Source organism: Solanum verrucosum, unplaced genomic scaffold, assembly GCF_900185275.1.
Source record: "Solanum verrucosum unplaced genomic scaffold, falcon-dt-bn FXZP01000040.1, whole genome shotgun sequence".
NCBI classification, from domain to species: domain Eukaryota; kingdom Viridiplantae; phylum Streptophyta; class Magnoliopsida; order Solanales; family Solanaceae; genus Solanum; species Solanum verrucosum.
Window position 1 is genome coordinate 76,143 of NW_026020323.1, and position 60,948 is coordinate 137,090.

A 60,948-nucleotide genomic window follows, 5' to 3' on the forward strand; every position below is an offset into this window, starting at 1 on the left:
AAACTGATCTTAGCGTGAACGGGTAGTTTCTGAGTATCATGGGAGGAAGGTATGTTGTGAAATGGGAGTTTGGGACTCTTAATTTGACTCACTGGTTTCGTGAAAGCCACCAGGGGGGATTATTCCCGCCAGGGCGGGGACGCTGTGGTGGGATGGGGGCCAACATAGTGGGCCAGTCGCGACTTAAGTCGGTTCCCAAAAATGGCATTATTCTGCAAACTTCGTTCTTAAGAGTTAGAAGAAGGGCGACTTCTTGACAGTTTTTTACCATTCTTGAAGCTAAATGTAAGATTTTTACTCCCCGAATCCATTTTTCAATCCGTAGAATGTAAATTCATGGGTAATTATTGTTGGGGGAGGGTTTTGAAACTGATTTGGATGGTGGGAAAAATCTCTAGCTGCATATTAGGATTATGGATTTGACCTAGGGTTGATGATTTTGATTGTAATCCGGGTAATTAGGCCTTGTTTATTGATCCACACGTTATATTGATTGTTTGTAGATCAAGAACAAGCGGAAAGAATCCGGAAAGGGAAGAATCAAGTATCTTATGAGGGTTCAAGCTTTGTTCGAGGTAGGCGATGGTTGTGATTTCATGTTGGTGTGATGTATGTTAGTAATTACTTCATTTTAATGCATGTATGTATACGAATGTTGCATTATTGATCACACTAATCGTAAATGAGTATGAATGGATGATTGTATGCCATGAATCAATACTTGATTGTATGATTATGAGAATGTACATTGTAATTGTGGCTTGTTGAATGGATCGGGTGTTACGTTCCAACACATCGGGTGCCACGTTCTGGCGCATATATGGGATCGGATGTCACGTCCATTACACTAACTTGGATCGGGTACCACGTACCGGTACACTAACAGTTTGGGTGTGGGTTCCATGAGAGGACCATTGACTTGTCATATAAATGCATTATTGAAAATGTGGAATTGTTCGTTGATCCTGATATGATGACTGTTATAGTATATGTTTGGTATATGCCTGTTTTATTATGTTGTGGTTACTTGTATATGTTTCACTTATTGGAATAGCCGTGTGATCCTACCAGTACATTGTGGTTGTGTACTGATACTACACTTGCTCTTTCTTTGTTGAGTACAGGGCATCTTCTGGCGGCTACTAACAAGCCTCGTTTATAAGACCACTGATCGATTCGAATTCCAGGGTGAGCCAGTTCTTCCAGACTACCATGAGTTCTCCTTTTGCTCAGTCCATCTTATTCAGACTTAGATTAGTTCCTTAGAAATTCGTATGTTTAATTGGGTTATACCCATTTTCTTTAGACTTATGGTTCCTTGTTAGAGTTTTGGTACATTGACTTTCAAGTTCTAGACAATATTTCTGCAATGTTTGTTAGTCGTTGTTAGATCTTTTGGAGTTTATGAGAACTCTACCTTACTTCTGAATTTAAACCTGCTTCCGTATCTTTAAATGTTTAGTTCTTGGGTTAGCTGATTAGTATTAATGGTTCTCCCACCGAAGGGTTAGTGTGGGTGCCAATAACGACGGTCTGGGTCGTGACAGTGACCTTTATGAAAGGTTGGGTCTTTTCTAAAAGGTTGTGAGCGTTTGAAAGGTTGTGCCTTTTCCAAATGGTTGTGACCTTTCTAAAAGATTGTATTTTTTTCAAAGAGTTGTGACCTTTACCCTTTGTTGGCTATAAATAGAGAGATTTTCTCTCATAATTCTGCGTCGAATTTTTCCCTTCTTCTCCATACATTTCTTACAAAATAAAATCGATCGTGTATATTTGTGTGATCTCATTGCTATCTTTTTGAGTTCGTTGAAATTATCGAAGTTTGAGGTACCACTACTTCTTTAATGGTTAATCTGTTTTATCTTGGGCGAAATTAATCTACAACCTCGGATACTTGAGGGGATTAAATTTCTTAAGAACACACAGTGAGTTTTGTGAACTCGGATAACTCTTTCCTTTTCTTTTCATATTTTATTATTTCTGGTTTACTAATCTGAATACATGAGATAACAAGCTTAAGAAATTTATTAGTTCTTTTCTTTTTTCTTTTCATCTTTTAGGTATTCGTGTGTTTGAATCTCACTAATAGCGACTCTTTTTTTCACTTTTTAAGAAGAGCAGACTCACTTTAGCACCTGGACACCTTTCTTAAAATTTCTGACCCTGCCAGTGTTCTTAACCCCCTACTTTCTCTTCTTAATATATAGTAAGATGTGATATGTTATGATCGTCGCATTCACCACTTTTTTATATAGCTATATAAATAGTTGAACTTTTCTTCTCTATAAGATATATAGTTGAGCAATCTTTAGTTCAATAAAAGTTTTTCTTTGTCAATTAACTTGTTGGATTTATAGTAATTAAATATTGTTATTTCTATTTTTCTTATAGAGAAGATTTGTTTAATCATGAAAAATATTTTACATCACTAAAATATTTTTTTAAGATAGTGTCTAACATGACTCAAGCAATACTTTCATCCATATTTTCTAACACTTTCAAGTAATCTCAGTCAATTTGAAAAGAATGTAAAAGAAAAAGGGAGTAGAAAAGTATATTTATTAATGAATGAACTAAGTATAAATATGGAGTAGAAACGAAATTGATTGGCTAATTAGTTGAATAACAGAATTGTAACTATCAATAACTAACTATTGACATGACTAAACTAACTAACTTGACATTTAGCCCAAATTTGTGTATCATGAAGCCTATACTTAATTATAATAAAGGGTTCAAATTTAATATAAAATGAATAATAGGAGAAAAAAGAGAGAGAAAAGAGTTCAATCTAGAAAGAAGTCTATAGAAAGGCAAGATTAGCAACGAGACATGAAGAATAAAAAGCAGAATTAGATAAGATTTTTTAAAATTTCTTTGTGGAGTATTTTAACTTTCAATTTAGATAGTATTGGAAAATTACTTTTAAGTTTTATTTAAATTTTTTGATGAAATTAAATAAATTCAATTCAAAGACACATTCATTTGAAATTCAGTTGGTTATAGATTTATTTATTTATTTAAAAATATATATATTTAGGTCACTAATTAAAAATTAATTTAATAAATAACAACTGAAAAATAACACATTTATTAACTATTATGATTGTTTAATTAATAGATATAAAAAATAATTAAGTATCATTATATTAAGGAGTGAAGCTGAATGTATATTACTATTGTTGCTACTAACATAGCACGGAATATATAATCATATTTATTTTTTCAGGACACATTCCATCACCTATCAAGTTGTTGCAAGGGTGTGCAAACCCTAATATATAATCATATTTAATTTTTTCGTTAACAGACTTATATTTATTAAATTAGAAAAATCCTAAAACTAATTTTTTATTTTTAAAATGTCACAAGACTTTAAAAATTTACCTCACCTACTTTTTTTTAAACCCAAACTTGACCCACATAAAAAATAAAAATACATCTTCTACTCAATCATAAAATGAATTTGGATCAATCAAACTAAAAAGGGATTGATTTTTTTTAGTTGGGTCAGATTTAAAGGGGTAAAAAAATCAAGTGAAATAATTTTTAAGAGTTACATAACATTTTTAACATTTTTAAAATTCAAAAACAAGTTTTTCTTTTAATATACTCTGTTAACGGAAAGGATTTATACATTATTGGTTAGACAATGAGAACATATATGTACGGTGTACCACTTTTAATTAGAAATATATCAATTTTAAATCACAAAACTAAGTAATTCCCTTTTTCCAGGAAAAAAAATAGAACACATATTGCTATTTATGGATAAGCAAACATCATATATTAGTAAAGATTTAGACTTTTTTTTTACCAACAAGGATTGTGGTGGAGTGATAAGTACTTCTTCATCCTTAACCAGAGGTCTCGGGTTCTAATTCCCCTGGTACATAGTCACCTTTGTTAGGGAGCATTTTACCTCCCAATGTGGGACTTTTCGGCGTGAATTCAGATTTAGTCAAACTCTAATGTAGATACCGTACACTAGATGGAAAAAAATAAAGAGACTTTTTTAAATAATGAGAATAGAAAGGTAGGTAAAAGTGGAATATTATGAGAGAGAGAGGGGCTTGAGATGCATGAATAATCCTAAGTTATAGTTAAGTACACGCCAATTCCATAAAAAAATGTAAGAAGCAACAGGTGTAACCTAAAGTACTTTGTTAACTTAACCCAAATTGGTATTAGATACTTCCCCTCCTTTTTGTTTAGTTTCTTTTGATTTATACTATTATATTATATACATACTAGTGAGTGTGTACCTATGGGTTTTGAAAATTTATATGAATATTACTTTCTCCATCCACTTTTACTTATTTAGTTTAGAAAATTAAAAGATATTTTATCATTTTATACCTATTTTACCATTATTTTCAAATACTATTATCCATCTCCCGATTTTTTGATGACTTGAATCAAGGGTCTAATACAACCAACATATTTACCTTCACAGGGTAGAGATAAAGTTTGCATACACTCTACTCTTTCAAGATTTCACTTGTAGAATTACACTGAAAATGTTATTGTTGTTGTAATGTATTTGACTAATGAAAAAGTCAACTCTAGGGAAATGATTACAATTAATGATATTTAGCTAACTCAACAAAGAAAGAAATCGTACCTCACAAAAGTTGTCAAATGCTTCATTGAGTTTTGCTAAAACAATAATGAGGGTGTGCTTGGTATTTTCGTAGAAAAAGAAAATATTTATTTGAAAATAAGTGATTTTCTTACTTATTTTTCAGATGTTTAGTGTGTAAGGAGAAAATATTTTCTCTAGAATATTTCGATGTAATCCAGGAAAATAATATAAACCAAAACTCATATCTCGACCCAACGTAGGATCCGAACCTGACCTAACATTGACTCGAGAACCCAACCTAATATTGACCCCCAACCTAACATTGATTGAGGTCTGACCCTTGACCTTGAGACCTAACCTTGATCCTGGCCCCGAGACCAACCTTAATACCTAACCTCGAGACTCGAACGAGCTCAACACTAACCCCAATCCCCCCACCTTAAGCTCAAGATTTGACCTCGAGCTCGAACCTAACCCCGAGGACTTACCCCAAGCTTGAGACCCAACAACGACCCATATCCCCACACTCGACCCCAACCTCGAGACCCAACCATGACCCCTACCCCAAGACCCGACCCCAACCTCAAGACTCTACATGACCTCGACACTTTACCCTAACCTCAAAACCCAACCTTAGTTTGGACCTTGAATCCAAGTCCTTATATCGACCATCGAACTGGCCCCAAGATCCGACCCCAACCGAAAATTCAACCTTGATCCTCAAGATCTAACCCAGAGACTCGACACCTCACTTGAATCTAACTTTGAGACTCGTCCTCAACCTTGGTTCCGAGACTCGTCCCCTAAACGTCAAGACCTGATTCTGACCCCAAGACCCGACCTCAAGTCCAAACTCCGATCCTCGAAATTCAACTTCGACCTTGATAACTAACCTCGACACCGACCCATAACTTGGTCAAGTTTTGGGTCAAGGTCGCGATAGTTTGGTTCTATTTTTATTTTGGCTCCAGTACTGTGTCATGTGAGAGTCTCGTCTGAGGTTGACATTGGGTCACAATTTAGGGTTGGGTCTTGAATTAGGTGATCTCGGATCGAATCTCGAGCTGGTATGGAGCGGGGTAGGTCATGATACGAGGTGATAGGTTTTGGGGTTATGGATCGAGGGCATTTAGGTGAATTAGATTACTTTTTCCTAATATGAAGGAAAATAAGTTTATCTAAAAAAAAATCAAAATTATTTAAATCAATCAAATATATAAAAGAAATTGGAATATATTTTCCGAAAAATATTTGCCTATGTCAAACGCACCCTGAATGGGAAAAAAATCATAATACTAAAAATGATAGACAAGAAAGAATTTAAATGTGTCACCACTCACTAGTTATAATCAATTTTTGCCAATAATAAGACCTTAACCAAAAGAAAAAAAAAAAAGGCATCTTATACTAGATTTGATGAATGGCATCCCAAAAAAGCTTGACACTTGTCATCCACAACAAAGGATAAGAATAAAAAATAGGACAAATTACTAAAATACACAACACTTCTTTACCTATTATCAATATTTCCCTACTATTTTAATAAAATACAAAAATCCCTTATTTCCCCAAAATTCAACTAAACCGATACTTTATTTGTTCGAAGCAAAATCAAATCTTTCCCATTCCCTAAATTTCGCCCCCAATCTCTCCCATTACAATTTCAGTTATCAATTTCAAAAAATTTTGAATTTGAAAAGAATCCTATCACTGTTAAACCGGATTCAGAGTTCTAACTAGGGTTTTTCATCTTCTTCATTGTAATTTCCGCCATTTTTTTTTCTTTTATTTTGTATCAATCGTTTTATCTTCCATTATGAATCTAACATATAAATAATCTCTAATGTTTTCTTCAAAAGATCTGAACAATAACGATTTCAGTTCTAAAAGGTTGGCTATTCCGATAACCATGACAAGTTCAAGTTCTAGCAAGAAAAATCGAAGAAGAAAGTACATGCAACTACTTCAAAAGATTCGAAAATCCTCCAAAAAAGGGGTAGAAAGGTTGACCCACCCATTGTTTGACCAACATTACCAAATGTAAGCATACATTTTTCCTAATTTTTATCATATATCTTACCCCTATTTTTCCTAAAAATCTGATGATAAATAATTTTTTTATTAAGTATCATCTGTGAATTTTTGTCACTGTATATTATTGTATATAAGAAAATTGCTTAATTCAACAATTTTGCATGTAGTTTGATTTTTGTACTGTGAATCATAGTTAATGATAAGTCTCCATTGAATTATACAATATGATTGATTTTGTGTACATATTATGTCTTCTTGTTTTTTAGTATCATATACTTTTTTATGATTGATAAAAATCATTTATGTAATTGCAGAATGTCAGTTATGTAATTAAACATATTCCAATGAACTGCTTAAAGTTTGGTCCTACCTACAACTCCAATTTTATTGAAGATTTAGTACTGTCAATAAAGAACCAAGGTATTGAGTTATTCAAGGATACCATATTTGCCCCATACCTTAATATCCCTAAATGCAACTATCAAGGTCAGATTACCAAGTGTTTATATCTGTTAGAGATTGAGCAGGGCAATCTAGCTAATGAAATTCACATTCGCATGCCAAAGGGAATATCTTGATATTTAGTATCACAGATTTTGCAATTATTACTGATTTGAGATGTAAAGGAAATGTCAAAGATTTTAATTATCCAACTTAAAAAACCAGTAGGCTTGTGAAAAGATATTTTCCTAGTCCAAATTATAATGTGAATAAAGGTCGCCTGGTAGATCGTTTTATGCAAGGTGGTTGGGACAACAATGATGATGCCCTTCAGATGGCTATCTTGTTTTTCATTCACACATTTTTGTATTCCCAACTTGGGGATGCACCAATTCCTATTGAAGATTTCTTCATGGTAGAAGATGGTAGCTATGAAGAGTACCCGTGGGGACAAGTGGCTTTTACAAAGTTAATGAAATCTTTTAGACAAGAGTATACACCATTGGCAAGTTGTTGCTCCAAAGCCCAAATTTGAGATGTTCATGGATATCTTATTTACTGAGGTATTAACTACAAAACAACATTTTTACTTCACTTTTTTAAGTATGCGATACACTATTAATTTGATTTTAATGTTGTTTTACTATTTGCTTGTATAGATTGACTGTTCTAACATACAACCAACTTCTGAGGAAATCAGATCACTTGATTTACCGGATAACAACCATGTACCTTCAAATCGATCAGATTCACCAATTGTTAATAACGAGGAGATGCAACCGGAGGAGGTTCCTGGTTTTGAAGACTTCTCATCAAAACCTCCGGATCAATTGTTGAGGAGATCAACTCGAGTACCTAGCTCAGGATCTACCTCACCCCGCAAAAGAATAAAGGTTGTACATCCACATAAATATAGTTTGTCCCACCTCACACAACCACATGAGCAACCAAAACAGTCATTTCAATCTCCAAGTTCAGAACCAAAACAAGCTGATAATGTATCTGGTGTTCCTCATAATACATTCTCTGGAAGAACAACTTTTGACAGTGCAGGAATTGAGGATCTGAAGATGTACATGAAGGGTTATGTAAGTAAACATTAGATTTAAACAATTGTTTATTCATTATTAAATCCATTTTATATGCTTAATTTAAGTACAGGTTGACAACAAATTTGGAGCTCTTGAAAATAAAATTGGAGCACTTGAGGAGTTAATAAAAAACAATCAGTCTGAATTGCTGAAAGCGTTTGGCGCGAAAGATAACAAAACTGAAAAGGTCGTATTTTGATTTTCTGTTTTCCTTCTCAATTTTATGGTATACTGATTATTTGGATGATGAAGGATATTGGAGGCGTTTCATCGTCACACATGATGGATGATTCTGTAGAGAAAGGTGGTGTTGATTCACAACCCAAGTCTGATAAATTCGATCAACAAACCATTTCACCCATACAAATGGATTTTGCAACTGATTATGATGTTGTTAAACCTGTTGTGGATGTTGAAAAAGAAAAGGTTTCTGATCACACTGTTCAAAAGGTGTGTAATTATATCATGGTTAATAGTTGATACTTTAATTTATGAAATATATGTTGCTAATTTGTGTATCACTGACTGTACTTTACACTTTACACATTAATAATGTATATGATAATGTACTTCCCAACTTTATGGTATATTGATTTTGCAACTGTTGATGATGTCGATGAACCTGCTGTGTAGGTTGGAAAAGAAAAGGTTTATGAAGACACTGCTCAAAAGGTGTGTATGTATCTGATACTTAATTTATTTAAACATGTATTATTATGTTTTTAATCCTTTAAATAGTTTAAGAATATATCATGGTTAACGGTTGATACTTTAATTTATGAAATATATGTTGCTAATTTGTGTATCACTTACTGTACTTTACACTTTACACATTAATAATGTATATGATAATGTACTTTCCAACTTTATGGTATATTGATTTTGCAACTGTTGATGATGTCGATGAACCTGTTGTGGAGGTTGGAAAAGAAAAGGTTTCTGAAGACACTGTTCAAAAGGTGTGTATGTATCTGATACTTAATTTATTTAAACATGCATTATTATGCGTTTTAATCCTTTAAATATTTTAAGAATATAGCATGTTTAATGGTTGATACTTTAATTTACGAAATATACGTTGCTAATTTGTGTATAACTGAATGTTATGTACACATTATTAATGTATATGATACTATATCTATATTTTTTGTATCATGCACATTAATATTCTAACATTGTCAGAAACTTTATTTTGTATTATACTTTAATTGTTTTAACTTGCACATATAAATGTACAAACACAGAAGTATGATACATCCATTAAGGAACAAGTAATGCAAGATTCAAGTGTGCTTCAACCCACAACACTCTATAATGATCCTTCGATAAATGTGATTATTCATGATAAGAAAGTAGTAAGTGAAAAGTGTTTTTATTATTATACATTAATTATTTTTGAAAAAAAAACATAATAGTATCTGATATTTTCTTTATTAGGATGATGGTGCAGATACAATTCAACAAGAATTCGGAAAACATGCTTCAAATTCAGCAGTTGTTAATACATCGGTATAGTTGTAATTTGTTACTGGAAAATGCAAACAGTTCCCTGATGTGGCATTATTTTTTTTTATGAAAATTGTAATATTTTTGTTATTTACTTGACATCATATAGGATTCTACCACATCGGCCTCCATTTCGTCTGGAACCGAATTAGCTGTAGATGCACTTGTATATGGACTTCCAAACCAGCCAATTAATGTCAAACCTCTGAGTGTACTCCATCTAACCGAAGGTGATGATTTTCTATCTGACAGCCAGATACCCACCCAACTTCCAGGAGATGATTATGCACCGAATATAAATACAAAAACTCCAGCTCCTCGTAACAGAATGTTATTCTTTATTTTGTATTTTTCCATTACAGCCTTTAGAGTTGCCTTATCCTTGTACATTTGTTTCACTTCAACAACAGAAATATTTGTATCTGATATATAATTTTTCACCTCCATTTCTGGTATGTAGTATGAATCACCAATTTTTGATTCAACAATGGTTAGAGCCTTTGCGTCGCTTTTTCCACCCTCAACACACACGATTGCACTTGTTGTTGCATCGAAATTTTGTATCTCTTCATCACTTTTATCAGAGGTATCAATGCATAGAGGATACATACCGAATCCCACCTCATGTTTCTTAATTTCTATGTACAATTTCACCCCCATAACATTCCGAATACACAATGGAGACGAATTTCCTTCAACAACGTAGCTGACCTCAATGTTTTTTTTGAATTCATCTATACCCAATTCATCTATAATTGCTGAAATAAGATTCACAAACGAAATATTTTCACAAACCACTATACCATCACTTATGTTCGTTCGTATCTAACATCGCTTTCCCATGATCCAGAATGCCTTAACAAGATCGAAATATTCATGACGAATCTTCACGAAATAGCGTTCCAAATTTGAGAGAGATAAATCTTTTATTGTTTTTTCGAAAAACAGGGAGAACGTTAGAGGATTAAAAAAAGTAAAAAGTAAGCGTGATTTGAAATTAAAAAAAAAAAATCAGTTAGACGATTATGAACTATTGATTGGTTGAAGGAAGAAACGTAACCGTGATTGTGGGAGTCAATTATAATTTCAGTTTTTAATCCCTTTTTTAACGCATTAAACTGATAACAATAACTTACTAATTTAAGTATCAGCGCGTTAGAAATTAAAGTATCAACGCTCATTTATTATGTATCCGGAAAACACTAAATAAGGGATTTTTGGTAATTAATTAAAGAGTAGGGAAATGAAGTAATTTCTTTCCTATACTATGTCATTTGCCTAATTTTTACTAAAAAATAGGAAAAAGTGTGTCGTGGTTTAAATAACATAACAAATAATAAGAATAACAACAACAATAACAAAAAAATAATTTATCTATCCTAATTTACCTGTCTCAAAAAGAATATTATCTTTCCATAATTATAAATAATTTAATTTTAAAATAATTTATAATTATATAAATATCTAAAATTTATTTTAAATTATTAAGTAGATTGTACGTTTTTGAAGACTTACCCACAATGTCTAGCTATTTTTTATTTTTTATCATTTATTTAAGGAAAACTTAAAGTGAATGTGAACAAGAAAACTTAGATTTACTATTGAATAATTCATTTTTGTGTTCGTTTATAAAAGATCAGACATTAATTTTTTAAGATAATTTTTTTCATTCTATTATTTTACCGATAAATGGCCCGTAATGATTATATATATAGCCTTTTTTAAAATTAAAAAAATTATTATAAGAATTATTTTTTTATTCTCTTTGTTCGTATTCATGTGTTTCGCTTTATAGCAATCAACTTTTTTGCATTTACTTGGTAGTTTAATTTATATATTTATTTTGATAATGTTTGGAGTGCATTTTCATATTCAAAATAGCTCGTATTTATTTAATTGATTATTTTTATTTAAATCAAATATTAACAAGATATCTTGTTATATCGTCGCTAAATCTTTAGCTCTTTGTAAGAAAAAGATACTCCATCTGTCTCAATTTATATGACATATTTCAGATTTCGAGATTCAAACAAGACTATCTTTAACCGTAAATTTTTTATCTATCTTTAAAATATTTTGAATTATCAATTATAATTTACAATTATATAAATTTCATTTTTAAAAAATTGAAGATTCCATAAGCAAATTCTTGATCAAATTAATTGTTTGCCTCTCAAAAAATGAAATGTGTCACTTAAATTGAGACAAAAGAGATAGTAAAATCGTTGGAAATAAGTTATCATATTTCTTAGAAATGATTAAATTCTTAGATAGTGCATACGTTATTTTTGAAGGATCCTATATATAACTTGACCAAAATTTTATATTATTATATATTTTCTAGAAGTCTACAAAAAACAAATAGGAAAAAAAAAAGATGAAAAATTGACTTAATTGATTTGACTTGATTTCAACATTTGAAAAATCAAATTAATTATTGTAAGTTTCGTTTAATAAAAAAATTATTCAAACTAAATCACAAGCAATCCTACTAAAAGTATTAAGTTCCGACTTTGATGAATAAATATACTCCTTCTGTTCAACAATATTTGTCTATTATATTAAAAATAAATGTCCAATAATACTTGTCCACTTTATGAAATCTATGAATAATTTGTACTTGATTTCGTAATTTACCCTTATTATTAATTATAGTCATTTTCCTATTACATTTTTCAAGACATTGTATTTATTATATTCAAAGAATAATATAGAAAAATTATCCTTCTATTTATAATTTCTTAAGAAGTGTGTTAAGTCAATAATAAATAACTATTGTTGAATAAAAGGGATATTTGATAAGAAAAATAATAAAATTTCAAGAAGAAACGGAATAAAAAAGGAGAAGAAAGAAGATATTGGATAGGAGAAAGAGACAGAAATGGAGATTTATGCCTCTCACGTGATAAAATTTCAATTGGAGTTGTATTCTCTTATTATATAAGAGGGAGTTTATGATGGGACATTGTGATGTCCAATCATAAACTTCCTATATAATATATAATATATAATATAATAAATCATTTTTTCTATTATATAATATATATTTATTTTTCTACTATAAGGGAGTTTATATAATATATAATAATATAATATAATAAATCATTTACAAATGACTTAAAATATTTCATATTTAAAGGATATATAATAAAATAAGTTTACTCTTAAAATTCTATCTGGGTCACATATATTGAGACAGAAAAAATAACATATATCATTTTAAAATTACCAAAAAAGTATTATAAATAATAATAATTAACAACTTAAAATATCTTAAAGACATTTTAAAAGGGTTAATTTTGTAATTGTAATTTCTACTATATAATAAAATGGAGTTTATATAATATATATTCTACTATTATATAATATCATAATAAAACCCCTTTTATTATATAGTAGAAATAAATATAATATATATATACTATAATAAATCATTTACAAATGACTTAAAATATTTAAAAGATATATAATAAAATAGGTTGACTCTCAAAATTCTATCCGGGTCACATATATTTGGACAGAAAAAATAACATATATCATTTCAAAATTACCAAAAAAGTATTATAAATAATAATAATTAACAACTTAAAATATCTGAAAGACATTTTAAAAGGGTTAATTTTGTAAGTTTATCCATATCACATAAATTAGGACAAAGTGACCAGCAATGTAAGTTATTTGAAAGTTACATAAAAATATTATAAATCACAATAATTAATAACTTAGAACATTTTTTTTTTAAATGCAAATTTGGATGACTCTTCAAATTTCATTTCTGTCACATAAATTGAGACAACAAAAATAACATATATTGCGCCCATTTTAATTTATTTGTGTTAATTTTTTTTTATATTTAAAAATTGCGTAAAAATACTATAAATCATGATAATTGACAACATAAAATATTTCAAAAATAAATACATATAAAAAAATTCGATTAATTCTTGAAATTAATCTATCGTTAAAAATTATGTATAAAATACAATAAATCGTGATTTTGACCACTTAAAATATTTATTAAAAAAACAGAAAAAATAAATTGACTGATTCTTAAAATTAATCTATCAATGTCACATAAAATGAGACAAAAGTAGTAATATGTATTGTTTAATGTGAAATTGTTGAAAACTACGTAAAATGTATTATAAATGTTAACAATTAACAATTAATATATATTAAGTATTTAAAAATTACGTATAACCATATTGCTTTCTGTAGGCTTCGAATTATCGTGGTCATTTTTTAGGCTGATACAAGTTTTGTACTTTTTTTTTAATATTATAAATCGCAATAATTAATAATTTAAAATATTTTTAAAAATATATTAAAAATTTAGTTGGTTTCGGGAATTTTATTTATACTATATAAAATGGGACAAAAGAAGCAACATATATCATTTACAAATGACTTAAAAAGCATTAAAAATTAGAATAATTACCAATTTAAAATATTTAAAAGCTATATAATAAAATAGGTTCACTCTCAGAATTCTTTCAGGCTCACATATATTAGGACAGAAAAAATAACACATATCATTTTAAAATTACCAAAAAAGTATTATAAATAATAATAATTAACAACTTAAATATCTGAAAGACATTTTAAAAGGGTTAATTTTGTATTTTTATCCATATCACATAAATTAGGACAAAGTGACCAGTAATGTTGGTTATTTGAAAGTTACATCAAAATATTATAAATCACAATAATTAATAACTTAAAACATTTTTTTTTTAAAAATAAGAATTTGGATGACTCTCCAAATTTTATTTGTGTGGCATAAATTGAGACAACAAAAATAACATATATTGTGTCCATTTTAATTTATTTGTCTTATTTTTTTTTGGGGTTTTTATATTTAAAAAATGCGTAAAAATATTATAAATCATGATAATTGACAACATAAAATATGTTTTGAAAAAAAATAGAAAAAATTCCTGTCACGACTCGGGATCACCCCCTAGTCGTAACCGGCGTACTCGACCTCGAAGAGGTCTAATACAAGCCTCTTAGCATTCATTCATCGCATAGACACTAAAACCATAAGGAATTAAAAACTTTCTTTACCAAGAAAACATTTCATTAAAAAAAAAAACAAAAGCAAGCGGAAGACTTTCTAGACTTTATACATGATGTCTCAAAACCATCTAATACTTTAGAGTACAAAATTCGGGACCAATCCCATACACAACTTAAACAATACTAAAAAGACATAAAAGAACATATGGGGTATTGTCCTCGAATATATGAGGACTCACCAAGTCTTCATCTTCAACACTTAGAAACTTATCAAATAGCCATGACATGTCACCATCTCTAAATCCCTACACTTTAGTCAAAAAGGGAAAGAAAGGGGTTAGCACAATTAAGTACTAAGTATGGAAGCCATGCAAAAACATGCTAAAAGGGACGTTTATTGGAGAAACATGCTTTTATGCCATTTGGTAAAACTTCATGAAAAAAAATACAAGTATAAGAGTCACAATATCCAACCATAACCAACATACAAGTCATTAACCACTTTAGCACATACTCCACACATAACTCATTCCTTCACCTTAAACCATCCACCTCAAGTAACCCTTGGATAACACTTTGTGCAATGTATGGATAGCGTCCCATACCACCATCCACACTAAAGCATTATCCTAAGGCCACCAAATGTGAACTTACCACTTATCATGCTTCATATCACAAGCCATCATGCACAACTAGTACCAATGTACAACACATGAACATAATTGACAAGTAAGCCTTTTCATCATTTCTTGACCTCTATCTCAAGTTACCCAAAGCCACACTTAAGTGAAACATGAAGTGACCGCCCATACAATCTCTTCATATACACCTAAGTGTTCCTAAGGGTTACCATAGATAAGGAAATTTACCATTACAATATAACATACTAAGTCAATGTTCACATATAAAACCATAGCCAACCGTATACATACTCAACATATATTCATATACAACTCATGCTTAACTTTAAAGGAACACATGTCATTTCATTACCATAGGACCTCTACCTAATATAACCTTAAGACACAGTTGAGTAAGACAAGAAGTGACCGCCCATACAACCTCTTCAAGCACACTTAAGTACTAAGTATGGAGACCATGCAAAAACGTGCCAAAAAGGACATTTTCAAGGAAGTAAATGCTTTCATATCATTTTGATAAAACCTTCACTTCACAAGTATAAGAGACATAATACAAGTCAACATTAACATATAAGACCATAGCCAACCATACATATACTCAACATATGTCCATATACAATCCATGCTTAACTTTGAAAGAACACATGTCATTTCATTACCATAGGACCTCTACCTAATATAATCTTAAGACACACTTGAGTGAGACAATAAGTGACCGCCCATACAACCTCTTCAAGCACACTTAAGTGTTCCCCAAGATTACCTTAGATAAGGACATTTCCTTTACAACATAACATCAATAGACCAACATTCTTTAAGAAACCATTTTTTTGGAGACATTCAAGCACATAAGGGGACTTTCACATAATAGTCGTTAGACTTAGGGAACTCACTTTAGTATCTTCAAAGCCTACTCGTGCCATGTGTAGATAGCATCCCATACTACTACCTACACGTTGTAGAACCTATCCGATAACTAGAGTGCGCATCCCACATGATGGGAATAGGCATAACCGACATAGACCATACTAGTTAGGTATGGAATCCGGAGTCTATCTTACTCCGTAAAGGTTGTTCTACTTGCCAAAGGTAGAACTAGTAAGCAACCCATGTAGGCACATGGTTTAGGGGATGTCCAAGGAAGTTCATTGTGCCTAATCTCATACTCAACTAGGCCACCTTCCTAACCACATCCACTCGGTGCTAGCCTTGTTTCCCATAGAGTATTCAATCACATATGTACTTAGAGAATGTTCCTTTTCTAGTTCAACCAACTCATAGTACCTCTTCCCAAGAAAGGCCCCATTTCTTAGTCATGGCCAATCAAGGTTCATAAGGATAACTCATTAAATTCCCCTGGAAGGGTGCCTTAGGCCTACCGATTTTTCATTAAGGGTGCCTTAAGCCTGCCGGTCCAAGGTTCATCATTTCACACATGAGAAGGGCTACCACCATTAGGTCTACCGATTTCATGGTTTTACATTTACCTAGGAAAGCTAGACTTATGAAAGGGCACCATTTCTTAGTTTTGCCGATTCAAGTCTTGGCCTAGAATTCCTCTTTTAGCATTTATAGAAAGGGCACCATTTCTTAGTTCTACCCATTTCACACATTCATGCATTCAAGACTTTAAGTAACAAGGAGGGACACTTTAGTCTACCAACCAAGTCACAACATTTTCATTTAAGGATACTTCATAATCCAACATCATTTCATATATACATCATGAGAAATCATACTTTAACTCACAATGCTATCCACTTTACATAGGATCATCACAAGATCACATAAAACTCATTCACATCATACCTTCACATATAACTTCATATAAAACTCATTCACATCATACCTTCACATATAGCTTCACATAAAACTCATTCACATCATACCTTCACATATAGCTTCACATAAAACTTTACATATAGCTTCATATAGGACTTTACATATAGCCTCATTCATATATAATAATATAACAATACAATAACACTCATATAATGCCCTTCATGGCCTCAATTCACAATAATACAATATTCCAACATTATGCAACAACTTCCCCAATGCCTTCATGGCTACAATTCACAATAATACCACACAAGAACAAGATATAACACTTCCACCAAAGGTGGATTCAACCTACCAACAACAATTAATTCAATAAAGAGAGTTCAAGCTTTCTTACCATAATTCAAAGCCATAGCCAAAATCACCAAAAATCCAAGCAATCACCAATACTTCACTAATAAGGCTTACCACCCTTAATTCACCCATTATCAACAATTAATCATGAATAAACATTAAACAACACAAGAGATATCCATACAATTCACTTTACACATATTTCCATCAACTTTGAATTTATAGAAATAGACCCACTTCATAAACACATTTTGGGGTTTTGTAGAATACAAAGATTCATGGAGTTTTTCATCTTAAAACATCAAATAAACATCAATAATATCATAACTTATCATTTGAAATCGTTTCATGCAAGAACCCATGAGTTTGAGTAGAAATTAGGTTTTTTCACAAACTTTGGAAAAGTTGAAAACCATTTGAAATTGGCTCTAGGGTGATAGCTTGCCCTAGATAAAGAACTCTCATACCTTTACTAAGATTCCCCAAGAAATTTGATGAAGAAAACGTCTTGCATCCACAACCCTAGCTCCCACTTCTTCTTCTTCTTCTCTTCTTTCTCTCTTCTTCTCTTCTTCACTCAAGAACCCTAACTCTTACTCTTTTAAAATAGAACAAAAATGATCCACAATCAGCCTAACACAACAATATAACCTCAAAAGAAATGATTTGTGAAAAGACCAAAATGTCGTTAAATTTCCGGACGGACTCCCTGCCAACTGCCCAACTTTCAAAGGGCATAACTCGCTCATACGAACTCGGAATCGAGCAAACTCGATGGCGTTGAAAAGATCGTTCCAAGGGCTTTCCAAACATAACTGGAAATACTCCTGGATCATCCTGAGCTAGGAGTTATGACTGCTCAAAGTTGGCCAAAAACTCACTGATTTCCACACTTGGCCGAATTTCCAGATTCTGAAATTTTTTTCCAAAAATGACTACTTCCAATTTCAAGCTTCTTCATATTCATTTTAAATTGTCGGATGTTACAATTCCACTCATTCTTTAAGTGAATCTATCGTAAAAATACTATAAATCATGATAATTGACAACATAAAATATTTCAAAAATGTTGTATGTGGATAGTCTTATTGTGCCTTGAATAGCGTCAAATAAAGTACAAGTTTGTGATAAAAAAACTTATTCCTTTAACCACGCAAACAATCGCTTCAAAATCTCCGTTATTAGCCCCAAAACATACCATTTATATTATTGGGCCCGTGCCCGTGCATAGCACGGGCAACATTACCTAGTATATACTAAATGAGCCACTTGTATTGGGTATTAATTGCCTGAGTTTTTTTATCATAAATAAATTTTCCTTTTAGGAAAAGAAATTTAGGATTGACTAGTCCTTTTTTCTTGTAGGAAAAGGTTTATGACTATAAATATAATTTTGTTCCTTCTAACTTAATCATCATTCACAATATAGTTCTAGGGGCATTGAGAGTTTTGGTCAAGGAGATAATTTGTGGGACACAAGTGGTACATTATTACTTGTTTGAACCTTCCATGTATTCCGAGTGAATTGGTTGATGTTATTCTCTCTATATTTTGTACTCTCATATTTATATAGTGGATTGGTCATCTCCTTTGTGGACGTAGGTCGATTAATCGAACCACATTAATTTTTTATGTCTTTTGGTATATTTTCGTCTGTCTTCTTTACTTGTAGTCTTTCAAAATTTATTTTATTAGCTTCCGCATTACACCTAATTATTTCGGTCCTAACAACTTAAAGGGACGGCCAATCATTAGAAAAGAAAGGAAAAAAAGGTAATGTGCTTTTTGGGGACCCTACTTTATTTCACGCTGATATTACATTCTTACCCATATTACAGCTAGTACGGTAAGCAAAAAGATAACTACTTTCGTTTCAATTTATTTATCTTGTTTTAATATAGTATGAAATTTAAGAAAATAAAAGAGCATTTTGAATTTTTTTGTGTTAAATTAAAAATAAGTCACAGATATTAAAGTGCCTTTTAATATTGTGATTTTTCTTTTTATGATGGTAGTATTTGGATCAGCTTTCGCGCACCTCAATTAATTTCAGTCTGCAATTGGTATCAGGTAACTCTTGTATTTTTATATCTCCGCTCAGTTTTGAACTTAAAACCTTAGAATTCTTAATCACTTCATTAACCACTATGTCACACCCTAGATTGATCTTGTGATCTTAAAAATGCAACGTAGAAAGTTGAAATGAAACCATTGTCAAAAGAGAAAGAAATATCCTTTTTAAAACAGATCTTTAAAAAATGTAAGACAACAAATGAAATGAAATAAATAGTCATTTAACTTTATTCAAATTTAAGTGTCTACTTATGTATATTCAAAATTAAAAAAATATAAATATTGTATAATTGCAAGTTAAATAATAAGTTTATATATATTATGTTTTGCTAATAATATTAGGAAAAATTATATATAATAACAAACTATTAATTCAAATTAAATGTTATAAATATACTTTGATTTAATTGTACCCTATAGCAAACTATTGCTATTTTCGCCACTCTACCTGATGAAATCTCGCTCGCCAGTCTCGTTTGGTGGCAGTCTCGCTCGCCTCTCTCGCTTTTATACAAACACAAATGTATAAAATGCGTTTGTGTTTGTATAAAGCGAGAGGAAATTGTATATATACATATATTTTCGTTCCCCTCTCTCCTCTCCCCCAGATCTCGCTCGCCACTCTCCCAAATCTCGCTCGCCACCCTCGCCTCTCTCACTTATACAACAGAAACGAAATGTATAAATTGCGCTTCTGTTTGTATAAAGCGAGAGAAAATTATATATACACATGCAAATACATATATCTTCGTCCTATATACTTATAATTACACAATGCAAATATTTCCCTGCCCAGTTTTCTTTTGCATTTCTCTCTTTCTCGTTTTATACATACACAGATTATACAATTGATCTTTTGTATACAACTGTTTTCTTTTGTATATGTATAGTGAATTATACAATAGCTTTCTTTGTATATGTATAGCGAATTATACAACTGCTTTTTTTGTATACGTATAGCAAATTATACATATATATATTTGCTATGGAGCGCAATTATACAAACTTTGCTATAGCATACAAATATGAATTTTGTGTTTGTTATATGTAAAAGTTGCTCACAATACTATGACCCTATCATAAATTCGAGTTGTCTGGACTTTTTATCTCTTGCTAAGCTCACTGTGCTTCATCATTCTCTAATTGTCCAACTTTATTTCACTTATAAATATAGTGTAAAGATGGCAATCAAAATCAGATAAATAAATTAAAATAAAAAATATATTAAAATATCATAATAAGATATAAATCTAATTAGTGAAGCTTCAATAAAAAGTCATTGGACGTTGTGGACAGCAAATTATTTTAAAGCATCAAATATATTAAGTTGTTATTTTGTTTGAGATATAAAATTATATTTTGTCATCGCCATTTATAATTTAATTTCTAGTCTAATCAAATATTCTGATAACGTCTATAGGAGTGGTTATTTTATGTGTTTTTGATAATGACACCACCGATCAAATACACTAGATTTTGTTTGGTAAGGGATACCAAATTCTTGGGTTGTTTACCAAAATCCAAAGGTCGAACAGTGAAATGAGATCTACATTCATATTGGCAATTCTATTTGATCTACGTTTTAAGAGAGAGAAAAGAGGGGATTTTTACAATGTATATCGATTGGTTCATTTCGATTTTGAAATTTATCAATTTGATTTATTAGTTATTGTTTTTTAGATGTGCTAAATCGTTATAGAATCATTAAGATATCGACTTATTGGCTTATCTATCATTATATATTTAATTATCAATTTAACCGTTAAGATTTGACACAAAAAAAAAATCATTGAATATATCACTTAAAAATAAGGTTGTGACAAACTAAAATAATCATGCACATGAGCTGAAAGATTGCATCTTGCTTAAAAGTTCACTAGCATTTTATAGAATAACCAAGAGCTTGAGATAGTCAGAAATAACAAGTATGAAACTAAATCCTAAATCAAGGAATTTGGTATACACATAATTTACGATCAAATTATTGATTAATCTGTTAAGAGAAAACCTCAGTCCGTTAAAAATCAATAACCCAAATATAAGAAACATCAATATTATTACCAAAACTGCTAAATCATCAACTTTTCAATTTGAATTATTGATTTTGATTCGATCTTGAACCGCCCTAATTTCAACTATCCCTGTGCTTTGACAAAATTGTAACAATAATTAAAAAGTCAAAAAAGAAAAAGGGAGGAATAGGGACCTCAACATTAATGGTTTGTTGAGACGAAATTACAAGTATGTATGATAAGTCAATATCTATATGTTGGTTGGAGAACCTTTGAGAATAGTTTGCTTCTTAATTAAGAAACCATAAGCCCCACTTTTTTGGCGTGTGGTACTTGAAACATGTTACAAAGCTTCGTTATCAAAAAATTTCTGGGGACTGATACTTTTTAAACTTACTCCCTCCCCTTTTAATTATTATCATGTTGCATTTTTTTAAAGTCAATTTAATTAATTAGATTTTTTAAATAAAAAATTTAGATATTCAAAAACTATACAAAAAGTACTATAAATTACAATTTTTTACATATCAATATGAAGAAAAAATACATCATAAAATGTTTGTCAAAGTTCTTACGGAAAAGGGTCAAAAATACCCTTCAACTATCCAAAATAGCTCATATTTACCCTTAAACTATATTTTGGCTCAAAACTACCCTTCCCGTCAAACTATTGGATCAAAAGTGTCCTTATTAACATAAGTTGTTAAATGCCATGTGGATGCCACATTGCACGCCAATATGGTTCTACTGCCACATAGACTAAATCCCTAAATCTTAATTACTCTTTTTTCCCCTCATTTCATTATTTCCAAAAACGATTTCATCCCTTCTCCCTCATTTCTCGGCTAGGGTTTCACAGTTTTGTTCGTGGCAAGGTTTAAAAGTGAATATTCGTGGTTGTAGGTTAGTAAATCTTTGTTCTTATTTTATTATGTTTATGATTTCAAAGCATGATAGTTAAGATTTCACAGCTTTCCCCTCATTTTGCGTCTAGGGTTTCATAGCTTTCTTCACGGATGGGTTTCAAAATGGATATTCGTGGTTGTAGGTTAGTAAATCATTTTTCTTATTTTATTATGTTTACGATTTCAAAGCATGATAGTTAGGATTTCACAATTTTTCCCTCATTTCATAGCTAGAGTTTCATAAGAAAATAATGAAATGAGGGGGAAAAAAGAGTAATTAGGATTTAGGGATTTATTCTATGTGGTAGTGGAACCCTATTGGCATGCAATATGGCAACCACATTGCACTTAACAACCTCCGTTAATAAGAAGGGTACTTTGACAGGAAAGGTAGTTTTGAGCCGAAATATAGTTTAAAGGTAAATATGAGCTATTTCGAATAGTTTAAGGATATTTTTGACCCTTTTCCGAAGTTCTTATAGTGTGACTCTAAAAAAGAAAACCATGACAATTAAAAGTGGATGGAGGGAGTACCAACCAATAAAGTTTGATTTATATTATGTTTTCCATAATCTTAAGTAACGTGTACAATCATCTAGACAGAAACCGAATGCAGACACAGACAGTGATGTGACTTCAGTTTATAACAAAAAAGGTTAAGTTAATTCCTATGTTTTACAAGAAACACGCCCACGTTGGTAAAAAGTTCTTTTCCTTTTGAGTAGTCAAGTTGTTTATTTTAAAAGTACTTAATCATAATTACAGTTTAATTTCCCCTATTGCAATGGGATGCATACTGAATAATCAAATTTAGATATTCCATTACATCTTGTAAGCTTGGCCATTCAATTTATAGATAATCATGATTAGGACTCACTGTTCCTGTTGTTCAGTTTGTCTTGTGCAGGAGATGAAATTTTCATAAGCCACATGCATCCGAATAGTCATCTCAAAAGTCGAGAATATTCAAATATCATTTTTCATGGTACATTCTACAGTAGGAGTTAGCCTTGAACACTTCTCAAGTAACCAAAACGAAACATGTATATAGACTACTTGCATCCGATAATACAAACGTATAATTTATTCGTTTTAGTGATGATATCAACTCTGCCTATGTGATTGTAAAGCAAATGGACAATCACTGTAAAACCTTAGAATATCGAAAGATAAGATACATATAATCAACCCCAACTAATGAAGCACATGTATTGACTATAGATGAGGAAATAATACGTGGTCTCCCTCATCATCACGTCTCCAATACTTATAATGTATACAGAGCGCAAACTTGGTGGTGGTATTCTAAGGGTAAAGGACAATTAGTAGAATATATAACCAAACAAGCCTGTGAAAAGTAAATGCAATCATGAATAGTTAATACTAACCATCCCTAGCCAAATTCACATTTCCAAATATTTACGACACTTTTAGATTGATTTGCATCAAGACGTAGACGCAAAACGCCCATAGCTGGTAAGAGAATGAAAACCCATACAGCTAAACTAGGCAAACTATAGTGTTCCTCGTCAGAGTTTTCACACTTTCTTTAGGGACACATGTGCATGAGCAAAATGTAGCTAGCCTAACAACTTGTATTAATTCATTAAAGTACACACTGATCATTCTAGTTCTACATTTCAGACCCCCCCAAAACCTTCGCCCACAAAAATAAAAACAACAAAATAAGAAGGGATTGGAGAAAAAAAATAAGGAAAAACAAACAAACCTGGGAAAATGCCCCGAGGACAATACTTCAGCATCAAAGGAAACAAGTTATACATTCAGCTACAGTCTCACCCTATATAACACCATCATCATTCAACATATGATGCGTTGTTAACACAGTAAAGGACCTGTGAGAATGCCGAACCTGTGCAATTCGACAACTATAGCAGCACGCAAGGGTAAGTTTGTTTGCCTTCCATGCAGTGGCAGCCCCAAGAAGAGTCCATTCATCCAAGTTGTTTAATTTTTCCTTTCTGCTGAAGTTATCCGCCTAGGCTTGAACCACCTGCGAAATACAACCACATAACCGTATAATCCTCATGTATCCAGCTCTAAGGCTTTTGACAGCATCTCTAATTTCACCAAGTAGTGGATCATCTGAATGTTTCACAGGAACAGCTAGAGCTGCAAACTGGGATGGAACAACTTCTGAAGGATAGACTCCTCTGTCAGAAAATCCTCAGAATGTCAGTAACTTGGGAGACACGATGAAGATGTTGTCACATATCAACAAGAAGTTGATGATAATCTTATGAAGAATTGATGAAAAGCAGAATTCAATAACAATCAACACAACCTATATGATCATTGAAAAATTACTTCTATCAGGAAAAAAAGTTCTGACTAAATTACCAGTAAGGAGTCTGAGGTAATAAATGATATATATGCAAAACTTCAGACAAATTTTGGACATGGTAACATAAGAAATATGGTTTAAATCGATGTATTTGTCCTGCCACATGTGGTCACCAGTACACCTTAATTGCTTGATTTAATGCCTATTTGCTTAGAGCATAGTTGTGTGTGCCTCAAATGCAAAACTTTATCCAATCTTGATAATAATTAGATGTTCCAACCATATGATTCCTACATCTGAGACAAGCTAGCGCCTAGCAGTTTAAAAACCACCAGACTAAGGAGAGTGACTAGCTAATGTTTTTAAGTTTTTCTCTAAGAAGAGAACACTGGAACTAATGGAGCATTATTATGTTCAGATCATACATCAACTCTCCTGTTTCAAGAAATGATACACAAACAACCCGTGCTCTCTATGTTTCTAACCAGGACAGAGAAACCAGACAAGAATAATCAAAGACCAGATAGGTTGGTATTAAAAAATAGCTTAAATGATTTCATTGTGCTCGTCTTATCACCTATAAGAAGCAACCAACTTATCAAACTAATTTCAAGATTGAGTTTGCTTTCTTCATTCTGGTTTTGAGAACTAAAGGGACACTTATAATGCACCGTAGAAGACAACTTACCCTGCCGGAAACATAAACTAGTTCATACACCATCATGTGAAAGCAAAAGATACGAAGCTGTATAGACATAAAGACTGTACCTATTCAAGCATGACACGTCTAGTGTCAGTTTCACCTTCTTGCCAGTAGTAAAATTCATAAAATGAAGCTGCAACTTAAGTTTCTCAACTGCAAACGTGAAGTCAAGTGTTCAGTATAAAGATGTCCCATGCTTATACTACCAAAATAGTTTAAATTATCTGCCAATAGCATTGACTACTAAAAACCTACTCCACAAGGACAAATTTACTGTTTATTGCAGAAGATTTTAGTTTACAATAAATTGCAGTAAAAGTAAAGGCATGAAGTGCCCATGTGTCATCTAGGTCTATCAATCCTAAATTATGAATTAATTCACAATTCCCTCCTTTTGGTGATAAAAGAACTAAAGAATCATGCGATATAACCATGCAGCCAAAGATAATAATTAACAGTATTCATCTCCAGGGGACAGCAAAGCTATCGCTGCTAGTCACTTATCTTCAATTTTCTTAGTACATTTCCATGCTAGAAACCTAATACATGAAATGTAGTGTGTAAGAGGAGCTCAAAAACTTGAGAACATGAAAAATGACAACAATCATCAGAATTGCATAGCTAGAAATACAAAAAGGATGTGCAACAAACAGGCGACACAGCCTGATGTGAGACTTACAAGACAAGAGAAGGAAAACTTTAAGGTGGATGAAAAGAATAACAAATAGCCCCTTGAAAGGAAGAGACACAATGGAAATGGCAGAATACATCGATAAGTCCTTAAACTTGCCATTAAATTTCTCTTAGACACTCAAACTATGGCATGTCCCAGTTGAGCACCTAAACATATGATAAAGTTCTCTTATTAGACACTTCCGACTGGGAAAACCTTTGCGCTTGTTCCCAAGCGTCTGTTACGCAGATAAGCTAATCGCTTAAAATAGGTCGCCTCCTTTAATTGTATGCATTAGCCTCAATAAGGGGGAAAACCTCATACATGTTCCAAATGATGCTGATGTGTATAATTAAAGGAGGCAATTTTATGTTATTAACTTATCAACATAAGGGGGCTTGTGAACACATACAAAAAACTTTTCCAAAATATGAGTTGGAAGTGCCTAATAGGAATACTTTATCATGTGTTTGGGTGCTTAATTGGAACATGCCATAGTTCGAGTGTCTAAATGAAATTTACTCACAAGTTTAAGGGGCTATCAATGTATTCAGCCAAAGGAAATGTCAATCTAAAATTCAATTAGAACTAAATAGGAAGACAGAAGGAGTCTTCCCACAACGGTACCTTTTGTGACCAATCTTGCAAGACACACAACAGCACAACTAAATTAAATAAGAACGCATACAAATTAGAACTTACTACCCCTAATCCAACAATATTAAAATATTCACACTGTTCAGTTTTACATGAGGCTTTCTATTTTAGAAAATCCCAACATGTTAAACCATTCTATTAATGATATATTCAATGTAACTTCTGCAAATTTCAGGATTTTGCAAAAGTAAATCTATTCAAATGTTCTCTCAAATTAGCTTTACACAGATTATTTTAATTTCACACCATCAATATAGCATAAAAGTCATATATATTAGTATGTTAAAATTCCATACCTAGTCAAATAATGTCTGATAATATACGGTAGAAGCCTAGAAGGACTAATTAAACAACCTCAAACATTAATATAGGGTAGAAGCCTAGAAGGACTAATTAAGCAACCTCAAACATTAATTCTAAATTACTGAAATTACAGCAATAAATAACCCTAAAATAATTGTCAGCAAGCGCCTGATGCTAGAGAAGTAGAGGCCCAAGTGCAAACAGATATCATAAGCAGAAATCAGCAGGTCGAGCGAGAAATGAAAGAAAGAATCCAACAACAATACCAGTTGGAGCGGAAAAGGTAATATCAGCCAAGTTACGGAACTGTGTTTGTGCCTTTTGCACCTCGGCGACCACATCAAGCGCGTTCCCTAAAAGAGAACGGGTAACCTGCACATATTATCAATATACTTGCATTAATCCCAAGAAGCTTGAAGTATCTAGGCAGAATTCAAAAAGCAGCTCAGCAAGGTTAGCTGTTAAAGATTTCTTTTAAAGCGCAAGTTGTTAAAGTCGAAGTTCTAACACAGTTCCGGACATGAAAAAGAACATCAGTATTTGAGAATCATTTTACTGATAGTTCCTCATTTGGTGTCCAACAATCAATGGCCCAAAATAAGTCTTTCGGTGGATTTTATAGTTATATGCGCGGGAATTATATCTGTTGCTTCAGCATCTTTTTTCTAAGCTTCAAAAGCAGCAGACGTAATAGGCAGACATATGTGATTTCAATGTTTAAACAATGATGTGGATGTTGACTTGGGTGTTAGAAAATAGTGATGAGTTGGGATCGATATTATAGCAAAAGGGGAGAATTTTGAAGTTTAAATAGGTTACAAGTCTATCACACCAAAACGCGCCCATTGCATGGAGCTAAGGGAGTCTCATCATGGCATGGATAATGCATGGACATGTTTTCATGAGGAAGTTTCAGCACATTTCAGCCCAATCCTGGTAGGCCAAGCAAGTCACCCGGTAGTCACGGCGTGGAGTGAAACAGAGTATTAATGGGTGAGTTCCAGAAATAGTCGTATCTACTTTGAGTCTAACACATGAAGGTTGCCCAGATGTCGACCAGATCAGGCATTAGCCTCACTGCCACGTTACCCAAGGAAGTTTGCTGCCAAGGAAGCTTAATGACTATCAAACAACTAAGGCGTGAAACTTGTCTGGCAAGCCAAGCAACTCGCGCATTACCCACGCGGTGGCCCCAACAACATATGCCACAGCGTGAAACCTCAACCACTGTAAAAGGAGTTTCAAGATTTTGTCCAAAAACTCAAGTCATGAGTTAGGGGACATGTTTTGGAGAGAAATTACACCCTAAGACTTGATCAAACAACAAAGGTAGGATCAGTAATTTGGTATATTTAATGCTTATAAATGCTAGCCCTTCAATGACCTATTCTAGGTGCTTAGATTGCTAAAAAAAAGTTCTTCAAAAGGACAAGAGTTGGGGTGTTGATCCTTTTAAGGTAATTTCTCCACCTTGGCTTGATAAATTAGTATCAATGTGATATGGGTAAACTATGTAATATGTATGGTAGATATTAGTTATTTCATGGAGGTTGGAGTGGTGCTCACATCAAGGGGTATTAATGGTGGTTAGTGGATAGAGAAACTTGAAGGGGTTGGTGGTTGTAACTAATGACCATGAATGATCAAAAAAGTATTTAATGAACTATCGGAATGGTGGAAATAGGATGGGTGAGTAAAGACCTCACCCTTAGTTATGTAATGGTTTGATGGCCTAGAGCTGAAATCCAACAGTTGAAATTGAACTAGATAAGCTTGACTGACATGTTTAGACCTTTATGTACGTAGATTGAACTAAGTAAACCTTGAATGATATGTTTAGGTCTTATCAGGTGCTAACCGGATTCTTTTTCATAGGCCAAGCACGTGGAAGGATTTTTTAAGGGATAGCGATGAGACTTGAACTCAGGACCTTTATCTGCTCTACTTTGATACCATATTGAAGTGTATGATCATCCCATCTGAAAACTTAAATCGTTTGAGAGAACATTTAAATTACTCAATTATGGGTTCAACATCTAGCACAATTATACATGGTTTGGCACGATTTGAAGCGACCTTGATCACTCTGTATTTAACTGACACTCAGCCTCTAATCTATGCATCTATTTGATAATCTATGATAACACAGTTACCACTGATGGTCATCAAGAGGGCATTGACAGCTTGAAGCAATGTCTCTTTCAGCAATTCCATACCAAGGGCCTAACTATTTCCTAGGTATTGAAGTAGCTCAGTCTATATCAAGTATTGTTATTTCACAATGAAGTATGCTCAGGACATACTTGAGAAAACAAGGATGACAAAACTGTAGACCTATCAATACCCCATGCATCTGAATGTTAAGCTTCTCCCAGGTCAAAGGGGACCTCTAAGAGACCCTAGGTGAAACAAGAGATCAGTTGGAAAACTGAAATTTCTCTGTATAACACGATCTGAGATTTTGTTTTTAGAGAGTATCATCAGTGGGTTTCTAGATTCTCCATCTGAAGCTCATTGAGACGCATTAGTCTGTATTCTTCGGTTCTGCTCCAGGAAACAGATGACATTATTTGAATTAAGGACACTATTGGGTATGCACAAGTTGATTGAGTATGGTCTCCGTCTAATCAACATTTTAAATATGGATATAGTGTTCCAGTTGAGACAATCTTGTATATTAGAAGAGCAAGAAGCAACGCATGATTGCGAAATTCAGCATTGGAGCTAAATATCAATCCATGGTTATCACAACCTACAACTCAATAAACCACTATTGAAAGAGTTGGTTGAAGTTTGAAGAATTAAACAACTATTCTCAAATTTCATGTAAATAAACGGGTTGATGGTCTTCCGGGTGCAGGTTATGCCATGGAGTGCTAATCACGTGACCCCTTTTCAGGGCGACATAGTCACCACAAGCCAATAAGAAAATGTGTTAATCACAAACTATATATCCTTGTTTGACTAGCCTGAAGTTTAAAAAAGAAAGACTTTTGAAACTTGTGGTCTAAGACTAAAACAAGTCATAAAGTGTTTGTAGCTTAAATCATCTCATTAAGAGTTTTAAGAAAAATGATAAAGGTGAATTTTTACAAATTTATCAGTATAAAGGGTATGTTGGTAATGAGCAACTGAGTAGCACAAAAATAGTTCTCGCAGATTATGTAGAGAACTAATAAAGTTGACTACAGCCTCTACATTGTAACAATCATGTGCATCTGCCGCCATGCTAGTCCAAAAAGAAAGTAAAGAAATACAATTACCCTTAACCATTTGTACCTTCTTCGTTTGTGATGCCCTATTTAGTTTTGATAAAATTTTCCACAAAGTAACTTCCTCATTTGTGAACCTCCATAACCATTTGTTAAGAGGATAACGTTATGCATTTTCAAACCTCTAACCCCAAGGCCTCCATCCTTTTTCCCTTTAAAACTGTATATCTCAATTGATAAGATTGAAATATTTCTTGTTTCTATTTCCTTGACATAGAAAGTCTCTAAGAACCTTGTCAATTTTCTTTGCAACAAAAGCAGGTACAGGGAATAACAACATAGCTATTTACTAGTCTTCCACCAAGAGAAAGATATTGATTAGACAATCTTTTATGCATTTTTCAAGAACACCATCCCATGAAGCAATTGACTTGTATTTATTCCCCAGAGGTAGTCCCATATAAGTAGAAGGTAGAGTCCAACATTGCAGCCTGGAATACTTGCTAACAGTTAAAGATTGTGGACCTCATTTACTGGAAACATCTGACTCTTATGCAGATTTATATGGAGGCCAGTGACTGCCTCAAAAAGTAACAAAACAAGTCTAAGATAGTGCATCTGTTCTTCCTCGGCATCACATTAAATCAGTGATTCATCTGCATAGAGGATGTGAGAAATCACAGGTCCATCTTGACTCCTCAAGCCTACTGAATATTCCCTAATCCAGTTAAGTTCCAGTGCACTGTGAAGCATGTTGCTAAGGCCTTCCATAATAAGAATGAAAAGAATAGGAGATGGTGATCCCCTTGTCTGACCTTAGTGGGTTTGAAAAAACCTGTTCTGAGAGCCGTTTACTAGAACCAACATCTTAGCTGCGGAAATACAGAAGTGTATCCATCTTGTTCATGTTGGTCCATAACCCATGGTGCTTAACACATTCAAAAGAAAGCTCCAATGAATGTAATCAAATGCTTTCTCTATCTCATTAAGAGAAATGAAAATTTTAAAAGTTAAATTGTAAGGAAATTTACATAAATAGTCGGCTAGATTCACTATTTACTTTTCTTAGCCGATATACAAAGATTATACACGGTTTTACACATATTTTACATCGATTTACATATATTATACATCCACCAGCTCTTTTTAGTTTACGGAGTTGGGTGGTGACTATTTAGGTTAAATCTTCAAAATTGTTTCTATATGTAGAAACGTGTCATTCTTTTGGGAAAAAATAAAAGGAAAAGTGTGCGACATAAACTAGACAGGAAGAGTATCAACTTTCACAAGATCCCAATCCTTCAATCTGCACTTTCAGAGGGTTATCAAGGAAGTCTCAAACACAGCCTTTGCTAGGAGCCATATGTTACTAGGTAATTCAACTTTGCATTTGATTCTCAAACTTTTTCTAAGTACAACTCTGTATGCTGTGCAAATTACTGGGATGACGCAAGCAGTGCGTTTAATCTTATTGAAACTTGTTGATTATGGTATATTTAGGTAGTGTAGATATGAGAATAATTAAATAAAATATGATTAGATAGTCTAGCTATGAGAGTATTCCCTAATCCCTTTAATTAGGTAGTTAGGAGATTATGTAATATTATATTAGTTTCTTTCCTTATTTACATTATCTGTAACAACAATTTAATCCCAACTTGGGGGAATGATCAATCAATTCAATTCTCAATATCTCTTCTTTTTCTTCTTCTAATTTCTCGTGGTATCAAAGCCACAAGGCTGTTTTTTCAGCCCCCCCCCCCCCCCCCCCTCCCCTCTCTGAATGTTTTCTTTCAGTAACAGAAACTGAAGAAAAAAGAAGGGAGGGATCGATCAATTAGTTGTTAAATCAACCATATCAAAAAAGTGTCGATTCTCACCTTTCTCTTTCTCCAGGTCATTTAAACTCTGTCTAATTACATCTGGTTATCTACATCTTTGTTTCTCCATATCTGTTGAAGACACTTACTTTTTTACTTCATCGGTACTTCTTTTTGTGACAAATAAAAATGCCTCATAACCAAACTGATAATCAGATTACTCAAAATCAGATTGTTAAGTCAATTGTTTCTTCTACACCATCACTGGTAATTACTACTGTAAAGTTAGATAGTAGTGGTGATTTCACCTCCTGGGAAGCCTCTGTAGAATTGTGGTTTATAGGTCAAGGATTTGAAGATCACTTGCTCAAAAACAGTAGTAATATTGGACCAACTGATAGACCTGCTTGGGTTGAAATAGATGCACAATTGTGTAGTCTTCTGTGGAATTTACTTGATCCTAAGTTCTTAAATTTGTTTCAGTCTTGTAAAACTTGTTACAAAGTGTGGAACAAAGCCAAAACTTTGTATACAAATGATATACAACTCATTTTCAAAGGTGTGTCAAATATTGTTCATCTACAACAGAATCAACAAGACATGGCAACTTATTTGGGTCAGGTAGAATCCTTAAAGGATAAATTTGATTCTCTTATGCCTTTTACTGACAAATTAGATGAGCATGAGACACAAAGAGACAGGTTCTTTATGGTCTTGGCTTTGATTGGGTTGCGAGCAGACCTAACCTCAGTTCATGACCAAATCCTTTCTAGCCCATTTGTTCCTACCTTGGAAGAAGTATTTGCAAGATTACTACGCATCGCATCTGCACCACCAAAGGTAAATTCTTATGATGCATCTATTATGACTGTCGAAACTAACAATTTCCAAGGTGGATACCGGAAAGGAAAATGGAGGAATAATAAACATTGCAATCATTGTAATAAGGGAGGACATATAAGAGAGGAATGTTGACTTCTCTTACACTGTACTCATTAAGGGAGGGCATGTAAGAGAGGAATGCCGCCTTCTTCATGGTAAGCCTCCACACAATAATGATCGTCCTCGATACACAACAAATATTGCTCATAATGGAGATGGTATTCTACCTACACCTAATGACAAGGATGGATCATCTCAATTTGTCACTTTAACGAGAGCAGACTATAATGAATACCTTCAATACCAAACATCAAGGCAACAATTATCAACCTCATCAGCTGTGTCACAGTACAACTAGGTAACTCTTTTGCTTATGTCGCATAGTCTTCATCTCAAGGACAATGGATTCTTGATTATGGTGCTTCTGACCATATTTCTGGTAACAAAAATACTCTTACTACCCCTTCTACCGTCTCTAGTGTTACTTTGGCTAATGGATCAAAGACTATTGTAAAAGGGATAGGTATAGCTCACCCTCTACCTTCCATACCTTTAAAATCAGTCCTTTTTGCACTTGAATGCCCGTATAATCTTATTTCCATTAGCAAATTGACAAAAAAATTGAAATGTGTTGTAACCTTCCTTGATAATCCTGGTATTGTGCAAGATCGGAGTACGGGACAAATGATTGGAAAAGGACATGAGTCACAAGGATTGTACGTGTTGTCAATTCCAACACCACATGTTGCTTTCACTTCCGTTGTTTCTTCTGAATTGCTCCATAGTCAATTGGGTGATCCAAGTCTCTTGTACTTGCAAAACATGGTCCCCAATTTATCTAGTTTATCTTTGGTAGAATGTGAGTCGTGTCAGTTTGGGAAACATACTCGTGCCTCTTTCCCAAAGCGCGTCAATAATAGGGCCACCTCTATGTTTGAAATTGTTCATTCTAATATATGGAGTCCAAGTCGTGTCAATGCTTCCTTAGGCTTTCATTTTGTTACTTTTATTGATGACTATTCTAGGTGCACATGGTTATTTTCAATGAAAAATAGATCTGAGTTGTTCTCTATCTTTCAGAAATTTAGTGATGATATTCACAATCAATTTGATATTTTCATTAAGAAGTTAATCAGTGATAATGCATGAGAATACTTCTCTCTCTTCTTCTATGTTATCCCAGGGCATATTGCACTTGTCTTCTTGTGCATATACTCCTTAACAAAATGGAGTTGCTGAGCAAAATAACATACATCTAATTGAAACAGCTCGGACATTGCTCATTCACAATCATGTCCCTTTACATTTTTGGGGTGATGTTGTTATTAGTGCTTGTCATTTAATCAATCGCATGACTTCATCTGTTTACCAGTACCAAAGTCCAGACTTGGTCCACCAAAATTTGTTTCCCCTTCCTCCTCGTGTGTTTAGTTGCACCTGTTTTGTTCATAATCTTACCCCTGGAAAAGATAAACTTCAGCACAATGCTTTCAAATGTGTCTTTCTCAGTATTCTCATCTATAAAAAGGTTACAAATGCTTTGATCCCTCTACTAATAAGTACTTGATCTTGTTACTTTTTTTCAAGACTTCTCCGTATTTTTCTCCTAATATGGAAAATCAAAAGGCCATATCAGTCCTTCCAATTCTAACTATTCCAACCTCAGCTTCACCTCCAACTCTTAAGGTCTATTTCAGACGACCTCAACCTCCTTCTGAGCTTGCTAATCCAATTAGTATTTCTAACTCTGATACAAATACACCAAGCAATCCTACTCATTACTTGCTCCAACAATGTTTTCTGCTTCAGTCAAGCACTAATCAGATGATCTTCCCATTGCTCTTCGCAAAGGTACTAGAACTACTGCCAATCAAACTCCCTCTTATACTTATTTAAGTTATCATCGTTTGTCACCTTCATATCATGCCTTCCTTACTAGCTTGTTAGGCTATGATTGAGGAGATGACTGTTTTGCATGATAATGGTACTTGGGAGCTTGTTCCTTTACTTGGAGGCAAAATCATAGTTGGTTGTCATTGGGTATTCACAGTTAAGGTAGGCTTGGATGGAGCTATTGATCATCTCAAATCGAGATTGGTTGCTAAGGGATACACTCAGATTTATGACATTGATTATGGAGATTCTTTTTCACCAGTTGCTAAGATGGCTTATGTCCGTCTTTTTATCTCTATGTCAGCAATGAATCATTGGCCTCTTTTTCAACTAGACATCAAAAATGCATTCCTACATGGAGCGCTTGTTGAAGAGGTATATATGGAGCAACCACCAGGTTTGTTGCTAAGGGGAGTCTAGGCTAGTTTGTAAAAAAAAATCGATCCCTCTATCGTCTCAAACATTCTCCTAGAACATTGTTTGGTCATTTTGGAGCTATTGTCCAACAATTTGGAATGATCCAAATGAAAGTTGATCACTTTGTATTCTATAGGCATTCATCTCACGACGAACATATCTTTTTAATTGACTATGTTGATGATATTGTTATCACATGAGATGATCATAAAGGTATTGCTCAACTCAAACAACACCTCCCAAGTCACTTTCAAACTAAGGATTTGGGCAAGTTGAAATACTTTCTAGGCATTGAAGTGGCACGGTCTAGCCACGGTATTGCTATTACTCAAAGGAAATATGCCTAAGACATTTTGGAAGACGGTGGTATGTTGGATTGCAAACACGTGGACAATCCAATGGATCCAAATATTAAGCTTATTCCAGGACAGAGGAAGCCTCTAAGAGATCCTAACAGATATTGGAGACTTGTTGGCAAACTCAACTATCTCACGATCACGCGACCAAACATCTCATTTGTTGTTAGTGTAGTTAGCCAGTTTTTGCAATCACCTTGTGATAGTCACTGGAATGCAATGATTCGCATCCGGCAATATATCAAAAGCTCCCTAGGACAAGGTTTATTGTATGAAGATAAGGGACATACCAATATTGTTTATATTCTGATGCAGATTGGGCAGGATCTCCTTCTGACAGGCAGTCCACTTCTGATTACTGTTGTTCTAATTGGAGGCAATCTATATCTTGGAAAAGTAAAAAGCAAGTTGCCGTAGCTAGATCAAGCACAGAGGCAGAGCTATGGCACTAGCTACGTGTGAGCTTATATGGTTGAGACAAATTCTCCACGAATTGAAGATGGCAGGAGTTGAATCGATGACATTGATTTGTGATAACCAAGTTGCACTACATATCGCTTCTAATGCAGTGTTCCATGAAAGAACAAAGCACATTGAGATAGATTGTCACTTCATTCGAGAAAAGATTAAGTCTGGATATATCGCCACAAGTTTTGTCAACTCAAAAGATCAACTGGCAAATATTTTCACAAAATCACTCTAAGGATCTAGAATTGACTATATATGTGGCAAACTAGGAGCTTCTGACTTATACGCTCCAGCTTGAGGGGGAATGTTAATTATGGTATATTTGGATAGTGTAGATATGAGAACATTTAAATAAGGTATGATTAGATAGTCCAGATATGGGAATATTCCCTAATCCCTTCAATTAGGCAGTTAAGAGATCATGTAATATTTTATTAGTTTCTTTCCTTATTTACATAATTTGTAACAACTATTTAATCCCATCAACTTGAGGAATGATCATCAATTCAATTCCTAATATCTCTTCTTTTTCTTCTTCTAATTTCTCAAAGTTGTTGTCAATGTGAGAAAGGTGGTAATTTACATAGATATACAAAATTGTCTATTGTTGCTTTGGAAATTCATTAGTTTGTACTTTTTACCTGCATTTCTTGCGCGGGAGTCCTAGCACCAAATTTCTTTGAGATCTCAGCCTTTAACACAAATCTCAATGCAGCACAAGCATTGATATTTGGGAAATTCTACAGAGCCAAAATGTAGCACATCAAAATAAAATCAAACTCGGAAATGAAATACAGGACAATTTTTCTCAGCATAATCATGACTTTTACCTTTGTGATTAGTGGATCATTCAAATTGTTAGAGATGATGATGCTTGGATTTGGACCAACAGTCACCTTCAAACTGGAATTATCAAAAAAATAAAAATCTAAACAATCACGACACAGAGGTAGAACAGAAATTTTTTCGAAAACATAATCATGAAAAATAGTAGGAAAATTGTAAGAGAAACCTTTGAACCAACACATCAAGATAGTTGAGGATGATATCGTAATGGCCATTCCCTTTCCTCACATTCTGAATGACAAACATCTAAAAATAATAATAAATGATGTATGTTAGTGACAGAAGAAAAAGCTTGAAGCATTATAACTCAGGACAGAGGCGACCTGCATATCTTGACGTAGGAATCTACAACACGATCTCCTCATTAGATGTTCCTTAACAGAAATGATAGTATCAGCACAATTTGGTTCTCCCTTAAGTTTCAAGGAAGAATGCAAGGATCTAGTCAGAGTTGCAACTTTTCTTTCTGAAATTTTTAAAGCCTCCTTGATAGTGGCCACTTTATTATGAAGCACCTGCATTACCATAAACCGTTCGTATAGTACTTGAATCATAAAAAGAGTAAGTTATCTAAGCCACTAGTAACTGCATCCCAAAACTAGATTAAATTGGTCATAGCAAGTACGACAAGTTGGACAGAGCAGAGGAATTGCATTATATATGTCACAAACAAAATATACAGAAGTTTTTTGCTAATATCAAACATGTTATCTTTAATTTCTCAAACTTCTGAGTCCTCTAAAAAGAGAAGGCAAAAACATTTAATAAATGATATCCACATCATGAGCAAATGAAAAAAAAAAAGCATGTCTAAATCCTTCCTCACACAGACACATGCACACGTGCAGAGGATGATAAACTGTAAGACAATTGTTCTTAATGTCTTCATCGCATAAAGACAAAGAACCTGAAACGTAAGAAAATTTCTTGAATATTAGAAGGTAAGAAGTGCTAACTAGTTATTCAAGAAGCATGGTCACTTAAAAACAAGTTGATGCATCTTGCCATCTTTCAGGTGTGCCACAATTAAATCTGATGAATAGACCTGAACTCCAGTCTGTACCAGATAAATCAGTAGAATAAAATTTTATGATGATTATGTACCTCATGCCCTCACAACATACAGAAGACAAACTTCAACTGGGAAGAAAAAGGAACTAAAACCGATGATTGAGCCCTCATAACTGTAGAGCAACCACATATATTGACCGGGACAACTAAGAGCACTTACACTGTCAATAAAATGGATGTCGAGCTACAAATACAGAAAGGATAATAACTGACATATAAAGTCTCAGACCAATGGCAATCTTATAAATATATAAAAGAGAATCCAAGGCCCGCCTACGTGGCAAGCCACAAATCAGGATGTATTTAACTATTTTTATAGAGTTTTGACAATTAATTACCCAAATCACTGCCCCTTCAGACTAAAACGTTGCATCCTCAAAAGTTCGAAAAAACACTTTAGCACTCCCCCCCCCCCTTACACCCCTATGATCTCCTCCTAATCTCTCTGTTTTTCACCCCATAATACCTTCCACACTTTCACCATAAAAGATACGTCTTCAGTGTTCTTAATTCCCTTACATCTCTCTACTATTTCTCCCAAACATTATTACTTTATGCTCTTCCTTTTTTTCATGATCCTTTTTTTTTTTTTTTTGAGATAAGGGTAGCTTTGTATTCACACAAAAAATTTATCATTCAATGAATGATGAATTGGAAACTTACAACCCACAGAGTGGTGGGCGCACCCCCCCCCCTTTGGGTACTTTTACAAGTTCCCTGTGAAATCTACCAAATCTACTGTCTCCCCTACCAACTCTTGTTTACACCAAAAAAATAGCAAGCTTATACGCTTCATCTTAATCATCTGTATGTTGACACTCTGATCTTCAAAGCACCTATCATTCCTTTCTCTCCATAAGGTCCACCATGTACAAGCTGGTATTGTCTTCCACCAATCTTCTTCTCTCCCTCTTTTGCCAATTCCTGACCATTGATTCATCAACTCCAAGGTTGTCTTGTGCATCACACAACTAACTCCTAAAATGCACAAGAAACTGCTCCAAAGGCTTAGGCAGTGTTGCAATGCATAAACAATTGACTATTGACTTCTGCTTCCCGCTCACACATAAAACATCTAGAACATATCGTCCATCCTCTTTTCTGCAGTGCCTCATGTGTGAGGCAGGCTTTCCTGCACCCTAGCCATGAGAAACAAGTCACTTTTGGTGGACTTCTGGCTGTGTCTATTGCTATTTGGTTGGAATTGATATTCCAGAAACATGACTTGACTGTGAAGTAGCCTTTGCTGTGTAGTTTCCAGATTGACTTGTCTGGGCTCATAGAAATACCAGGGGAAGTGTTTAATGTTCTCAGAAGGCCTGCTACTTGTCCAATTTCTCAGTCATTCATTGCTCTCCTGAAGAGTAAGTTCCAGCCTTGTTGGCTCCATACCAGAGAGATAGTATCATTTTTCTACAAGCTCAAAGAGTATAATTGGGGGAATAAGTTCCTCAAGATATTCTCCCCTACCCAAACTTCATCCCAGAAAGCAGTTTTTAGATCATTACCAACACCAATGGAGATGTTGTTAATAAAGTAAGGCCAAAGTCTCCTAATTGTTTTCCAGACACTACAACCAAATGTGCTCATGACTTCTTCAGTTATCCAGTGGCTGAGTAAGCACACTTTCCTTTTTATCATGATTCATATCCATGTCTATTATTGTAGAAGATAGAGAGAAACAAACTTTGGTGGTCGGATTCTTAGTTTTGTTCTTTGTTTTTGCCGGAATTGAATCAACCATCTTCCTCAAAGCATCTTGGTGGATTCTTAGTTGATGTGCTCTGGCTGTCGGAAGTAGTCAACATCTCTTTTGCTGATCTCCACAACAACCTCGAAACAAATGTGGTACCTAAATCTACTCCCATTCTCTTATTACATTGATTATAAATTTCAAACATCTTCGAAATTAGCTAAAACTAGGGTTTGTCCTTTTACTTTGTAGAATTCTTTTAAAGGTATGCTTTTGTGCTTTGCAGGAGATATTAGGATAGTCAAGAAGGTCGGAGAAGTAGCGCGAACAAGTAAAGAAAAAATCCAAACCTTTGTCATTACATGATTACATATTGCTCTATAATTTAGTTTTATATAGGAATTTTTGGGGAAAAAAACAGAGTTCTTCTCTTATGTTCTTCTGCACTCTCTTCTTTAGGAGCAAATTAATTGAAGGGGCCAACAATCCTTTGTTACAGGGTTAAGAAGCCACAATAAATTAAGAATTACTGCTACTTTAGATAATTTAGTATGTTTTAATGTTGTTTGGTATTCATTAATGGTGAAAAATGATGCTTGATTATACAATAGTAAATCAACCAATAATCAGAAGGAAATTATCAAGGAACAAATGTTACAATCCAAAAAATTATAAAAGCAATATAAGACTTGCAATCTTTCATTAGAAGTTATTGAGATATACTAACAATGTCAAATTTTCTAATTTGAATGTTCTTAACATCTTTAAGTTTTTCCTTAGTTTAAACGTTCACATTCGTAAGTTTAATAAGGTCATATATAACCGTGCAAAGCGCAGGTAAATTATCTAGTAGATCAATAAGTCAATAAATCTAGTTACAAGTTTTTAGCGATGGGCCAAATTCAGAAGTAAAATTTACATTTAATGACATAACATGCTCATAACATCAACAAATATAACCTAGCAACACCACCAAGTTTTGAGCTAAAGAAGGAACACCAAGGATGGAGAAATAAATAACGGTCCTGGCAAATAAAATGATAGATTGAAAAAGAAGTTTTCCTATTAGCTTCATTCCTTATTGAACATTTCCTAAACTTTTGGATAGCAATATAACCAGCACCTCAAAGTATCCTAGAACTGATCGGTACACCAAACAGCAGAGTGTAATCAAAATTTGATTTCTATAAAGTACCTCCTGCAGGGCCTTTTCACAGGCTGATGACCTCTCACTTGAAATTATATCACCCTGGGTGCCTCTTGAGACAGTTACAGAATTATGAAGTGAATGATTGATCTTTGACATTTGAGACTTCTGAATTCCAGAATTCAAGAGTTGACATTTTTCCTGTATGCATTAGTGAATTATGTAAAAAAAAAAATGGCAAGATGATCATAAAAGTAGATTGACATAAATACTACCAGCAGTTTCTCCTTCTTCACACGCCTCAAGTGGAACTTTGCTTTCTCATGTACAAGCTGACATAACAACATTATTGCTTCAACAGCTCTGTGTTACCATTACAAATTAGAGAGATGACACACTTTCCAAATACACACTAATCTGATGTCAAAATAAATGAACATTAGTTATGTTGGAAAAACAAAGGTGAAACGAGAATTTACCTTTTCTCCTGAAAATTGGAAACTGATGCTTTCTGAAAAGATCAGGAAATCAGTGTCAATAGTTATTCAAACTTCCTGTGGTGTTAAGAAGAATGCATTAAACAATTGATCTATTATTATCTTGGTTTTCATTATCTCGGAAACATGAATCAATGTATCCCCAAGCAAAGAAACCTGAGTGAGAATTTGACTGTGCAAAATATCGTATGTCTTTGCCTTCTGCATCCGGGTGACAATGTCTTCCACCATTTCAATCTACAACAATTTAGTGGCAAATAATAATGATGGTAAGACAAAACGAATCAATATCGGTTATTTTATATCTAGAAGCAAATCCCACCAACACAGACATTTCTAAAGCATATTTTGAAGTGAAAAGACTATACCGCTGGCATAGTAAGCCTTTCTTTAGGCAAAGATATCCACTCATCTGCATCATCCATAAATTTGGAATTAATCTGCAAGGCGAAGAGGAAGCTTTTTCATTTCCCAGGCTCTCTTCAGAATAAGTGTCATCCAGGCAAGCAATAAAGAAAGACCATAAAGAATCTTACATCTTTCCACTGTCTGAGTTCATCATGAGCTCTGTGCATTTCTTTTCCACTATCATCAGGATTTCCCGAAGTTCCTGGATGATTATCGACCCCTCTCTGAAGTTTTGGGCTCCTATGAGACATGATAATCTCATTTGTGTGTTCCATATCTCCAAATGTCAATTCTTCACTGCTTCTTTTATGGGCAGAAGAGTTTCTAGGTCTGCCAATAGATTGATTGGATCTAGGAGATTGCATCACTTCGTCTATAGAGAAACATATAGAGTTGGATTGTGCCAGCGAGTGATGCCCCTTTGCTGATGGACTTCGTGAAGACCATTTTACGGGAGTCTGCAGAATATGGTTATATAAGTATTAAGTGAATATTGTATGCAAGTTGCAAAGTTCCAACCTAAAAAGGTACCAGAAACTCATTCAGCTAGTGTGTGCATAGAAGCCACAATAAGGATTTAGAGTTATAAATTAAATGAAACACCAAATTCATAATTGAAAAGAAGATCCAGCCATGTCCATGTTCACATTTCAGTTTCAATATTCCATAATTAACAAAAAAGGAAGAAGAACTGTCAAAGACAGTAGCGTCTTTAAGGAATAAAGGACAACACCACATTGATAAAAGAGAATAAAATAGAGGGCAAAATAACCATAGGGAAATAGTAAATAAGCAAATTATCATGGCTCATGTAGGACATAGGTCTGCATACTGACACTACAAAATAGTTAATGATGGGAGTAAACAACACTTAACGGAATAGAATGATGTACTTACCTTTTCAACTACCAAAGATTCTAGATTCTGAATAGAGGAAGAAGCAGCGCAAGCAGAAGAACACTTATTTTTCTCTCGAGGATCAATTTCGAGTTTAGGGAGACCTGTTTCAGACTGAATATTCCCATCTAATATTGCTGATAATAGATGAGAGCTCCCATCGCTGGAGATTCTCGAATCCTCATCGTTTCCCAGTTCATTAGTTTGCTCAAGGAGCTTAGCTTCTATGCTATGTGTCCTGTCTGGTTGCCTTAACACTTTGCTTCCTTCGACAACTGGTGAACCAGACTGTTCTTCAGTTAATGTGGATGAAGAATACCAGTTGCCAGCCGTTGCAGTCACAGATGGTCCATCTGTCACATTACTAATTAAAGATGCATTTTTTACCGGACCAAAGCTTTTCAGATGTTCATCATCCGACTTTGATTCTTTAAAAGGGCTAGACTGATGTTCAGTCCACTTTGACTGTAAGGACTTTTCTGGAGTAAATACCAATTTTTGAGCAAAAGCAATCACTTCCTCTCGCCCTGAATAATCAACCAATGGGGAATCAGTTCTAGAAATCAGTGATATCTTCTGTCTGAGGTCATTTGGTGTAACCATGTCATTTTTCTTCCCTGACAAAGAAAACCTTGATGAAGACGAGGGGTCTGCAGGCTTCAACAGTTGATCCATGGGGAGAATACCAGCATCAAGATGATTGAGAGATTTCCCTGGCTTTTCTGGACCAAAAGATTGTTCACATTGAATTACATCTTCACTACTTGAAAGAGCCTTACTCCAACTACCACCTGGGATGGACGTTTTTCTTTCTCCCTCCTTCATAGTAGAACCTGAAAATTGCTCCTCTGTACAAGTCATAGCGGCATCCAGACATTTGACTCTCATATCTAGGTTCCTTTTCTTCAATATAGAATCCAAAGGAGGTGTTTTTGGAAATTCTAAAGCTCTAACGCCCCTGTGGGGGATTTTGTCACCACGGGAAGAAGAGAATGCAGAAGCCTTAAGCCTTTCAAGTTTGGAAATGCTCTTCTGGAGGGATGCTGAACTTGTCCAAGGTCCTCTCTTTCCATTGCTCAAAAAGGAAATGGGATCTTCCAGGAAAGGTAGTTTGGAAATGCTCTTCTGGAGGGATGCTGAACTTGTCCAAGGTCCTCTCTTTTCATTGCTCAAAAAGGAAATGAGATCTTCCGGGGAAGACACTGCCGTTGAATTCTGTTTGACAGGTGAAGGACTACCCATGACTATTAGTCTTTGTGTAGCTGGTGAAGAGGACACTAAATCTACCAACGGAGATTCCCTATCACATGGAAACCCACAAAATTCACCACGCTCATCATTGTCACTACATAGGGCTTCACTATTTTCTACCACAGAAGCATCCTTGACAGACATATTATTTTCACCAAAATCCTGCAATTTAAACAACGAAAAAACATGAAATCAGTGCACTGGGAGAAAGCACAGTAGCTTAAGCCTAATTTCCTAACCAGCAAAATCATTTATCATAACTATTTGACTCAAACAAATCACTCAGAAACATGGATCAAGCATATTTGTTTGACAATTTAACAAGTAATTTAACCCCAATTGGTATGTACAAGATTGTAAAATAATGCATCCCTAAACACATCAGCTACTTGACAATTCAACAAAGACTTTATCCCCAATATGATTTGTACAGGACTGTAGAGCACTGCATCGATAAACAAGACACTAACCACCAATAGATTAACTTAATTGATTAACCACCACCACACACACACACAAGAATTAAGAAACAATATAGAAGCACATGACCAGGTATTATAAATGCATTTGAAGATGCATGGGATTTACCATATGTAAAATATGACTGACACAGGGATCACTCTAACCGAGTTAATCGGTCATACTTTAGTCTTTGCAATTAGAATGAGATTCAGGGTCCAATGCACCTTTTGTTTTAAAAGAATTGGCAATGGCAAATAAATGATCATATCTTATATTTGAAGTCATCTAATTGTCAAATAAGCTCAGTTTCAAGAACTTCAGAGAAGAAAACACTACAGACATGAACATTATGTCAAATGGAAAATGATGAAGTATTTACATAGATGTAAACTAAAGAACTGATTTATAGACAAGCACCAACCATGTGGTGTCCCAAGATGGTGTAAACATATAAAAGTAACAGATCGATGCTTTGATTGTGCATTTAAGCAACGGAATTAACGAACCATAACTTGGGTACTTACATTACTTAACTGCTTCGGTAACTGGTTTACTCTATCGTCATAATTATCCGGTGCTGGAACAGTGGATCTAAGTGATGAATCACCATCAACAACACGAGAAAGAAACTTATAGCCATCATCTGCGTCAATTTTCTGGCACAAAGGTTCAGGTGGCATTTTAAGACTAACAACTGCATTTGCTTCTTGTTCTCCATTTCCACTTAAATCCATCATTGTACTTCCAACCTCCATTTCCTTGCTTGTTGGTGACTTTGGAACACTGGTATCTCCTGAAACAGAAACTGCATGCAATCTCTCTTGGCCTTCAGCTAAAAGAGCTTCTAAATCAGGAGAGAGTATCCCATAATCATATCTTCGCGAGTTTTCTCCAATCAGACTCATGTCACTCGAATCACTAATGCCACTAAAATTGGCAACGGGCATAGAAGATTGAGAAATTGGCTTATTGGCCATCGTCAGTTCCATGGAACTACGCTGACTGGTCTGTGTCGGTGTTTTCTCTTCGAATGATACTTCTGTTGGGGTCTTCAAGTCTATCCCTGAATCTGATCTAACAAATCTACGGAAGTGCATGGAGAAAGCTGTTGAATCCATAGTAATATCATGATTTTCGTCTGACGCTGCTGAATCTGATAGTCGGCCTGGCCTTATAAAATTGGGAGATACTGGACCGAAAAAATTATCTTCTGCACAAAAGAAAGGCCAAACAGTACACTACTGTCACAAACTCTAAAGGGTTTAACATTCCGATCAAATCAACATAATTATGTCTAATGGAACAAACCCCTCAAAACTGAAAAAAAAAAACTTTCAACCAACAGACCAAAAAAATGGCTCTTTTCCCATTTCCTATTCAATGACCTCAAAGACCACAAATTCCTTCCAGATAACAAATCTATTAGCATGTTCACATGCAAAAGCAGCTATCCTGATATGAGATATCATAGAAGTCCTTACACAAAATGTGGCCCAATTCAAAAGGGTATTAAAGGATGCAGATAACAGATAAAAATAAAAAGGAGCCGAAATCCTAACTATTCAGTCTCTCAAAATAACAACTATTCAAGCCATAAAAACCATACATAAATTCTTCTTTTTTCGAGAAAGACATACATAACCTCCTCCTATCACTAGCATGAAGATGATCAATACAAGGTACGCGCATGTTGTAGTTGTACATTGTGCACTAAATAGAGTACATTCGTAAGTTCTACAAACAGGGGCTGGGGTGCCATGACACCTATAACCAAGGGCGGATCCGCAACGTACATTTGGTGCCAAAGACACACTTAAGCTCTGAAGCGAGCACAAACAATGTTGAGTGCTTTGTCTTGCTTAATGTGTGCTTGAATGTCATCAAGGCTCTAAGACATACTTTTTCTTGCCAATGAAGCTCTCCTAAAGAGGAACACTAAACAAATGATGTCACTTTATCATTAAAAAAAAAAAAAAAATCTTGGTCCATATATTTGTTATTCATACTTATTTTATGAGTCTTGGATTAAACATATATTTATATATATATATATATATATATATATGTATGTATTTTTCTTTCTTTTATCATTATGCTCATTTTCTTATACTGTTTTAGGTCCACAGACAGGGACCTAAAACACTTGAAATCTCATATGTTAATTGAAGTCCCAACTACAAACCAAATTAGAATTTCCATCTTTCTAGTCGAAAACTATTGGTCCCTTTGAAACTCTAATTGATCAAATTAAAGATTCATTTCTTTTGTTTATTAGATTCAAAATTTTGTGGATAGTTATGGTGTTCAATTTGATTTTAAATTTTTTTTGGCGTTCAAATCATGTTCAGAATGTTGTATGCTTCAGCAGATAATATGAATTGACTTTTGATTTACTTTTCAAGACTTCTATTTGAGTTCTATACTATTTCGTCCCAGAGAATCATAAGCATCTGCATAGGTAACATTTTGATCATAATATATTGTACTCTTTTGTGTTGATTTTTCAATTAATTAGGAGTATTAAATTAGAAGATCTCAAATCATCATAGCTTAAAATCTAGCTAAAACTGTACACATTGTTCTGAATGCACTGTTCTTCATTTCATTTGTATGCTTAGTAGATAATACATGGTGGATGAAATTGCTACTAAGAAAATGTCACAGAGATTCCATTATATTTATCTATAGGATCAGAAACCTATTAAACAAACCAAATTAACCCTTGTCGTTTGCATTCTTCTATATATCCTACATACATGCATACACAGATAGAAAAGGACGGAGAAAGAAAGCACTTGCCATCATTTGAAGTAGCAGAACCGAAATTGCTGCCAGGAGAAGGTGATTCCTCAGGTCTTAAAAACGACCTAGGCAAAGCCATCTCATCATCCCCATCCTCGTCTATATCCTCATCATTTCCTTCGTCGCCATCTTCTCTATCCTCGTTGAGCAACCAGGACTCTTTGGGATCGTCCACCAATTGATCAAAACCTAGGTTCACCTCTTCACTTTCACTGTTATTTTCAGCTTTGCCGGAGAGGTTAGGAGGTGTTTCGTACTCTTCATCACGGTCGAAGAAGTGTACAGAAGTCATCTCAGCAAAGCTCACTCTTCGAGCTCGCTTCCTCTGCATCGCCATGGTGGTACCGCCGTCCGAGTTCTCTGCGTTGTTGTTGTTGTGAATTTGCCGGCGGTCCTCGCTGGTGCCGCCGGCGGCGTCAGTCGTCGGCGCTGACATGGTAGCGAATTGGGATGTGGATTTTCAAAATTTTGAAATTACTGTGAAATTCATTGCAGTCCGGAGATTAGGGCTCGTTTGTACTACACTCATTGGCAAGCAAATGAGTGATCTTTTTTTTTGTGCGGGAAAGGCAAAATGTATTCCGTTTAAAATACTCATATTTGTTTATAGACTTCTAGATTTATCTTTATCCTATATTAAAATATTACTTCCGTTTATTTTTATTTGTCACACTTTGACTTAGTATATCCATTAAAAAAATAATTATTGATATAGACATGTTATCAAAACTATTCTCTATTAAATGATGTCTTGAAAGATGATTTGAAAAATAAGTAATTAACACTGAGGGTCAAAAGTAAAACATGAAAAAAAAATTATTGTTTTTTTATATGTCAAAAGTGACAAGTAAAAATGAAAATCTATTTTTGGAACAAGTGACAAATAAAAGTGAATGGAAGGAGTAATTTAAATATTTAATTTAAAAATTTTAAGTTATTTTTTAATAAATGAAATTTTCATAATTTGTGGAAAAGGGAAGCTATCAAATTTTAAGTTATTATTTTAACCATGTATAATTAATACAATTTTCCGTCAAAGGAGGTTCGGATGAACCCCTTAGTACAAGGTGGCTCCGCCCCTGTTGCAACACATGGAGTTTAGTTTCCGTTTGAGTTAATGTTGGCTTATTAGGTTATTGGTTGAAGGTAAAATGATATGTGTTATTTTTTCTATCCCAATATATGTGAGCCTGATAGAATTCTGAGAGTCAACCTATGTTATTATATAGCTTTTAAATATTTTAAATTGATAATTATTGTAATTTTTAATGTTTTTTAAGTCATTTGTAAATGATATATGTTGCTTCCTTGATTGAGACTTTTCCATTTGTGAGATATATATATATATATATATATATATATCGTGCTATGCACGGGCCCAATAATATAAATGGTATGTTTTGGGGCTAATAACCGAGTTTTTGAAGCGATTGTTTGCGTGGATAAAGGAATAAGTTTTTTTATCACAAAACTGTACTTTCTTTTACGTTATTTAAGGCATAATAAGACTACCCACATGCAACATTTTTGAAATATTTTATGTTGTCAATTATCATGATTTATAGTATTTTTACGATAGATTCACTTCAAGAATCAGTGGAATTTTTTATATTTTTTTTTGAAAACATATTTTATGTTGTCAATTATCATGATTTATAGTATTTTTACGCAATTTTTAAATATATAAAAAATAAGATAAATAAATTAAAATGGACCAAATATATGTTATTTTTGTTGTCTCAATTTATGTGACACAAATGAAATTTGGAGAGTCATCCAAATTTTCATATTTTTTAAAAAAAATGTTTGAAGTTATTAATTATTGTGATTTATAATATTTTTATGTAACTTTGAAATAATGTACATTACTAGTCACTTTGTCCAAATTTATGTGATATGGATAAAATTACAAAATTAACCCTTTTAAAATGTCTTTCAGATATTTTAAGTTGTTAATTATTATTATTTATAATACTTTTTTGGTAATATTAAAATGATATGCGTTATTTTTTCTGTCCCAATATATGTGAGCCTGAAGAATTCTGAGAGTCAACTTATTTTATTATATAACTTTTAAATATTTTAAAGTTTTTTAAGTCATTTGTAAATGATATATGTTGCTTCCTTGATTGAGACTTTTCCATTTGTGAGATATATATATTCTATATTATTTTAAAAGGGAGTCTATGCCCAAGTTCTACTATATAATAAATATAATATATAATATTCAAGAAAGTCCCAATCTTGAATGTTATATATTATACTTGGGTATAAAATAGAATTTTAAAAGTCCCACAAGTATAATATATAATATTCAAGATTGGGAAAAGCCCCAATCTTGAATATTATATATTATACTTGGGCCTAAACTCTCTTTTATAATATAGTAGAATATTAAAATATAACTTCCGTTTATTTTTATTTGTCACACTTTGACTTAGTATATCCATTAAAAAAATAATTATTGATATAGACACAATCAAAACTATTCTCTATTAAATGATGTCTTGAAAAATAATTTGAAAAATAAGTAATTAACACTGAGGGTCAAAAGTAAAACATGAAAAAAAAATTGTTTTTTTATAGGTCAAAAGTGACAAGTAAAAATGAAAATCTATTTTTGGAACAAGTGACAAATAAAAGTGAATGGAAGGAGTAATTTAAATATTTAATTTAAAAAATTTAAGTTATTATTTTAATAAATGAAATTTTCATAATTTGTGGAAAAGGGAAGCTACCAAATTTTAAGTTATTAGTTTAACCATGTATAATTTATATAATTTTCCGTCAAAGGAGGTTCAGATGAACCCCTTAGTACAAGGTGGCTCCGCCCCTGTTGCAACACATGGAGTTTAGTTTCCATTTGAGCTAATGTTGGCTTATTAGGTTATTGGTTGAAGGTAAAACAGTGGAGACTTATGTCTCATCACATCAAAGCCTTCAATTAGATTGAGCCGCCCTTGTATTTATAATTTTACAAGTACAAGTATAGTAGTTTCTGAAAAAACCACAGTATTCTGTTCTTAATTATTGAATTTATCTATAGTAGTATTATTTAGAGTCACAAAATACACTTAGGTGTAAAACTCACCAAGCTTGGTAATACTCACACATTGAGATTACAGAACTGTAGGATTCTCTCACAATGTCAACTTCTATTGTTACAAGGGACCATAGATATATGTATAATGTTCAAAAAGTTACTTAGCAAGGACTTGTTTCTCCATCAAATTATCGTCTGATAATTGAGTAGGTGGTTCTTCGTCCTTGTTTGCTTTAATTATATCGACTCTAGTCCTCAAGAAGCTAGGTTGATTCGTCGAAGATAGAAGTCTTGCCCACATCCTGTCTGTAATCACAACCTTGTTTTGTTTCTCAATGATTCTCTGTTATATAAAAGTAGATCATATATTAGTGCTGCCAATCTTGGGTATCATAAGGTAAGAAGGATAACCGTATTGTATGTAATACGAAAAGAAACGAGTGAGAGGAAATGAAACTCACATTAAAGGGTATGTAAGCATGTCTGTTGTTGACAGGACCAACCGTAAAGCCTGTGTAGCCAGCCATGGCTCCATGTACAGCGCTTTGCGCTAGAAGAGTGCAATACACATTGTCAGATGCATTACTTGGAATAGCCCGAATCATGTATGTGGGATCTGCACAGAAGCAGGTTGTTAGCTAGGGTCCTCATCAAATTGACATTCATTCAAAACAATAATAATAACCAACCTATATATTTAAGATTAATGAGCATCTTCTTTTGTTTCGAGAAATGCTCCTGCAAAAAGATTCGTAGTGTTTAGTACAACTGCACACAATGTAGTGTTCAATGAACGCGCACTTAATGTAGGACGATCATTAAGTAGATCACAACGATGAATTGTACCTTTATCCTTTCTGAGATCCATAAGCCAACATCTTGTAAAAGTTTATTCCCTGAAGGATCAGTGGATTTCAAACTCTCGGAAACTAGCTCTTGTCCGGCACCTTCAGCTATAACTATAACCATGTGTCCGTTGTCTTTGAGCCTATGTTCGATATATTCAAACAGACCACCACTTCCTTCAAGATAGAAAGGGGATTCTGGAATCAAACAGCAGTCAACATCTCGACTAGCAAGAGTAGCATGCATCGCGATGAACCCTGCACAATGAATACATGTTAAAGAAATGTAAATCAGACAGACAATTTCTGCTATTTTATATGCAGTAGATCAGTTTTGTCATGTATATGTAGCAGTATCAATCTGCAATCGAAAAATATAGCAGGTGAAGATTACCACTATCCCGTCCCATTAACTTCACAAGGCCAATTCCATTCTCAAAACTGGTAGCTTCAACATGAGCAGCACTAATAGCACGTTGGGCTTCCTCAACGGCAGAGTCAAAACCAAATGACCTGTCAATAACCTGAAGAGAAGCAGAAAGATCACTAATTTAATTTGGTCACCCACCTAATATTTTGGTACTTATATAATCTATATGAAAAAGTAGTTACCGGTATATCATTATCGATTGTCTTGGGGATTCCAGCAACTGCAACATTGAGACCACGCCTTCTAATTTCCTATAGGAGAAGAGACAGAATAAACTTGAGTGACACAGTTCCATTATTTTCACCATCAACACACTAAATATTATATCACATCAAGTGGTTACATTAGAATGATCAATTGATCTAAAACATGTTCTTCTGAAGTATTATTCTGGAATGGTTACGGATTAAGGGCTAAGAAGGTCTACCTCAAATATCACCGCGGCCCCTCTCTGGGTTCCGTCTCCTCCAATTATATAAACCTTGAAAACAAAAGGCAACATGAATATCTTTACTGGATGCACATACTAGATGGAAAGAAAATACCCTGAGTTACTTCTTAAATGAATTATCCTGAGTTAGTTCAGTAATAAAGTTTTACCTGATTGATACCCCGGTCCTGAATGCTATCTACTATTTTCTTGGTAACATGACCTCCTCGAGATGTCCCAAGAATTGTTCCACCGCGTTTATGGATATCATTAACAACCTTTGGTGTCAACGGAATCGTGTTTTTTGAATAGAAACCTCGATATCCTCCCTACACATCCACACATTTCATTAGTTCTGATGCAGATATGCATAAAACAAACTTTTTGAATTACGAATCAAAATAGAATGTACTGTTAAAACATAGCAGAAGAGCAAGATATTAAAAACTTCGAAAGAATAATATATGAAGTTTCATTTCAACCTTTTTTGTTTGTTAAGTTTGATTTCAACCTTACTCCTTGTGTTCCTAAAAATTCCCAAAGTTATGCATTATACTTTGGATTGCGAGAACTATTAATCTAGTTGCTGCAATCCTCTTCAAGATGAGTCTTGATGCTACTGGTTCTACAACTATCTATCAAGCATTTTGATGAGCAGAGTTTTAAATAAAAGGGACACCAAATATGTAACCATTGTCATAAGTAAAGTTGCTTTATTTTTCGAAGGCATAATACATAAACATTCATTTGGCCTCAACTAGCAAGTAAGCACTCCAACTTTGAAAGTGCACATCTAGACACCTCAACTCGTCTCCTCCACTGTGTCAGTTGAACACTCCAACTTACAAAACGATCATCTAGAAACCTCCAAAACTTATGTGCCACATCATCTTTGGGTATCCACGATACACCAGTGAGGACGAGTTGAAGTGTTAATTAGTTGCCAGTTGAGACCAAGTTAAGGTGTCTATTTATGTATTATGCAATTGCTTGAATGTATTACTGTGACATTGAATGAAATGTATACTCACATCTATCCCCATGACTCTGCTTACGCCATACATGTAGTGTAGGCCACATACTATTTCCCTGATAACTGTATTGAGACCGGGACATAAACCTCCACATGTTACAATACATGCATAAACATCATCTGGCTCAAAATAAACCTGAAAAATCATCCAGAACGTTCATATTTAATTCGACAAAACCATAGAATCTGGATGCTGAATATGCAGTAGTTACATTAGATAACTTCATATACCTTTTGGCAAGGACCAGCTCGACGAAAATGTAACCCTCTTGGACTGTTCTTGTGGACAACAACCTGTTAATTTGTAGGCCAACATGTAAGCAGAAAAAAGCCTTGTCCAACCAGTATTCCATTAAGGGATATCTATCATATACATACTATTCAGTATTCCCTCAAAATATCATGAAACTTAAGTTTGTTTATGTTCTTTCAGGAATATGGAGGCAGAAAATTCATCCAACGATATAAGCATTGTAATTAAGACAAATTAAAACGACTTTTGTCTCCGTACACATAATTGCTTCTCCAAATGATTAGAAGGCAATCCACAAATATGTTTTCCATTTAAACAGAACTGACCTTTTCGGCAACTGTATCATCCTCATCGACAAAATACTGCCTGGAAAAATGTTAAAATTTCAGTTGATCAACCTGATCCTCTTGAACTTTATACATAAGCAACCAAAACTAAAGGAGAATAATATCAGGTGACTTACTTAACTACTGAATATGAAGGATTATGCTGCAATGGATTAGTATATGTCTGCAATAACAGGACAAGTATTTAGTACTTGATCAAAATAGAGACTCCTAATCCCTTGGACTTGGAGAGTGTAGATCATAGAAAGAATTGGAAGCACAAACACCTCATAGAGCAAAAATCGAGTTCATTTATCAGATGATCACTCAACTTACCGTTATTATCTCAAAAGGTCAGAAAATTGGAATCAAGAAGAAATGTGACTTTGTGAGATAATAACGACATGAGAAATCAGTCATATTCCACCAACTGCTTCTTTATAAATAAACAAATATAAAGAAAGTATCAACTTAATCATACACAAATATAATTCAATCATACTGCAACACTACCAGTACTTTTGTTCAATATTCAACATGGGGAATCAAAAGGAAACTTGTATACCAATTGATTAATCAATTGAATCTAGATGAGAATTCACAAATAAATAAGAAGAAATAAAATTAACTTTTTTTTAAAAAAAAGTCATAAGTTATAAGCTCGACCAATTATACTAGCTCTAAAAATAAGAGATAGGTAGAGGTAAAAAAAACGTACAAGAAGATTCGGAATGTAATCAGACAAATGAGGAACGTCTTCTAGAACATAACCATCATCACCGATCACAATTTTCTTCTTCTGCTGCTGTGAATTAGTCACTTCTCCCATTGAACAACTTATATTATTCAAATTATGCACTGCAAAACTATCATCCAATGATCCCATAATTCAATTCAAATCTACTTAACTATTTATCTCAAAATGAAACAAATCAATTACCCCCAAAATTGCTAAAACGAAGTTGAGCAGACCCTCTCTGAAATTTCAACTAAAAATAGTCAACAAAAGTAACATATAAAATACAAAAAATACGCAGGTGGCAACTGTTTATTGAATTTTCTCGTGGGTTTTTTGGTCAAGAGTTCACGAAAAGTTATTACAAAAAAATGAAACGACTCAAATTGTTTTGAGTGATCTGGAAATTAGAAGATTCTCTAATTATATTCTAGATTCTGTCAAATATGGATTTCACTTAATAGATATAGAAAAAATAAAAAAGAAAGGTGAGGTCAATAATGAGCTAACACTTTGAATATTTTACTAAATTAACGTTAAGAGTAGCATGTCAATCGTCGATCCCCACGCCTTCATTATTCTTTATTTTTCTATTCAGCAATCAACTGCCACTTGTTGTTTTGCCCTTAGCCCAAATACACGCCACAAATTTTCATTTTAACATGAGCCTATTATTTCTTTCATTTTAAAATAAGTGTCAAACAAAACTGATGGCTTTTAAAAAAGTTATACAAAATAAAGTCTTTTGAAGTTGAATACTAGTACTTATTATTGTTTGAAATTTTAAAACAATACTTACACTAGAGCAAATTCTTTTACACTTATTTTTGGGATGGAGGTTATTAGTCTTATTACTTCCTCTGTCTAAAATTATTTATCTTTTTCCTAAAAGGCAATTATCTTAAATTTTAGAAATTTAAAATAAAATAAAATTACTTTTTTTCATTTTGTCCTTGGTATAGTTTTTTCTTGAAAACTACAAAATCCATAAGATGCAACTTTTTTTTCCCTACTTTCTTGTTCCTCCTTATCTGCCACCATATCTTCACCCAAACTTTGTATCTCTAGTGAATAAAAAATAGAACTCAGACTGCCTTGCTTTTTCTAGTGGGTGGTGACGTTTCTAGACTCTACTAGTTGTGGAGATGTTAAAATGGGAAATTTAAAAAAATATATCATCCAACATAAAATATTCAATAGTATCTAATATTATATCTTATATCAGGGGAAATATAATATATAATATGTCAATTTTGTGTGACAGCGTATAATAATATAGAAATTAAATATAGATTAAACTATATATAATAGTATATTGTTTTATATTAAACTGATTTGAGTGGATCTTCTATTAGTTTTCCTAGAGGGGTTTGGTACCTATTTTAAGTTCCAGTTAATTTAAGTTTTTGTTAGAAAACCTCTTATTGAAAGGTAAATTACTCACTATTTGTGAATGAATCCAACCAACAATGACTTGGGAAACCATTATCTCAAAGGGGCTAACCTAAGATATTGACATGTACATATAAACCTCTAATTAGAACTTTAATCAAATGACACAAAAGGGTCTTTTCAAAAGCCAAGATGGGGAGAATTTAGTACTATGGCGAATTAATACATAAAAAATACATTAAATATATGGTATATTGTTGTTATTATTAAGTTATCAACAAGGTTCAGGCTTCAGCAGAAAATAGAGAGCAAATATTTTCCCCTTAATTAACGTGTATCCTTAAAAAAAAATTCGGAGAGAATGTAATTATACAAAACACTGATAAGAAAAAAAAAAAAGTATCCGATCGTATATATATGGTCTCTATTTATTTATATAATATAAAGGTTAATAAGAAAATTTTAAGAATTCTATGGTTTATAATTAACTAATATAAAAAAATATTGAGGATTTACTGGTTATGCAACACATGCCATGGGATACAAGAAAGAAAATGGAGAATGGAATATTAGCAGTAGATCTCGGAACAAAGAAGCTTTACATTTTGCTTCGAAACTACAAAGTGAATGCAATCAACTTCATCTGCCTCAAGGAAATATTGGCCTCTCTGGGTTCATACACCACGCGCAATTGTGCTTGCCCACAGATCTGCTGGGACTCTTGGCCTAGGAGCATACTGAAATCAATAACACGCCATGTTAGAGATTCAACCATATAATGCACGCCAAGGCTCTTGTGTTTCTTTTGAAGACTTTGTTGCATCCCAGGCTATCTTTTCTCCTGAGAAACTAAGAGATGAGAAGCTAGCCAAATGCTGTCCTATCTCATGTATCACCTGGAAGTTGGAAAGTGAGATATGTATTAGTATACTTTATTTTTCACCTTTTTTTCTTTGGCTGGGAGGAGGGAGGAGGGAGGAGAAGTAACTGCTAACTCTATCGAGCCCTCCTACTGAGATAGAGAAATGATATTCTCCAAGTAAACACTTGAACACTGATCAAATTACAGACAGGTAGGCTTAGATCCGTCATTCTGGTCAGAGAATTTCGGAGGATAAATGGCATAATATTCAAGTCGATAGCTCTAATTCAACTACATCAATCAAATCCCTAGAACCACAATGTTGATTGCTTAAGAAACAACAACATAACAGTGTAATCTCACAAGTGGACTCATAGATATAGAGGTTGTTTCTGCAACTTAAAATAAAGCACTTCCAAGCAGTTTGAAAGAGAGAAGTAACAACAGCAAAATAATGTGAATGGTTGCTTAAGAAAACCTTCACAGCAATTACCAGTTTTCAAAATATGTAGCTGCTTCCACAAATCCGTCTATTTTCACAAGTTCATTCCTTAATCAACTTGATTTATTTTTCTGTTACTGTCAGAGGAAAGGGGAATAATGGTGTTATATTACTCTACAAGGCTTAAAGTCAATGTATGGCTTAAAATATCTTCATCTGCTTGAACTCAAGCAACTTTACCACTCAGGTTTTATTTTTGCACCTGTATTAACTTACTACCTGGCATACATACGCCATTCAGCTCGGCCAGCTGCATTAGGATATATCCAAGTTAACTGCACTAGAGCTAAATTATTCTATTTTAAGTGTTTCTTCCATGCAGTAATTAACCAAGTTATCTTTTATGTTAATTGTCATAGAAAATGAAGTAAATAACATTAACATTATCTAAGACTTCAATTTTTGATTATATTTAACCAAAGACAATATATGGCTTTGTCTATCTTGATCTGCTTGAACTCAAGCAACCAAGAGCTGGTTTTTTTGCCACTCCAGTTAGATTTTTGCTGCTGTATTAACTTACTGCCTGGCATACATAAGCCATTCAGCTCGGCCAGCTGCAATAGGATATATCAAAGTTTACTGCACGAGAGCTTAATTATTCTTTTTTTTTTTTTTGAACTTGGTAACTTTGTATTATATCACAAAACAGTACATGGGTCGTACTGTAACCTTATATACAAGTGTACTCCTGATTTCACTTCTCTACGTCTAAATTGAGTCTAACACATCAATAATAGAGACAGTGTCATTAGAGTATAATTGATTACACCAAAAGACTAAAAGTAAAATGCAGTTTAGTTTAATTATTCTTTTTAAAGTGCTTCCTTTCATTCTGTTTTTAGCAGTACATTCCTTAGTCAAGTTATTTTTTATGTTAGTTGTCAATTGTCATAGAAAAGGAAATAATAACGTTAATCTTGTAAGACTTAAAATTTTGAGTATATTTAACCAAAAATAATATATGGCTTTGTCTATCTTGATCAGCCTGAACTCAAGCAACCAAGAGCTGGTTTTTTGCCACTCTAGATTGAATTTTGCAGTTGTATAAACTTACTGCCTGGCATACATAAGCCATTCAGCTCGGCCAACTGCAATAGGATACATATCAAAGTTAATTGCATGAGAGCTAAAATATTCTATTGAAAGTGTTTTATTTCATTCTGTTTTCAGCAGTACACTCCATTGAAAGTTATTTTTTAGGTTACTTGTCATAGAAAAGGATATAATAACATTAATGTTATCTAAGAGACTAAGACTTCAAATTCTGATGTATCTATCGAACCAAAAGTTAATATATGGCTTTGTCTATCTTGATCTTCTTGAACTCAAGCAACCAATTGTCAAAGAAAAGGAAATAATAATGTAAACGTTATCTAAGACATAAAATTTTGATTATATTTAACCAAAGACAATATATGGCTTTGTCTATCTTGACCAGCCTGAACTCAAGCAACCAAGAGCTGGTTTTTTTGCCACTCTGGATTGAATTTTGCAGCTGTATAAACTTACTGCCTGGCATACATAAGCCATTCAGCTCGGCCAGCTGCAATAGGATATATATCAAAGTTAATTGCATGAGAGCCAAATTCTATTTTAAAGTGCTTACTTTCAGTCTGTTTTCAGCTACACATTCCTTAATCAAGTTAGTTTTCTTTTGTCACAGGAAATGCAACAATGATATTATCAGACTTAAAAGTTGATCAGATTAAATCAAAGACAATTTATGGCTTTGTCTATCTTGATCTGCATGAATTTCAGCAATCAAGAGCTGGTTTTTGCCACTTTGGTTTGATTTTGCAGCTGTAATAACTTACTGCATGGCAATACATAAGCCACTCAGCTCGGCCAGCTGCAATAGGATACAACAATAGAAACTGCACTAGGGCTAAATTTACTCTTATTTAAAGTGCTTTCCCCCTCTCCCCCTCCCACCCCATTTTTAAAACACATGCAGAAATACGAAAAAATAAATAAATACCAGGATTAAATTGTTCAGAAGACTACATTTTGAACAAGGACTACATCTTAAATAAAATTTAGATAAGAAACAAAGAAGCATCTCTAATGTTAAAAGCATGAAAAACAACCATTTACTGAACAAGCATATGAACATTTATAAAGTACCTCATGGTCCTCCTCTGAAGTCTTACGATGCAAATTTTGACCTTTTTTGCCAATTATAACAAAAGTAGGCATCTTCAGGACTCGAACCAATTGAAGTAAGCAGGCCAACTGTTCGTTAAAAATCTGCAACGATGGGGGAGGGCTTTGCAAATTTGTGCACAAAGCTTTAGTAAGGTCACTAGAGGCACCTACTTGCAACCCATAAACTGATATACTGTCAACTGCAACAGAAGTTCTATTTTCCATCTTAAGTTTAGTTGCAGCCACAACAAAAGGGGCTACAATTGTGGGCATATTTGACAACCCATCTCCTACTAACAGTGCCAGAACTTCATTGAGAGCACAAGCAAGTGTTGGAGGCTCATAGTTTTCCAGTAGTAACAGAGACACCTAAGAAAGGGAAAAAAATCAAAATATGGTCTATAATCCCCAAAAGCAAAATACCTAACCAATTCAGTACAATGTATGGTAGTAGTTTTGCCCTTTATCAGTATCTAAATGTGAATTTGGTATGAATAACCCTCCATATCTAGGCAATGCTGTAAACATTTCTTATTGATGACTCAAACCAGCTTTTGCACACCTCAATTAATTCCACATGTACCAGCTACAAGTACCAGATAAAACTCCCTATACAAAATCTAGGACAGATGGAAAGAAATCACCTAGTGCAGAAATCGAATGTCAAACCAAATGTATCTCAACCCAACTTCATTGATCAACGGGCCACACCCTTGAGTGCAACGTTGTAAACACATTTTACTACACACTATCATTAAAAATTATATTTTGATACATTGCCTTGCCCTATACAGTATACACTTTTTTTACATAACCAAAGACTGAAAAAAATATCTAAACCGCTGGAAATATGCAGAAAGAGTCCAGGAATACATTTTTCTCAGTATCAAAAGCAAAAGTACCTCGAGATTTGCTCCATTGAGAAAATGAACGACTTCAACCGAAACCTTTTGATCTTTGATTCCGTAACGTTGTAAGGATAAATCGAGCGATTCTTGCCTGAAATGAAATCGATTAAGTAAGAAGATATAATCAATAGAAGGGGGGAGAGGTGGTGTTGCTTACCGTTTTTGAAGGTTGGATTTAGGGTTTGGTTGAAGAGCTTCGAAGATGGCGGTGCCGAAGCCCGTTGGATCTCTGAAGAGTAGTATTACTTTTGGGGCTACCTTCATTTCTTCTTCTGCAATGCAATGAAATGGAATGCCCTAATTCGCCTGTTTATAGTACTGGAAACATTTCGGGTCGTTTGGTACTTCAATTCGGGTTCAAGAAAGATCCATGGAGCACTTAACACCTTGTTTGGATGGTTGTTACTTAGATTCTATTGTATCGTATCATTTAAATTTATCGTCACGTAACAACGAAAAGACCTATTATATGTAACGACTGAGTTGGTGTAATCACGTCGTTACCTTAATATTCTCTTCTCATTTTATTTACTTTTTTTGTAGGTTTATCACTCAAATTATGAATGTGTGACATCATGTAAAAACAAAGAAATGATATAATATATCCAAATATTGTATTCATAACAATACAATACGATACTTATAAAACAATGTGTAACAACCATCCAAACAAAGTGTAAGTAACAGTAGACAAAATGTATTCTACTATATTATAAAAGAGAGTTTAGGCCTAAATATAATATATAATATTTAAGATTGGACTTTTCCCAATCTTGAATATTATATATTATACTTGTGGGACTTTTAAAAGGAAGTTTCTTGAATATTATATAG

At 33.6% G+C, this 60,948-nt stretch overlaps 3 protein-coding genes and 1 pseudogene across 4 annotated transcripts; 1 reads left to right on the forward strand and 3 right to left on the reverse strand.

The window, feature by feature from the left end:
• Positions 1 to 6,494: 6,494 nt before the first annotated feature.
• LOC125835399 (uncharacterized) lies at positions 6,495 to 10,090 on the forward strand (annotated as a pseudogene).
• Positions 10,091 to 24,324: 14,234 nt separating this feature from the next.
• LOC125835606 (uncharacterized) lies at positions 24,325 to 47,765 on the reverse strand. Of its 2 annotated transcripts, none has more exons than XM_049514721.1 (16): positions 47,204 to 47,765; positions 44,929 to 45,614; positions 42,692 to 44,104; positions 41,923 to 42,252; positions 41,755 to 41,826; positions 41,543 to 41,623; positions 41,369 to 41,400; positions 41,165 to 41,252; positions 40,938 to 41,057; positions 37,302 to 37,493; positions 37,145 to 37,224; positions 36,963 to 37,035; positions 36,774 to 36,872; positions 27,351 to 27,456; positions 25,517 to 25,604; positions 24,325 to 24,617 (listed from the first exon to the last, which is right to left on the reverse strand). In XM_049514721.1, exons 1-16 carry the CDS (start codon positions 47,640 to 47,642, stop codon positions 24,443 to 24,445), a joined length of 4,074 nt encoding a protein of 1,357 aa, XP_049370678.1. In that variant the 5' UTR covers positions 47,643 to 47,765; the 3' UTR covers positions 24,325 to 24,442. The 2 variants fall into 2 exon arrangements, with proteins under 2 accessions (XP_049370678.1, XP_049370677.1); XM_049514720.1 differs by having other exon boundaries at positions 40,938 to 41,090.
• A 2,456-nt stretch (positions 47,766 to 50,221) lies between these two features.
• On the reverse strand, positions 50,222 to 54,495 carry LOC125835596 (ATP-dependent 6-phosphofructokinase 6-like). The gene is made up of 13 exons (XM_049514714.1): positions 54,285 to 54,495; positions 53,704 to 53,750; positions 53,567 to 53,606; positions 53,219 to 53,281; positions 52,986 to 53,123; positions 52,125 to 52,283; positions 51,952 to 52,005; positions 51,707 to 51,775; positions 51,489 to 51,618; positions 51,096 to 51,352; positions 50,939 to 50,987; positions 50,711 to 50,865; positions 50,222 to 50,592 (listed from the first exon to the last, which is right to left on the reverse strand). The coding sequence occupies exons 1-13, from the start codon at positions 54,450 to 54,452 to the stop codon at positions 50,407 to 50,409; spliced, it is 1,515 nt and encodes a 504-aa protein (XP_049370671.1). The 5' UTR covers positions 54,453 to 54,495; the 3' UTR covers positions 50,222 to 50,406.
• Positions 54,496 to 56,154: 1,659 nt separating this feature from the next.
• LOC125835600 (uncharacterized) lies at positions 56,155 to 60,461 on the reverse strand. Its single transcript, XM_049514717.1, has 4 exons — positions 60,272 to 60,461; positions 60,109 to 60,205; positions 59,186 to 59,575; positions 56,155 to 56,590 (listed from the first exon to the last, which is right to left on the reverse strand). The coding sequence occupies exons 1-4, from the start codon at positions 60,376 to 60,378 to the stop codon at positions 56,462 to 56,464; spliced, it is 723 nt and encodes a 240-aa protein (XP_049370674.1). The 5' UTR covers positions 60,379 to 60,461; the 3' UTR covers positions 56,155 to 56,461.
• Between the last annotated feature and the right edge of the window lie 487 nt (positions 60,462 to 60,948).

Coding starts and splice junctions, on each gene's coding strand:
- LOC125835606 (XM_049514720.1), bottom strand. CDS start 47,642: ATGTCAGCGCCGACGACTGACGCCGCCGGCGGCACCAGCGAGGACCGC. Junction 41,827..41,922: donor AACTCAGACAGTGGAAAGAT/GTAAGATTCTTT, acceptor TTCGCCTTGCAG/ATTAATTCCAAATTTATGGA. Junction 37,494..40,937: donor GTGAAAAGGCCCTGCAGGAG/GTACTTTATAGA, acceptor ATGGTAATGCAG/GTGCTTCATAATAAAGTGGC.
- LOC125835600 (XM_049514717.1), bottom strand. CDS start 60,378: ATGAAGGTAGCCCCAAAAGTAATACTACTCTTCAGAGATCCAACGGGC. Junction 59,576..60,108: donor TCAATGGAGCAAATCTCGAG/GTACTTTTGCTT, acceptor TCCCTTTCTTAG/GTGTCTCTGTTACTACTGGA. Junction 56,591..59,185: donor CTTCAGAGGAGGACCATGAG/GTACTTTATAAA, acceptor TCCAACTTCCAG/GTGATACATGAGATAGGACA.
- LOC125835596 (XM_049514714.1), bottom strand. CDS start 54,452: ATGGGATCATTGGATGATAGTTTTGCAGTGCATAATTTGAATAATATA. Junction 53,124..53,218: donor GAGCTGGTCCTTGCCAAAAG/GTATATGAAGTT, acceptor ATGATTTTTCAG/GTTTATTTTGAGCCAGATGA. Junction 50,988..51,095: donor GGATCTCAGAAAGGATAAAG/GTACAATTCATC, acceptor ATCTTTTTGCAG/GAGCATTTCTCGAAACAAAA.